The following is a 72,089-nucleotide window of genomic DNA, read 5'->3' on the forward strand; positions in this document are numbered from 1 at the left end:
CACAATCCAACAACTCCACAACGCTCTGGTGGACAAGTTGTGACCTGCACATTCACCACGCTATGAGATAATAACACAACGTTACCACACAGAGTTGTTTTAGAGGGAAATTCATGCAAAACCGCTGATGTACGTTGCCTTCAGGGACAGTTTTTCATCAACAGTCTCTGAATTTCCCTCTAAAACAACTCTGTCTGGTAACGTTGTGTTATTATCTCATAGCGTGGTGAATGTGCAGGTCACAATTTGTCCACCAGAGCATTGTGGAGTTGTTGGATTGTGTATTTGGTGAGTTTGATGAGGGAAACCAAGAAATCCCATGAGCCCCCGTAGCATATAGCTCTGAGCAGCTCACGGCTCTGCTCTCTAAAAACACCTTGCACCAACAAATAAAGGTAACAAACCTACTGCTATGATATAGGGATTACGGCAATGGGCCAATTTACCAAAATGTTGAACTATCCCTTTAACTCTTTGACACATAGAAACATTTTTATTTTGAAAAGTAGTTTGTTTGATTTGTTTTTTTTCTCTTGGAAAAAGTTAAAGTACCTTAAACTCCCCAAATCTTTATCCAGAGTCTGTCATTATTATTATTATGTAATAGATGCAAGTCCTCTCCTTGACCTCTCAGCCCGCTGACCGCCGCCTCATTAACGCGGTGTATTTTAACACGCTGATTAAATCCCCTGATGACATCACATGTGGCCGTTCGGCCGTCCAAACTTTGTTTTGTCTGATTGTCCTTGTAAATGCATCTGTCTCCGTCCCAGCTGGAGACGCTGCGTTTGCATAAACAGGTGCAAGAGTTCAGCATCCCTCCTCTTCCTCCCCGCAGCATCCCTCTGCTTTTTAATCCTCCCCTCTTCTTGAACTCATTCCTTCCTCCACATGTCCTCTCCCCTCTCTCCCTCCCTCCCTCCGTCCTCTCTCTCTCTCTCTCAATTCAATTCAAATTTGCTTTATTGGCATGACAGTTAAAAGAACTATGTTGCCAAAGCATTAGGAATCAATGACACAATACAACTCATGAAACCAAATACAACAATATACAAATAAATAAAAAATATACATACAATTATTTACCCTATGCGTGTGTGAGAGCATGCATGTGTGTGCTGATCAAGTTCTCTCTCTCTCTTATTGATCAAGTTCTCCCTCTCTCTTATACATAGTCTACATCACATGAAACAAAAAATAAATAATGTGTGTGTGTGGTAAGGTTTAGCATCATTAGACTGTTGCAAGTTGTTATATACATAAAACATACACATATTGTTCTTAACCTCTTCATGCAGAGGCCATTTTTGGCAATTTTCGCCTGTTTTTGTATCACTGCAATTAAAGCTTTATAACTACAGAAGTACTAATCCCACAACTATGGTTTATGGCTTAAATGAAAGACAACCTTTGTCCCTTTACATCTATATCTATAAAATATTGAATTGAGTCATTCCATAAAAAATTGAGCTTCTGAAAAACGAGTTTGAAATTTTTGGTGAAAAGGTGATATTTCAAAATCCTAATTATAAAACAAGTTGAATTTTACATATCTGGTTCACACACTCCCTGTCCACATATGTATCAAATTTTAGGTTGAAATGTAAAACTACTGAGGCACTTTAGAGTTTTTCCAAAGAGTGTTTGAGAGTAACAAATGATAATAAAAAATGACAACAATATTAAATGACATCAATAATGGTTCTGATCAGCATTCGTGTACTTTTCTAGTATCGTGGCAGAATGTTACATATTGTGCAGCTAATTTAGCAAATTGTGGATCTTCTCCCAGAAATACTTTTAACAGATCATCACCTGTTTTCCCCTGGTATGATGGATCTGCTGCAGTTATCTTTTGTATGAACACCTCTCTCTCACTTTGGTACAGAGGGCAGGAGAGGAGAAAATGGGCCTCAGTTTCTGTTTCTCCTGAAGAACAGTGTTTACATGTTCTTAGTTCTCTGGGCTTTCACTCTTTTTTCCACTCTCACTCTCTCTCTCTTTCTCCGTCACAGATGCAGTAGTTTGTCCGTCCTCTTCCTTCTTTCTGATTGATTCCCTTCCTTCGATTTTGGTCAGTCTCTCGTCTCTTTGTCCCAGTGGGACGCGGCAGAAAAGCTTCAGTCGGGTGGAGGAGTTCACCTCTCTTCCTCCTCCCTCCCTCCCTCTCTCCTTCCCTTCCTCCCCCGGTGGGACCACGGTGAGCAGGAGGCAGAAAAGTTCACATTTCTTTCCTTCTGTTATTTCTCTCTCTTTCCTCTTCCTTCTTCCTTCTTCCCTCCGTGTCATGTTTTGCTAATTTTTTCCCACTGGCTGATATTTTTCTCTTTCTCCTCCTCCTCCTCCTCTTCTGTTTGCTCCGTGTCGACCTTTGGAACAAACAGCTGGATTCTGTTATTTACATCACTCTCGTCTTTGTTTCTTTTGGAATAAACAATAAAGAATAAAAAAAAAGAAGCCGTCGTCCTCTTCCTGCAGTCACCTCGGGGTAAATCACAGACTCTGACATGAAGCTGGACTGAGACACGACACGACAGCTGCTGTTTAGTCCTCAAGTTTTTCACCTTCGGAGCAGGAAACAAGTTTTTTCCATTTGTGACCTCCTGGGTGGAAAACTGTAGCTACACACCTGTTCTCAGTTACAGTAACTAATGCAGCACACACACATTTTATCACAATCATGTTAACTCTCTGTTCTTCTTTGCTTTTGGCCTCTGTGATCAAAATATCTGCTGATCTGTGGGAATAAACTGGGAAACGAATCTGCTTAAATATGAAAACATGACCTTTTTTGGGGTATTTTCATACACAGAATTGTTAAGTAAGAAAATAATTGTTGAAAATGGGTAAAGAAAACTTATAGTACATAATATAAAATAATGAAATTTAAAGGATTAGTTCACCAAAAAATGAAATTCAGTCATTGTTGACTCATCCTCATGCTGATGAATACTCCAGAGTAGTTTTTTATTCCTCAAAGTGCATCTGGAGACCTGGGAGGCCTGTTCGTAGTCCAACAAAATCCTTATATGAGAGTCAATAGGGCCAGACACAAAAAATATCCATAAAACTACACAAAAACCATTTAATCTTCCTCCACACTGCTCGTCCACTGCAATCCGAGTGTCCTGAAGGGATATAGTCCAAATTTTACTGTAAACGACCTAATTTAGGACATTTTTACAGCCTAAACAGTCCTGTATTGAATTTTCCTCGGGCGCGCTCTCATGCTCATGTGATTCACGCTTGCATTACGGAAGCGGTGGCAGACAAAACTCACGAAAACTCGCGATTGGGACACATCAGTATTTACATCCTGCTGAGTGACTGAGCGACACACAAAAACAAGAGGGATCTGCGATTTGATGCTTTTAAAGAAATGAGAAAAATGTCAGAGGACTTCAATGTCGAGGAAGAGCACAAGTTCCATAGTGCAAGCCAGTGCACACGTGAATAACGTGAACATGAGAGCGTGCACCAGACAAATTCAATACAGGACTGTTTAGGCTGTAAAAATGTCCTAAATGACGTCCAGATGCACTTTGAGGAATAAAAAAATACTCCAGAGTATTCATCAGCATGAGGGTGAGACTTCAATAATGACTGAATTTCATTTTTTGGTGAACTATTCCTTTAAACAGTAGAAACAGCAACAGTCTGAAATCTGTAGCCTGGTCGTACAATATCTACCTCTTTCCCTCTGATCTGTTTCCTCTTTCCTTTCACTTCTTCTCCCTGTTGCTCTTCTTTCCATATCACCTCATTTTTCTGCAGCTCCTCCAGAAGTGCAGCAGCCTGACCTTTTCTCAGTGCAGCTCCCCGAGGAGAGACTCAATGAAATGATATTTGTGTTTGTTGGTGTGTGTGTTTGTACGTGTATGTGTGTGCTCAATATGACTGAGGTGAATTAGTAGCCAGGGTGTTTGTGGAGTCTGAATATGAATTGATTATTCACAGTTTGAATAATTTGTCCTTGTATCAGCTGCATACCACAGAATCAGCTTCTTATAAACCACAGAAACACTCAGAACAGTCTCACAAAACCAGGAAGTTGCAGAGAAGTCGAGCACAGAGCAGCTGATGATGATGATGATGATGATGATGGGATCAATATGTGCTCAGAATAAAAACAGTCCTGAGTTATAAAACGACCCCACGAGGAGCCGGAGGTCCAGGTTTAGAAACAGATATCGGACGGAATAGAAATTATTCCTTTGTTTCCAAGAAAAGTAAAGTTTTACAAGATGTGGAGGTCACTTCTGCTGAGTCATGTTTGGATGAGTGAAGCTCTGAACACAATTTCTGTCCAATATGTTTAGTTTAGTGAAGGAAAATTAAAGCTAAATGGTTTTAATTGAAGCTATAGTTTATAATTAGTCCTGAAATAATAAAACTCTGAGCTTCTACATAAGATAATGTTGGTAAAGGATGAGTAATATAAGAACACAAAGTTAACTCCCACACACAGCTCAATATCATTTTATAAAAAGAGCATTTATTTCAAAGTTTTTTTTTTTCGCTTCGGAGATTGAAGCACATAGTAAAGCAACAGTACAATGTTCAGAAAATATAAGTGTGATGCTGTAACATTTTTTTTAATCTTATCTTCTTAACATGTTTTTGTTGTAATACTGGAATATTCTGCATGTATACTAAAATAAGAACTTTTAAAATTGTACAAATCGGTACCATAAAACTTGACAGAGAATAAAAACGAGGCGTTCTCTCACTGCAACAGACACAGATTGCTAGTTTTTCCTCTTGAACAGGGAGAAAGAACGACAGAATGCCAAATAATGAAAAACAAAAAAAAGAAACCAAATCAAATGAAAGAGAGGTTGTGTTCACAAAAGCTGATGTTTAAGTCATTGCAGCTCTGCAAAAAGTCAAACATGAATTTGCTCCTGTGCAGCTGCAGCCGAAAGAAAAGAACAATTATTGTCATAATAATAATAATAATTATAATAATTATAATAAAAAAAACAACAATAATAACCATAATAATATAATAATAACATTAAAAAAAGATTGAACAAGAACGTACACGCTTAAAAAGGATGTTCTGGTTTCGGCCTCTTCGTATATGTGGCTCTGAAAAACACACTGCTATTTTCCACTGTGCACATTTTATGTCTAAAGAACCAGTGTGTAGGATTCAGAGGCGACATCTGATCATCGTGACCTCCCAAGCTTTATCCGGCGGATGTTAAACAAAAAAACTAAAAAAAAACAAACAAAAAGAACAAAAAAACCCTACACACTGGTCCGTCACATGGCGACACGTGTTGATACAACAGACGTCGCTGCCAACAGAGCTGGTGTTGGGTGGGAAAAAACGAAACACAGTGCACATTTTCTCGGACGACATTTACCGTGCTCGCAGAAACAAACAGTACATTCTGTTTTAAGAGTGCGCTCGAGGCGAGTGATCGATCTATCACAACGTCTGCACATTGCTCTGCTCTGTACTGTACATACCTAACATGGAGAAGAAGTTTTGCTTTCTGAATATACTTTTCAAGTTACAAAAAGAAAAACAAAAAAAAAAGATAGAGATAGAGAGAGAAGAGAGAGAAATAAAAACGAGAATGCACTGCGTTGCAAGAGTGTCCATTAAGTTTAAGGCGATTTTTAGAGCTCACAGGTTTTTTTTCTTTTTTCTTTTTACTCATCGTGATTGATCATCATTGGTGGACTCCAAATGAAGAAGTGATCATTCATTAGTGGACTTGGAATGGGAAGTGAGTATTGATTATGGGAACACAAGGGGTGGGTGGGGTGGGTGGGGGGGGTTAGGGTGTCATGTATTCTTTGCAATGAAGAATGAAAACAAAGAATCATCCACAGTTTTAAAATTGAATCCATTCGTTTTTAGTTTGTTTCGTTGTCGTGGGTTGGATACTCAACCAAACCAACCCTCCTCTGTTTGTGTGTGTGTTTGTGTTGTGTTTTGTTCTGTGTGTAGCTACGGTCTCTATACTCGACTCTCCACTTGAGTCGTCTTGAACTCTTTGTGTTTTGTGTTTTTTTTTTTTTACCCCTGGAGTTGTTGTTTATTTATTATAAGGCCACCATACTGTGAAGATGCTGCGAGCATCTTCACAGTATCAACAACCCAGAGTCTGTCACGCCGTCGTTACCTGCTGAGTTCTGCACACACACACGCACACACACACATAACAACAACACAGGTGAAGTAAAAGCGTTTAGTTTCCCACCCCTCTTGCTCTCGTCCTACTGTGTCTTCTACATAACGTCACAGAGAGCGACTACTGAGACCGCCCAGCGTCCTCCTCCTTTAGGAAAACGGCCGAGCAGGACGCAGGTGAATCCAGTCCACAAAAAGCAATAAAGAACCTCTAATAAACTAAACACTTTGCTCTAAAGCAAGTCATTTTGATCATACAGCAACATCTTCATCGTCGTCTTCCCAGCATTTTAACTTCCAGACAGACAAATGGTTGAACCTCCCGCCCGTCCCGGCTCTATACGATGCTCAAGTCTGTAGGAAGAGACAGAGGAGGGAGGGAGGGAGGGAGGGAAGGAGATATAGAACGAATCGCCTTGTTGTTTACAACTACTTCCGGGTAGAAAACCAGCATGAGAACAATAGCGACGGACCAGAGTTTCGCTATATCTCATTTTTCATGTCACTATATCACCGTTTAGACTATGTTTGTAAAGTCTATAAAACCAATGATTGGACAAACATTACTATTTCTGTGTGCACGTTTTTGTAATTAGTCATGGTTATCATAGATTAGCCGGGCTAACGGTTAGCTACCTGTTTAACTTTAATAACTCAGTGACTCAATAAACGCTCCATGAAAAAATATTTTCTCCAGCGGATATCTGAGTTACAACATGACTGAGCTAACTGGATTAGTTTCATGTCGTGTCCCACAACGGGAGGGTTTTAACAGCTGACGTCCTGATGTTAGCTTAGCTACCGCCGTTAGCTTAGGTACTAGGGCTGTCACTTTTTATTCGACATTCGGGGGGGGGGGGGGGGGGGGAATAATATTCGAATATATCTGAACGAATTACGGGTCATTCAATATTCGTTCGAACCTCATTTTTCTAAAAACTGACAGCCCTATTAGCTACCGCCGTTAGCTTAGCTACCGCCGTTAGCTGTCCCTGTCAGCTGAGCCACTGATGCTTTCTAGACACTGTGATTCCCCAAAACTGAATAAATACCACACATAGCAACACAAAACACACACACACAAATAGTAATGTTTCCTCAATCATTTCAGATTTGTCTAAACGGTGATAGGGCGTGAAAAATACGATATAGCTAAACTCTTGTTTGTTACTACTGTTCTCATTCAAATTACATGCTGGTTTTGTACCCGTTAGTAGTTGTAAACAACAAGGAGATTCTGTCTATAGGAGGGAGAGAAAAGGTTTGGAGTGGGTGGGTAGGGGTAGGGGGTTTGAGTCCAAGCGTTCATGGTGTGTCGGTTATCAAATTGTCTTGGAGGACCGGGGGAGGAAGAGCCGTTAACGTTCGTTGACAAATTGGCGTGGTATCGGTCAAGTTGGTAACGATCAATCAGGGAACCAATAAATGGAATCAATATATCAGAAATCTGGAAGGACGGGGGTTGGGGTGGTTGGGTTGGGGGCGTCCACTCAGTGAGACCACTGTTAAGAGTCATCACCGTCATCGCCGTCGTTAGCGGAGCAGTCTTTGGTCCCGTACAAATCCGCCAGCCTCTTGAAGCGCGGCCCCCAGCTCTGCAGATAGTCATAATCCAAGTCGGACTCGGTCGTCACCGACTCGAGGGAGCTCAGCGATCCGGCCAGCGACCCTCTGCCCTCGTAGCCGTAGATCTGGATGGAGTCGTAGGGCGGCGCGGTCGGGTCGCTGTCGGCCTCGGCGATGCGCGTCTTGATGAAGTCGTCCACGTCCACGCTGTTGGCCGCCGGGCGACCGCTGCCGGGCCGCAGGGGAAACTGCAGCTCCGGTTTGATGTCCTTCCTTGGCAGGAAACCGTTGGCACCGTCCGGGTTCTACAGAGAAACAGGAAGAGAGAGTCAGAACAGGGTTAATTAAAGAGTTATTTAAAGGGATAGTTCAACATTTTGGCATATTTGCCTATTGCCATAATCCCTATAGTCGTAGAGTAGGCCTAGTAGTAGTAGGTTCTTCTAACTGTTGGTGCAAGCTGTTTTTAGATTGGCGGGGCAGAGACGCTTTTCCCTCATCAAACTCATCATACACACAATCCAACATCTCCAAAACTCTCATGGACGAGTTGTGACCTGCACATTCACCACAATAATAACGTATAATTATGTAACATTACGACACATGAAGCAAATACTCAGAACAACTTTTGTTCAGTTCAGTTCAGTTCAGAAAACTTTATTATCCCCCGAGGAGGCAATTTGTTTTGCGACAAGCAGAACAACACAAAAACACAAACAAGTCTTTGAAATCACTCCGCCCAACAGTCGTGTCTGAAATGTAGTTCCGGCTGCATTTGCCTCTAAAACAACTCTGTCTGGTAACATTGTGTTATTATCTCATAGTGTGGTGAATGTGCAGGTCACAACTTGTCCACCAGAGCGTTTTGGAGTTGTTGGATTGTGTATTTGATGAGTTTGATGAGGGAAAAGCAAAAATACCGTGCGACTCTGTTGCATAAGCTGAGCAGAATTTGCCAAAACATTGAACTATCCCTTTAATATTCAAATGACCACGAGAAAGAGAAAGAAAACTTTCAGGGTTCCCTCTGAAACATTTCCTACCTGCAGTGTTGCGATGTCGAAAGCCTCCGTGTCCTCCTCGCCGCCTCCCTCGTCGTCGTAGGTGATGATGTTCTCCCTGATGTCTTCCTCCTCGAACACGATCAGCGGCTCCTTCTTCTGACGCCTCAGAGCGACAAACAACACCACGATGGCTGCCAAAGATAAAAACGATTACATAACGACCCACAGACAGGCTTTATGGGGGGAAAAAAAGTAGAAAAGTGAGCGCTTGATAATTTGTACGCACTGGGTACTTAGTTTAATTAAAGTTTGGACAGTTTGTATCATTCGTTATTTCCATTTTCAATTGGTGTGTGGTCAAGTGGTGCCACGATCTGTTCGGACCACGATCCATCAATGGACACAGACAATTATATTTTGTTTAGAAGAACCAAACTTGTGTCTCTGAGGGAGGAAAACATGATATTCCAAGTATAGTATATTTTTATCGATCCAACGTATCGTATCTTTGCTAACGCTCGTTACCAAACTTCTAGGTCACGTAAACCAAAGGACCCATTAAATATTAAAGTCCGATCAAAACCAAAAATTGACTTTTTGAAATTATTGTCATATGTCATATTATATGTCAATCTAGTGTTTAGGTTCTGCTACAAGTCATTTCAGCAGCAAAGTCACGAATGCAGCCACAACTGAGCATTTTAGATTTGAAAATGCGGTTTCAAAGTCAGAGTCTGAAAAAGTTGGATTCACTTTTTCAGCACACAGTCGGGATTAATACGTCATAATCCCGTCATATACATACTCATGAATATTCGTAGAATCTGGATTTTTCAATGAGGGGGAAATAGTAAATGTGTTTTTAGTTTTAACTTTTTTATGGGAAAGCAAATTTAATCAAAAAATAGTCATAGCAGAGCATTTTTACAATTTTTAAAATGCCTCTTTAGGGGGACTTTAAAGTAAAATTCAGTCCTGTGGCCGTTTTTAAAAAATTGAAATATGAAAAACCAGGCTTTTATTCGTTTTTTCTGTTGGATTAAAAAACAACCAGTCACTTTTTCATTGTTTTGATTTTTGATTTCCGATTGCAAATGGAAAGAATGAATGAAACTTGTATTGTGGACATTTACCGAGCAGGATGACGATGCAGGCCAGGATGGCGATGAGCGCCCCGGTGCTGAGGCCGGCCGGCAGCACGTACGGCTCCACGTTGCAGGACAGGATGGTGTCTCTGCTGTCGCACGAACACACGCGGATGGTCAGCGTGTTGGTGCTGCTCATGGCCGGGAAGCCGTTGTCGTTGATCTCCACGGGCAGGAAGTAGACGTCCTGGGTGAGGCGGCTGAAGCCTTTACGCAGCACGTAGATGCTGGCGGTGCTGTCTGTGGACACACACAGGGAGCAGAGGCCGATGAAAACAAACAAAACAAAAAAAACACACACGTAACACACTGTTTTCTTTGTTGGATCTCACATTTTCATGCATTAATGTCCACACACACACACTATATATTACACAGCAGAGTAAATGAGGTGTGACTCTGGTGATATTAAATTCAATAGAATAAAATGAAGAGTGGGCGCATTCATCAGTTTAGAGGGAAGTTAATCAAAGGCCATTGTTACCGGCGCTAACGTGACGTAGTATAGTAGGCTAACAGTTATTTAGCTCTGCTGCTTCTGTCTGTTCAACATTCACACAGCAGCAGAGAATCAAACATGCGATCACTACGGTGCGGATCCAAACACCTCACTTATCACAGCGTTAGAAAAAGTAAAGATAGAGAGAGATTCTAATAATAAAGCTTTACAGGAAACAAGGGATGAAACAAGGCAGAAAATAAAGCAAAAAAGTTGTAATGTAATGCATGTAACAGGAAACTACTGCCTATTTTCAAAATAAGAGCGAAGGCGATGATCTATCTTTTTATTGGCATGAACAGAAATGTGCTTTTGCCAAAGCATTTTACATACAGTATGATTTAGATAAGATATACATAAGATATTTCAATAACAAATATACAATATTAGACATTTCAATATTAGAAATATACAATATTACATCTATCTATCTATCTATCTATCTATCTATCTATCTATCTATCTATCTATCTATCTATCTATCTATCTATCTATCTATCTATCTATCTATCTATCTATCTATCTATCTATCTATCTATCTATCTATCTATATATTTCTTTTAGTCTCTCTCTCTCAGTTTTCACTAAACTTAATTCAATCAGTTTCCTCCCTGAGATGTATGTACAGACGGACAGGGACCCCACTGCAATTAATACAGCCCGCAGGACATGTGTGTGCACTCGTGTGTGTGTCTGTGTGTGCGTACGTATGTGTGTGTGTGTGTGTGTGTGTGTGTGTGTGTGTGTGTGTGTGTGTTATAGAGAGCACCTGCTGCTTTCTACAAGGTACTGTAAGCCTCCATCTGGTTATGCTTTGATCTAATCTGAGTGGATGGGAGGTGGAGAGAGAGAGAGACAGAGACCACAGATGAAGAAGCACAGAGAGAGATTGGCTGCTACAGTAGGAACGACTGGAAACAGACAGACAGAGAGGAGGAGAGAAAAGAGGTGAAGAAGAGGTCTGACTCTACTGTACCTCGGTTGTCTTTCAGGGAGAAGTTGTGGTTGTGGGCGACTTCTGGAGCGAGACTGAAGGTGAAGTGTTGTCTGTGAGCCATCTCATCTTTGTCTACAGCACTCACTGTTTCAATGACCTGCACACACACACACACACGGAGAGAGAGACAGACAGAGAGAAAGAGAGGAATACATGTCAGTGCATATCAGACAGTAAGACATCGAGTCAAAGCGATTTAAAACACTGACTGTGAGTCAGTTTGAGCTTTGGGTAACACTTCACTTGAATACGTGTTCATAAGACTGACATAACACTGTCATAACCGGCATGACACCTGTCATAAATATAAATGAATACTTATGAGGCAAGGCAAGGCAATTTTATTTGTATAGCCCGTTTTTACCAACAGTTTGTCTCAAAGGGCTTTACAGTACATGGCATCGTAACAACATCCTCTGCCCTTAGACCAGAGGTGTCAAACATGCGGCCCGTGGGCCAGAACCGGCCCTGCAGAGGGTCCAATCTGGCCCTCACAATGAATTTGTCAAGTGTGAAAATTTGAAATTGCACATATTTTTATCAAGAAATTTCAGGTGGTTCATAATATGTTTTGTAAAGGGATAGTTCAGTAACTGTAAACATCTTATTAATGTACTAAAACAGAGGAAAATCTAAATTTTTAAAATATATTGAAAGGTTATTATGCTATTATTTTACAGGTCCGGCCCACTTGAGATTAAATTGTGCTGTTTGTGGCCCCTGAACTGAATTGAGTTTGACATCCCTGCCTTAGACCCTCACATCCACTGAGGAAAAACTCCATAGAAAACCCTTTAAACAGGGAAAAATTGGAGAAATGACAGCTGTTGTCAAGTGTCACTCGGTAAGTTATGTCACTTTTGATGCAAAGTTGACATTGTTTGAGATGTGAGTCCTTGTTATGACAACGTGACAAAAAGACATACATACATAACCTGTAATTGCCAAATGATGTCAAGTTACAGTATCATAACAAGGACATATCAAACAATGTCATGAACACGTATTCAAGTTACTGTAAGTGTTACCGAGCTTTGTTTACAATAATCCTCCAAAACACGGACATGTTTACACACACACACACACACACACACACACACACACACACACACACACACACACACACACACACACACACACACACAGACGTACCTTTCCTGGTGCCACTGTCTCACACATGAGGACTTCGTTGTTGGTAGCAAACTCTGGCGGGTTGTCGTTCACGTCTTTCACTTTGATGTTAACACGCACTTTGGTGTCCTGGTGGTGGCCTCCTGCACACACACACACACAAACACACACACAGACAGAGGGAGGATAAGGAAAAACCATCAGTGTCCTGCTGCAGACAGGAAGTCAGTGTGTCTCTGGTGTGTGTGAGTGTTTTGACGTTTTGTTACTGAAACACAAAGCAAAGTGAATATTTTGCAGCAAGTTTACCTATCAATCATTCCAGTCAAAGTGTGTGTGTGTGTGTGTGTGTGTGTGTGGTAACTCTCTCGTCCGGCCGTTTGTTATTTTTGATTTCAGACATCAGTCAGACGATCTCTGCCACTCAATTAACCAAAAAAAACCTCCATGTCGATATGCAACAGTGATAAATGCCAAGTTTTGCCCTCGAATGAAGAAGAACTGGTTTGAATGATGATGTTTGAAGAAGCAGCAGAGACACACGGAGCTGATGTGAGCTCAGAATATTAACTAAGAAAGACGGAGAGGGAGAGCAGAGAGTCGACTCGTCCTCCATCTCTACATTGATCTACAGAAATAAAAATAAATAAATCTGCGCTGTGCTTCCTCACATATTTGTAATTCTAGTCAGTGGGTTTTTTTTCCCACTACCCTGTCATTACCAGGCATTTATTTAGCTTCCCAGGGCCTGTTAGCGGTTAGCGTTAGCGTAGCCCGCCTCGGTCCCGGGGCTTTGTGGGCGGCGAGCCCGTTTCCATCTGGCCGTCTGGCGTCGAGCGCGCCGCAGGGAAACCACGCGGCGCTTTCTGCGAGTTGGAGCCCACGACCACAGACAGAATACCAGGGTGGGGCCACACGGCTGCTGGGGCCGGTGGGGGCCGAGGCCGCGGAGGAGAAAGCTCCAGAGGCCCCGGTGGGTCAACTGGCATTCCCCTCTTTCATCCCCCTTCACTCTCTCTTCACATCTCTTTCTTTAGTTTAGATAACCGCTGTTTCAACCCACTTTTAGTTTAGTCGCTTGAACATTTTGAAATTCAGGGACTTGATTTGAGTTGATTACATTACAATAGAAACCATGTACAAAGCAAAAAATAAACTATCCTGAATCTGTTTAACCATCCTGTTGTCCTCCTGGGTCAAGGAAGGAAGGAAGGACGAAGGGAAAGAAGTAAGGAAGGAAGGAAGGAAGGACAAAGGGAAAGATGGGAGGAAAGAAGGAAGGAAAGATAGAAAGAGGGAGGGAACAGATGGGGTCAAAAAGGCAGGAAGAAGTAAGGACGAAGGAAAGGAAGGGAGGAAGAGAGGGAGGGAGGGAAAAAGGACTGTGGAAATAAGGAAAGGAAAAAAGGAAGGAAAGAAAGATGGAGGGAGGGTACAGATTCGTTCAAGGAGGGAAGAAGGAAGGAAGGAAAAAGGGAAAGAAGGGAGGAAAGAAGGAAGGGAAAAGGGAAGGAAAGAAAGATGGAGGTATAGGGAACAGATTGCGTCATTTGGATGAAAAGAGGAAGGAAGAAAAAGTAAGGACGAAGGAAAGGAAGGAAGGAAGGGAAAAAGGATTGTGGAAAGAAGGAAGGATGGAGGAAGGAAACAGATTGGGTCAATTTGACCCAGAAGGACAACAGGAGGGTTAAAGCGTTGATATATACCGAAATAAATAAATAAATTCATTCTTTTCTTACAGAGCGACCAAACGTTCAAGTTAAAATCCTCTCAGCAGCCGTTTGTACTTAAAACTTCAGTTTATTTCTCATCTGTTTGATATTTTTCTTGGTTTCTTCTCTGGTTCAACCTTCACTTTAATGAAACTAATCACTATTTAACTATCTAGAGTCTATAAATAGCAAAAAAAAGAAAAAAAGAATTCAAACTAAACAAAGACATACGAGGCCACGTGCATTGACCTTAGCCACCAGACGCTGAGCGCTAGCAGCTGGATCCACTCAGCAAACATAAAACCAGCAGGCTTCGACTGTACAGCCGCCTGCAGCAGCCAAGCCCTGCTGGCTGCACATCAATGTATAATTAGTTTACCAGGATTCAGGCAGATCTGCACCGACGGGGCCGTAGCGTAGCGCACCGACGATGGTGCTAACTTTAGCCCGGGAACGGGGGGAAAAAAATTAAAGAGAGCAGCTTGAAGTCTGAACATGCAGAGTCTGCAGCAGCACCACAGAATGACAGGTTGGATGTACACGGCAGCCTGGTTGGTGGCTGGGAAAGTCTGGGAAAGTGTCCATCCTGTCTGTCTGCAGCTCAGATCAGATACCGACACACAAACTGTTGCTCTTTAACTAAAAAAAAAACACAAAAAAACTGCTTTGCCTCCATGGATTAGCAGCGACTCACAGGCTCAGAGCTGCTGTGTCACTTCATATTCAAGTGAACGGAGACTGAGGCAGCAGATATGATAATAAGATAAATACACTGCAAAAACTCAAAATCTTACCAAGAATATTTGTTTTATTTCTAATCAAAATGTCTTATTTCTAGTCAAAACAAATCTCATTATACAGTACTTAAAACATTTTTAGACACTTTTTACTTCTTTCAAGCATATGTTCACTTGAAATAAGTAGAAAAATCTAATAGTGGGGCAAGTTTTTCTTTCTTATTTCAAGTAAAAATTAGTTTGAAACAAGTAAAAATGATCTCAAAACAAGTTAATTTTTAGGTGGTGGAAAGAAATTAGTTTTGACAAATATTCTTGGAAAGATTTGGAGTTTTTGCAGTGTAAGAGGAGTGTGAGTGGGGCGGTGTTTAGCTCAGTTGGTAGAGCACCCGCCCCATGTGTAGAGGCTATACAGTAGTCCTCGCTGCAGGCGGCTCCGGTTTGAGTCCTGCGTCGGACGGCCCTATCCTGCGTGTCATTCCCCCCCTCTCTGCCTCCCATTTCCTGTCACACCCTGAACTGTCCTATCTAATAAAGGCATGAAAAGCCAAAAAATATACAAAAAAAAGGAGTGTTAGTGTGAGCGTTGGTTCGTACCGATCTCCGTGGCCGACACTGAGATGTTGTGCCAGTTCTGAGCCTCTCGGTCCAGAGGCCGGGTGGTGGTGATCATCCCGTCCTCCGCGTTGACGCTGAAGAACTGCTCCACGTCGGTGTAGCGAGGGATCATGTACCTGCACACCGAGGTCGAATCATAAAAAACTTTATTTACACTGAACACTTGAATCATCACTATACAATAAAAAGCCACAGTGTCAGAGCGTCAGAGAGAGTTTATTACTGTAGAGATGTGAGAATAAAAACAAAAGTGAGGCGTGTGTTTTATGTTTTACATGTGATGAACTCTGCTTCATGTGTTACCTGACGGGGTTGTTGGCCACGTCCGTGTCCTTGGCGTGGACTCGTCCCACCATGGTGCCTTCAGGTGCGTTCTCCTCCACCTCGAAGGTGTAACTGGGAGCTACGAACACCGGAGGCTCGTCGGCGTCCTCCACTGAAATCTACACACACACAAACACGCACACATGTTTTATTGTTTTATTAGACTGGATTTGTAAATCGTTATCGTTTATTGTATTTAAATTCTGTTTCTGCTCTGATTTCTTTATCACATTTCACCTCGTACTCATGCACACAGTTACAAACATATTCCATATACAGTATATTTGTATAGATAAATGTGTAAACTGCACCTTTATCGTGGCTTCGTCCTTGTAGGGCCCCCAGGCGATGAACTGGGGGTCGATGTGAGGGTTGGATCCTTCCACCTTCAGAGTGTAGGACCTCTTAGTTTCAAAGTCCACATGCTGAGACAGAGAGAGAAGGAGGGCGTCAATCAGTGTAGATCAAGTTAAATACCAACAGTAAACACACACACACACACACTCTCATCTCTTTCACTGCAGAGGTTGTGTTGACTTTGTGAAGTGACCGCTGCAGTACCTGTGTCCTCTGGCAGGGGGCGCTGTGGCTACATGAATGAGCACCACTAGGATGTAATCCACCACCACAGTACATGACCAACCCTTTATATATATATATTTAAATAAAAAAAACCATAGGGAACCCAAATCCAGCCTTTAATTTGCAGATAGTTGATGTTATGTGAAGTTGATGTGGATGTTTCAGGTCAAAATGCAGCGGCTGCTTTAATCATGAGATATAAAAACAATACGTGTCTGTTTATAATGAGGCTGAATGAGGTTTGGGAGTCTGGGACAAAGAGTCTGATAAAAGGGACCAGAGAGAGCCGAGGAGGAGGTGGTGGCATTTAAATCTCTCCTTTTCCTTTTCTTTCCCTCTTACAGAGTTTTAATTCATCACCACCAACCCCTGAACATGGATGTTTTAATATCTACAACAGGAAACAAGAGACATTTTCTTTCTTTCTGTCTTCCTCCATGCTGCGACTTACTGGAGTGTTTGTTTGAAATGTGGCGTTCAATGACAAAACCGAGAAGCGTCACTACACACGCCTCATTTTACATTTTCATTTAAGGAGGCACTTGATGCGATGACCCTCAGTTAGAGTCTTTATTCATAGCTACTAAACACTTCTACCACCACACCTGTATAAAAACACACAGGAGGAGATGGTTTTAATCAGAGTAAATAAAGCTCAGCTGGGCGTCGGGGCTGAGGTATTAACCCAGATAATAACCACTTTAAAACACCACCATTTCTCTTCTCTTCATCGGTTTAAAAGGAGGTTGGATGGACTTGTTAAAAAAATGAAAGAAGAGGAAGAAGAGGAAGAGGAAGAATCCCAGGAGCTGAGTTAATCTTCTCATCTCCAGGCTCCATCACTTAATGAAAGCCCCGAGGGAGGAGGGACGGTGTCGGAGCAGCAGCAGGAAGCCGCCGCAGATTTATGAGGTTGACACATGATTAAGACCAGCACACTGAGGAGGAGGAGGAGGAGGAGGAGGAGGTTTAACAGGACATCAAAGAGCAACTTATTCTTCTCATAACTTTATTTATACAGCACCTTTAAAGGGGAACTATAGCTAGTCTGGTGTCTCTAACCCTCCTTTCCTCCATGTGCATTTGTTTTCAACGAAGCCGGTGAGAAATCAATCCACGGAGCGATGGATAACGCTATTTCTCATCTACCATGTTACCATGTGTATATCTGTGTTACAACCCATTGGTTTAACCTCCGTGGAGCAGAAAACTGGTATGCCTTAAGGTCCAGTGATATTTACTGCTTGAATATTCCACAAGTGCAGACTGAATTGGGGGAAAAAAGCGCTCAGTTTTGCCGCCCCATCAACATGGAACAATCTCTTCAGGCTGAACTGAAAATGTCTGAACTTGTTTTAACTTATATTGAATTGTGGCCCTATTTATTGTAATGTATTCTGTAATGTTATGGATGTTTGTTGACGACGTGTGCTGCTGCCTTCTTGGCCAGGTCGCCCATGAAAATGAGATCTCGATCTCAACAGGTCTATTTACCTGGTTAAATAAAGGATAAAAAAATAAAAATGGAGCTGCTTGTTAAGAGTTAAGGTAAAAATCCTGCAGAGTTCCTATTTAACAATACAAGGTTATGAAACAGGAGCCAAAGAAGAAGTTGAAGCAATACAGGTAACAACCTGAGACCAGGAGGAAGCAGAATAAATAAAATGAGAAGATTCAGATGAACGATAACAAAAAAGAGTTATTTGAGATAAAGAGAGTGGGAACAAGAGAAGCTGGAACAACAAATAAGAGAAGCTGAATAAGATGAATAAGACAAAAAGTGAATGGGAATAAGATAAATAAAACCGGGAAATACAAGATATCAAAGATAAATACGAAAGTGAAAAAGTCTTATAAAGGAATAACTGAACCCTACAACTGATCCATAATAAACTCTGGACCTCATTGGACCAGGAAGTGACATCATCATCATAGGGTTTCACTGGTACTGAGTGATGTCATCATCATCATGAGGTCTGTTCTCTCTGTGATGTGATGCGATGCAGCGTCGGTGGTGCAGGTGTGTAACGTGTTGATGACAGGTACGACGCTGATAGGACGGAGGTGACCCAGTTCTTTCATTCACCCCCCCCCCCCCCTCCCCCCCGTTGTTGTTGCCCCCCCCCCCCCCCCACACACACACACACACCACCATTACATTTACTGTCTCTCTCTGTTCATTCTCCCTCTCTTTGTGTAATCAGTGTGAGATAATAATATTCACAATAATGCCTTCCTCTCTCTCATTCACACAAACACACACACACAAACACATGCACACATGCTCGCACACACTTAAACACACACACACTAACACACTCTCTCTCACACACACACTAACACACACTCTAACACACAGAGTCAGCTCCTTAATATTCTGTGGACTGCTTTCGTCAGGACACAGTTGAAAGAGAATAGCTGATTAAAGCTCATCCCTGTGTGTGTGTGTGTGTCTGTGTGTGTGTGTGTTGTGAGACGGAGAGTGAGAGAATAGAGATTAGTGAAGGCTTCTCTCTCTACGTTGATTTGAAAGTGTGTTTAGGTGTGTAAGTGTGTGTGTGTGTGTGTGTGTGTATAGTCGTGGCGCTGAAAGGTGCTGATTTCCCGAGAGGCGCGTTAAGTCACAATAATCACACACACACATATACACACACACACGCAAACACACACAGCTGTTGAGATGCCATAATCAGATCGAGTGCAGCCAAAGTGGGGTTACACACTTTCTCCAACATGCACACAAAAATCAACTTGAGACGATTGAGCGATTACACACAGGAAGCAGCGTGTGAAGGAGACACACTTGTACACACACACACACTGACTTGAACTCATGTATGTACAGTAGTTCAACATTTTGGCAAATTGGCCCATTGCCATAATCCCTATAGTCATAGCAGTAGGTTCGTTACCTTTAATTGTCAGTGCAAGCTGTTTTTAGAACGGCGGAGCAGAGTTGTGAGCTGCTCAGAGCTACACTACGGAGGCTCATTATGGGATTTCTTGGTTTCCCTCATCAAACACATCAAATACACAATCCAACAACTCCACAACGCTCTGGTGGACAAGTTGTGACCTGCACATTCACCACGCTATGAGATAATAACACAACGTTACCACACAGAGTTGTTTTAGAGGCAGAACCGCTGATGCGCGTTGCCTTCAGGGACAGTTTTTCATCAAGCAGTCTCTGAATTTCCCTCTAAAACAACTCTGTCTGGTAACGTTGTGTTATTATCTCATAGTGTGGTGAATGTGCAGGTCACAACTTGTCCACCAGAGCGTTGTGGAGTTGTTGGATTGTGTATTTGATGAGTTTGATGAGGGAAACCAAGAAATGCCGGTTGTGCATGCATGAGACCCGGCATCGATCGCTTCGACACTTTCTCACCACGTCGGTTAAAAAAGAAGCTGCTCTTCTTTTCTCTTTTCAGCAACGTCATCATCATCGCTGTCTGAAAAAAACTCAACTTTGCCGCGTATGTCATCACACTTTTAAATAGCTTAAAGCTCATAATGACACGTATGAGCGCCAGAGTGTCAGAACCAGTTTGGAAAATTCAGAGTAAAAAAAAAAAAACCAGAGAGAGAGGTCGATGGTTTGGACGGACGACAAACCCACAGCAGCTTCACACAACCGCCTTTTTTTCTTTTCATACATGTATGTAGCAGAAGAAAAAGAGAAGCATCAGAAAGACGATAAAAAAATATATATAAATAAAAAGTTTTCATTCTGGTTCCCGTTCGCACATCGTCCACAGGTCGGACTGTGAACGCTGCTATTTTCTAACTGAGGCTCTCAGAGGTCGCACGCCCAGGGAGAGAGAAGCAGCTCAGTGAAGACTCAGCTCATAATCCTGACCTGCAGCCACACACACACACACACACACACACACAACACTGTGTATGTGTGTGTGCATTAAAAAGAGAGAGAGAGAGAGAGAGAAGGAGAAAAAGTAATTGTGTGTGTTGAGCTGGATCACTGAAAGCTTTAGTTACCGTGTGTTTGTGTGTCTGCGTGTGTGTGACGATGAGCTCTCTGGCCTATGGAAGCATGAAAGTTAATGCACTGAAGCTGCTGCTGCTCCACCATTTCTATTCTATTCTACTTTATCTATTTGTTTCTATTCTGTTCTATCTTTCCCTCTTGACCACATTTCTTCTGCGCCGTCACAGCGGTCTGTGACGCACACACACATAGTTTCCATCCGAGCTGCTGCTGAGACAGAAACTATGAGCTGACGAAGCTTCACCACAACCTGACGTGACTACGGTATACACTGTTAAAAATGTGCGTTACTGTAAGATGATCTCACTTCATAATCTAAGTTTGCTAAACTCAAAATTTTTGCATTTTTTTTTTTAAATGATGAGTGATCCAAACGAAACATAATTCTTTATAAGTTAAAGGGTTAGTTCAACATTTTGGCAAACTGGCCCATTGCCATAATCCCTATAGTCATAGCAGGAGGTTTGTTACCTTTAATTGTCGGTGCAAGCTATTTTTAGAGCGGCGGAGCAGAGCCGCGAGCTGCTCAGAGCTACGCTACAGAGGCTAATGGGATTTCTTGGTTTCCCTCATCAAACTCATCAAATACACAATCCAACAACTCCACAACGCTCTGGTGGACAAGTTGTGACCTGCACATTCACCACGCTATGAGATAATAACACAACGTTATGGAATGGAGTTGTTTTTAAGGTAAATACAGAGACTGCTTGCTGAAAAACTGTCCCTGAAGGCAACACGCATCAGCGGTTTTGCATGAATTAACTAAAAACTCTATTGAAGACGGATTTGGTTTTCATTGTTGTTGATTTTTTACAGTGTTATTGAATGTTCTGTATTCTCCATTTTTATCTCTAACAAACAAAAAAGTGAGAGTATGAAATTGATCACTCGTATTGAGAGTTATCACCTGATTCTGCAGCTAAAAACATGACAAAAAACATCATCGAAGCTCTAAAATCCCACCGTGCAGCGGGTTCCTGAACGCCCCCCTCCTTCCTTACCTTCTTCAGCTTGATGACGGCCTCTCTGGTCTCGGAGTCGGTGCTCAGCTCGAACATGCCCAGCCCGTCGCCGTCCACCAGGCGGTAGTTGACCATGCCGTTGTCCCCCATGTCGGGGTCTTTGGCCTTCAGGCGTCCCACCTCCTCCCCCGGGACCTTGTCCTCCGACACCGACATCGGGTAAACACCTGGAGAGAGAGAGAGGAAGGGTGAATTACAATTCTTCCTTTGCTCGACCCCTTTGTTTTACTTCTCAGGTACTAGGGCTATGTGCAAGGCAAAACGGCGCACTTTATATTCTTAAAAATGGGTAACGTAATATGTATTGAGTATTGTGCATTTAAAATAGCACTTTATATGTACTATGCAATCGGGCAACTTGCAATATAATTACGCACCTAACACTTTAACACTATAGCACTCTGCACTTTAATCAGCCTTTTGATATATAATTTTAGCATTTTAAATACTAGCGAAATACATATGGTCCCCTGACCCTTGGCCTGTATATTTCTTGATCCACTGTACGGTTTCATTGTTTTTTGTTCTTTTTCTGTCCTATTATGTTTTCAAGGACACATTTTTTGTTTTGTTTTTTTCTCTCTCTCTGTAATTACCCATTAAGACTAATTGTTTCACTTGTTGTCATCAATTGTTCTACTGTTGTCACTGTTAATCTTATGTTAACATCAACCTGCCGAAGGGACTAAAGACTGAAGAAATTAGCCGTTGGCTATGATCTTGCATATTTACATGTACAGTATATGTCCATTAATATGTATTGTCCCTATTTTAAATAAATAAACTCAAACTTGAAACTTTTGCGCGTTCACGTGAAGTGGTGGGGGTGTCCCGATTCTGGTTCAGACGAGGGTTAGGGGGAAGTGGTAGGGCTGTCTGGCCCTTCAAACGACAGAGTTTTTTCTGAGGCACACTTCAAACCGAGGGGTATGACAAGTTTCCCAGAATGCATCTCGCGGCAACCTGCAGCTGTTTTATTTCTCGCTGTAGCGCTGTTATTACGTCACTTTGTTAAGTTTTAATATTTTTTCATGCGATAAAGTAGCTGTTTAGATCCTCAATGTGCGGTTGATTTATCCAAATGACTGTTGCTGTTTAGACGTTTGCTCCGATGTTTTTCGGAGAAGAGGAGCTCGTCAGCCGGCCAACCTCTGTCGTCATCCCGGGAGAAAAGACGATCGCTAATTAACTTACCCGCAGGTTTTTAAAGGTTTACCGCCGGGTAGTTACATTCTTTTTGGGAGATAAATGCTAGTCTTATTGATGAAATGTAACAATTGTGGCAGTCGCATTAGTTTGTTTGAATGAAAAGTGAAGCTTCATGTGTGTATTGACTCAGTCTGCATTACATTTTATCTTATTTTATTAAGTTAACATGGTTTTGAATACAGGATTTTGGTTGACTTTCAGCCCCTACCTCTTGTAGCTCTGTTTCAAGGGGGGAAGGGGTTAAGGGTTAGGGATGAAAATTAGAATTGGAATTGGGCCCAAGTGATCGGTTTGGTGATGTTTCAGTATCGGTTCGCTCTGTTGGCCGCCTGCCACCGTGTTTTTACGATCTGATCTGGGGTCAGCGGCGAGGGATTAACGTGAACTCCTCCATCTGTTTCCCGTGGCCCCGAGGACATGAACATCCCCGATAGGTGTGTGTGTGTGTGTGTCTGAGGGAGGAGACACCTGGTCGGCACAATGAGAGCCGTAGGACCATATGTCCACTCTCCCCTCTCTTTTCTTTTCTTTTCTCCTTCCCTCTCCCCCTCTCTCTCTTCCTTCTCTACCTGTTTCCTTTCATCTGTCTCTCCCTGCTCTGTCCACCTTCCTCCTTCCTCTTCTTCATCGTCTTCTGGCTTTCTCGCACACATTAGCATGATTATCCTGCTCGACCAGGTGTATCATGAAATTCATGAGGTCATTCTCAGGCCTCCATCCAACCATCCATCCATCCTGCATCCTTCCTTCCTTCCCAAATCCTCCCTCCCTCCCTCCGTTTTTCCACCACCTCTCCATCCATCCTCACCAAATCCCTCCTCTCTGTCGCTCCTCTTCATCTCTGTCTGGGCTCTTTAAACTCTCCATAATGTTGGCCAACATATTTCCCTCCCTTCCTTCCTCCTCCTTCTTCATCTCACATTTGCTTCTCTCTCTCTCCCCCCTCCATCCTTGCAAATCTCTCCATTCATCCTCACCTCTCCTCCTCCCCTCCTTCTCCGCCCCCCCTCTCTCTGGCTAAAAGCTCATTTCATCCCTGCCCTCCCTTTGCACTTTTTTTCCTTTTCCTCTCTTCTCCTGTCGTTCTATTCTTGCTTTTCCTAAGTAGCTTAACTTAAATGGCTCCTGGCAGCTGAGTTAAACGTTGTATGACAGAACACACACACACACACACACACACACACACACACACACACACCTGGCTGCAGGCTGCAGCACATCACACACAGGAAATGGACATTTACACTGGAGGACCGAGTCGACATAAATGAGTCAAACACATGTTTTAGTTTGTGCTGTTTGTGTCCAAGTGGATGTAAACACACAAATGTCACAGATAGGCAATCAATCAATCAATCAATCAATCAATCAATCAATCAATCAATCAATCAATCAATCAATCAATCAATCAATCAATCAATCAATCAATCAATCAATCAATCAATCAATCAATCAATCAATCAATCAATCAACATTTATCAATCAAAGGTGACCAAAGTGCTTAACAGTGAAACAAAATATCCGATAAAATCATTAGCCTACATGTTCACAGCGCTGCGAGGTATTGAAAGCTGTTGAAAAATGTTTGGAGTTTGGATTTTAAAAGTGCTGAGTCATCAATAGTGAGGATGTCAGCATCAGCAAAAGCTCATGCAGTCACCCCACAGATTAATGGTGAGTTCAAGTTGTAGCCTACTTGGAAGCTCCCAGTTGGTATTTTTAAGCTTGAACGCTCGGACAAATCCCACCAGCCCCTGATTTAAGAATCCAAGATGGCCGCCACTCACGTAAACAGTAGCTAGCCTAGAGAACACTGTGTTTATTTTAATGTTTAGCCTACTTTTTCTCTCCTTATTGTTTCACATTTAAGTCAGATATGGACATAGCACTGTTCAATTCTTATCCCTGGACATTTTCATGTTGTTATCAAAGTTGTAGGCTAATCAAAATAGTAGCCTATTGCTAACAGCAGCTAGCAGTGGCTAACAGCAAACAGTCTTTGTTTTGGTGCCTGTTACATGTTTTTGTTGTGAGTGTGTGCAGCTTTTTAAAAACGTTATAAACCGTTTGCTTTGAAATCTAGTAGGAAATCTTTGTATTTTATATAAATCGTTAATTTTTCGGACTTTTCCGTGTTTGGAAAAGCTTCCCGTCTGTTTAGGTCGAGTTTCACTTCAGCTAAAACTGGCACAGGTTTTAATACACTGATCATTTCAAGTTAAACTGAAGAGTTGTTTCTTCACGGAAACAGTGTGTCACCTCTTCACTTTGATCACAGAGTGTTTTCATATTTACATCAAAACACCGGAGCGTCTGCGTCTCTACATTAGTTTTTATGCACAAACAGGAGACGTTCAACCCATCTACACCTGATCATTGTTGTTCATTGATGTTCTCTCACATCTGCTGACCCAGAAACAGCTGCATGAATTGATCATTACAGATCACAAAATCCCCTCCTCCTCCTGTAGTTATCACTGAGTTGTTGAGTTGTCTCACTTTTAACAATAACAATTTTCTGCATTTGTATTTTTTTTTTTTGCTGAAAGAACTTCAAATGAAAAGTTGGAGGAGGATCCGACGTCCCTGCGGCGAAATAGAGATGCTCTTTGAATAATAATAATAATCCTTTTGATCCACGTCAGGATTTTGTTTTTCCAGTTGAGATGAACTGGTTGTGTTAAATGTTTTCATAGAAACTGTCATATCGACCAGAAGATCTTCTTCACTGCAAAAACTCAAATATCTTACCAAGAATATTTGTCTTATTTCTTGTCAAAAATGTCATTTCTAGTCAAAACAAATCTCATTATACTTAAAATAAGACTCATCACATGAAAAAGTAGCTTGTTTTTTGACATTTTTTACTTATTTCAAGCATATTTTCACTTGAAATAAGTAGAAAAATTTACAAACACAAAAAACCTGCTTTCACTGGCAGATTTTTCTACTTATTTCAAGTGAAAATTCATTTGAAACAAATGAAAATGAACAAAAAACAAGTTAATTTTTAGGTGATGAGTCTTATTTTAAGTGGAAAGAAATTAGTTTTGACTAGAAATGAGACATTTTGACAAGAAATAAGACAAATATTCTTGGAAAGATTTTGAGTTTTTGCAGTACAGACCAGTCCACTCTGATGGAGGTTTGATAATGAGGAGAGAAACAACAACAACAACAACACAACGACAGCTTGAATGGAAAGTGAGGATCAGCCGGAGCCGTGTGCGGTGAACAGTGGGGTTCATTCAGAGGAGTGGTCTCATCTTTCCTCTTCTGCTTCTTCTCTGTTTTTATTTCTACACTTTGCTTATCTCATTTCCCATTCTTCCTCTCCTTTCTCTCTTTCTCTCTTTCTCTCTCTCTACCCATCATCTACTACTAAATAAGTAATCACTGTCCTCATTCACACCATCTGGGAGACTTTTTTCTTGCAGGCGTTTGTGCTGCTTTTTTTTTAACAGGGTACCCTTCTCTACCACAACACAACACAACACATTGCTGCTGTGTGTGTGTGTGTGTGTGTGTGTGTGTGTGTGTGTGTGTGTGTGTGTGTGTGTGTGTGTGTGTGTGTGTGTGTGTGTCGTATTACAGATTTAAACTGCCGCCGATGCACACGCTGTAGATGTAGAAATAATGCAGGATCTGTGCTGTTAACATTTAACGTCTGATCGTGTTTGGTTAGAAAAAGCTGAGTTCTTGTTTTCACTGAGTTTTATATTTTTACTTGACGTGGTCTGTGGTCGGAGAACTCTTCCACACTGCAAGATAAGATATATATAATATATATACAGTATATAAATATATAAACAGAGGAGTGTCTGTGATTTGACTTTTATTTTGAAACTTTCCCACCTTATAAAATGACTGCACTCACCTGAACATCTTGTCTTTTGAATGAACCTCCACAGTTTTAGACTCAGTTATCCTGATTTTGACTTTTTAGTCGTACTATGATCATTATATCAAAGACATTTAACATATTCAAATGAGTTCCTATCATTAGCACCAGTCGCCCTGAGCTTTATGATCTGTGTTACAGTGCAGACTTTTGGACAGAGCTGCTGTGTTCGATTTTTAAACTAAAGCTTTTGCATCATTTTCTTTCAGCTCTCTGTGTTAGGAATATAAAATATGGATTTCCCAGTGTTGGATAAAATCACAGTTTTCCCCTCTGGAGCGCTGTGACAAAGTGCCGTGTGTTTGTCGTGGCTACAGAACCAGACTTTAGCTTCACACTGCAAGACGCTGGCACACGGTCGGCTTGTTGGAGAGAGACAGGAGCTGGAGATGATGAGGAGTCTCTCTCTCTCTCTGTCTTTTATATTCTCTCCCTCACTGTTCTGCTCTTGTCCTTCTCTTTTCTCGCCTATTCAGCTTCCCCACCGGCTCAGTCCTGAGCCCTTGTCTCCTCTTCTCTGCATCCATTCTCGCAGCTACTCTGCTGAATCTCTGCCAGGAGTCCCTCTGCTCTCAGAGCCACGGGAGGAGAGAGGAGGAGAGGAGAGGGAGGGAAGACGGAGGAAGAAGGAAAAAGGAAAGAGAGGAGCAGAAAGAAGCGAAGCAAGAACGACAGAATGACACAGACTGAGAGAAAAGAAAAGGTGTCGGTCAAAGGTGGACTGGAGGTCGAGTGGCAAAGCTGCAAAAACTGAGAATCATTCCAAGAATATTTGTCTTATTTCTTGTCAAAATGTCTCATTTCTACTCAAAACTAAACTCTTTCCACTTAAAATAAGACTCATTACCTTAAAAATTATCTTATTTTTAGACAATTTTCATTTGTTTCAAACAAATTTTCACTTGAAATAAGTAGAAAAATCTGCCAGTGAAAGCAAGTTTTTTTTGTGCTTGTAATAAGAAAGAAAAACTTGATCCACTATCAGATTTTTCTACTTATTTCAAGTGAAAATATGCTTGAAAGAAGTAAAAAGTGTCTAAAAACAAGCTACTTTTTAAATGTGATTTGTCTTATTTTAAGTGAAATGAGATTTGTTTCGACTAGAAATAAGACAAATGTTCTTGGTGAGAGTTTGAGTTTTTGCAGTGCACGGTGTTCAGGTAAAACCAGGCCGCTCTGACCTCTGGTTACCATGGAGATAAAGAGGCTGCATGAAGCATCACGAGCATCAACAAACAAACAAACAAACAAACAAACAAACACTTGTGTGTGTGTGTGTGTGTGTGTGTACTCACTCTGTGGGAACTTGGGCGGGTTGTCGTTGACGTCGGTGAGTGTGATCTTGACCTCGGTGGTTCCTGACAGTCCGCCCATGTGGCCGCCCATGTCTTTGGCCTGGATGACCACGTCGTACTCCTGCCGCGCCTCGCGGTCCATGTTGGGCAGCGCCGTGCGGATGATACCTGCATGTACAGATACGTTAAAGGGATAGTTCAACATTTTGTGTGTGTGTTTTGTGTGTTTGTGTTGATGAACGAAACACTGACCAACCATTTCATGATATTGAATCAGTCAACAATCAATCGATTTCATTGAAGGGATAGTTCAACATTTTGGCAAATTGGCCCATTGCCATAATCCCTATAGTCATACCAGTAGGTTTGTTACCTTTAATTGTCGGTGCAAGCTGTTTTTAGAACGGCGGAGCAGAGCCGTGAGCTGCTCAGAGCTACGCTACAGAGGCTCATGGGATTTCTTGGTTTCCCTCATCAAACTCATCAAATACACAATCCAACAACTCCACAGCGCGCTGGTGGACAAGTTGTGACCTGCACATTCACCACGCTATGAGATAATAACACAACGTTACCAGACAGAGTTGTTTTAGAGGGAAATACAGAGACTGTTGATGAAAAACTGTCTCTGAAGGCAACGCACATCAGCTGTTTTGCATGAATTTCCCTCTAAAACAACTCTGTCTGGTAACGTTGTGTTATTATCTCATAGCGTGGTGAATGTGCAGGTCACAACTTGTCCACCAGAGCGTTGTGGAGTTGTTGGATTGTGTATTTGATGAGTTTGATGAGGGAAACCAAAAAATCCCATAAGCTGTTGAACTATCCCTTTAACACCGTGTGTCTCTCTCCTTCCTCCTCCTCCTGCTGCAGCTTCAGTGTGTGCATGAATCTGTATTTGTGAGATATACAGTACAGTCTACTCTCTATAGAGCGTTAACATCATGTGCATCGACGTTAATGAGTTCATATTTTCCAAAAGCTACGAGAAGAAGGTGTCGTTTATTTCACCACGTTTCATTTCTGAAGAAAACACATCATCACTCTTGATTTGTGTGAATGAGAACTTTAGTCAAACATGTGTGAAGTCTTATTTTTCTCCATTTCAAGCCCCAGTAATCTTTTCTTTCTGTTTAATTCATCACCCGCTGCCGCCGCTCTCCTCTCCTCTCCTCTCTCCTCTCCTCTCCATCTCTCTTTCTTTCTTTCCCCAGATGTCGAGCTGCTGCAGTGTCAGGGAGTCGAGGCTCTCTGCTGTCATATTATGCCAAAATGTGTGTGTGTGTGTGTGACAGCATGAAAAGCTGGTAATCTCCAAACCAATTAGAAATATGAGCTGTGGATTTGAGCCAGTCAAATACCCAACACTGGTTTGATTAGCTAGATTTACTCTGCACAAATCTCTTTCTCTCCCTCTCTCTGTTTTCACCAACTCAACCAGTTTATCTCTTCTGCTGACCTCTCTCCCTCTTTCTCTTCTTCTTTTCTCCGTCTGACCCGAGGTGGCTCTGTATCGGCCCTCACCCCTCAGCTCTCTCTCTCTGGTATCTAATTTCCTCTTTTTAATGCAAACCCAAATATTAGGCCTGAGCTCTGCAGAGACCAGGTTGAGTTTCCTCTGGGGAACTTCTCTCTCTCTCCCTCTCTCTTCTCTCTCTTCCTCACCAATTTCACAGGAGAAGACCTGGTGTTACATGATCCCTGCAGCACTCAGCTCTTTATATGAAGAGCAGCGGAAGATTTTTGAAAAAAAAGTGTTGCAGAGAGATTTTTTTTACACTTTCTGCAGGATGCATGGTTCAAGTGGCGGCTGAGCTCTTATTTTGAAGGTCTCGTATCCATGCTAACAGGCTATCTCAAGGAAATTTAAATCCAATGCAACTGGACTTGGTTATTTGTCTAGGAAGACGTTTCACCTCTCATCCAAGAGGCTTCATCAGTTCATGTTCGTATCTGACCATATATTTATGCATCGCTGCATGGCATTGTTACCTGTTTTCTTATTTTCCCATTTTTTTATTGATACAAATGCTGCTACTCCTCTTTTATATTTATGCAAGTTGCTATCTGTTCTCTTGTTGTTGTAGGGGAGACCGGGGGCAATTGTAACAGGGGGCAATTGTAACATTTTAAATTGCACCAATTAGAAATGAGATACAACCATGAAATTCATTATGCACTTGTTTTTTGATGTTCCCTCTCTGCCTACCAAAGGAAAAACTTATATCTCATGCATTTCTGATTGTATCTGACAAGACTCATTTTTGAGGTATGAAAGTAAAAAAATTCATCATCAGTATTTTTCTCATTCCTTCTTAACCTTTAATGTCTAATAATTGAAACACATCCAGTTTTGTTGACAATTTTGTTGGCTATCATTTGCTATATTTGTCATATGTTAACTTTGTTGTTTGTTGCCAGCAGGCAGCTTTTTATCATGGGTGGTGAATCGGGAGCAATTGTAACATATCAAAATGATGTCCAGTTCAGTAACACCCTCAAATTAGATGATTTCCCCCCCTTTATAATGTAGAAAAGTGCGATATTAACTGCTGCTGTTACTATGTCTTCTCTTACACTTATGCAGGTAGCTTCCTATTGTTATCCCTTTGTACGGTTTGTCTGTCTGTCTCTAAATGTGAGGACTACGGATGGAAATGAGCTCCTAGCTAAAACCAATGTGCACACCACTAATTGTTCATTAATGTGCATTGTCCTCATCAAATAAACAATAAATTAAATGAAAGACTTACATTTCCTTGAGATAACTATGACCTGGACAAATGAGGCTTATGCTAACAGGCTAACTGAGCATGCACTGCACACAGGTGTTGTGTTGTTGTGTTGTTGTGTTGTCTGACCTGTCTGAGGCTCCACAGAGAAGTAGGGCTGTCCCTGCAGGATGCTGTACACCAGCCGGGCGCTGTTCCCGTAGGTCGGGTCGTCGGCGTCTGTAGCCGTCACCTGCATCACTGACGTTCCTGTGGAGAGTTTGACAATTCAGCTCGTCACAAACGGAGAAAGACGGAGGAATAAACAACCTCTCTGTCTCTCTGTCTGCAGCTCTCAGGTCTCCACTGTTTTATTTCTGCACATTTCATCATAGCCGGGTGCAAACATCAACATCCGCCCCACAACGTTTTTAATAAACACATGATTTCCCCCCCACAGCCACTGCACTGCAAAAACTCAAAATCTTTCCAAGAATATTTGTCTCATTTCTTGTCAAAATGTCTCGTTTCTAGTCAAAACTGATCTCTTTTCATTTAAAATGAGACTCGTCACCTAAAAAATGAACTTGTTTTTAGATCATTTTCACTTATTTCAAACTAATTTTTACTTAAAATAAGTAGAAAAATCTGCCAGTGAAAGCAAGTTTTTTTGTGCTTGTAATAAGAAAGAAAAACTTGACCCACTATCAGTTTTTTGTACTTATTTCAAGTGAAAATATGCTTGAAAGAAGTAAAAAAGTGTCTAAAAACAAGCTACTTTTTATGTGATGAGTCTTATTTGAAGTATAATAAGATTGTTTTGACTAGAAATAAGACAAATATTCTTGGTAAGACTTTGAGTTTTTGCAGTGTGGATCTGTGACACTGAGACGTTCACGGTTCGTCAAAGCTCAGAGTCTCAGGCCGTTCGTCTTCATCGGCAGAAATTGACATTTTGAAGATGTGATGCTTTTTTTTCTCCTTTTTTTTTGTAGCTATCCTTCCCGCCGACAACAGTAATTTACTGGCAGTAAATCTCTCTTAACTGAACTCGACACAGAGCAAATAGGCCGAATGAATTTAATCTGTGTCGAGTGTGAAATACAACGTTTCTATTAACTTGTTGTAATTGTTCAGATTCAGTCGGTGACACAACAACTCACTCCACACGGGAACTTCTCCACCTCCATCTATCCATCTCTATCCATCACATACAGTGAGTCGAGGCTACAGTATCTGTGTCATGCATGTGTGTGTGTGTGTGTGTGTGTGTGTGTGACAGCATGAAAAACTGGTAATCTCCAAACCAATTAGAAATGTGAGCTGTGGATTTGAGCCAGTCAAAAATCCAGCACTGCTTCTATTAGCCTGGTTTGATTACTCCGCCCAAATCTCTCTCCCTCTCTCTCTAATGCTAATGCCATGTTACAGCTGCAGTTTCATTCTGGTTAAAGCAGCTTTACATGTTTTATTATTACAAGTTATAACATTATAGATTTTGTGTTTGTTGCTCAAATCTAATGTAGTTCCAGGTTGTGACGATAAAACTTTAAATATCAACTTGTCCAGAGCTGTAGTTCAAAGTTTCTAACCTTCGTGTTGCCAGTTTGCAGCTAAATGTGACGAAGATGTTTATGAGTTTGTGGCACGTTTGCATCTTTGCTCGTGTTTTTTCCATTTTCTCAAGCAGCAGTGTGGTTGAGCCATTAGGGCCACCGTACTTTTGGCTTTTTCTTTCTTCTTTGCCTTTTTTTCTGCACCTCTGGTAAGAACAACATGTCCTTGTTCTCATCCTGCTGGTTCTGACTTCTTCAGCTGTGTTTCACCTAGAGTTTGGTTTAAAAAATCGATTTTCCGATTCATATCCATCTTTCATTTGAAAGATCCGATATCAAATCATAAAATACTTAGATGGATCTTTTAACGTATGCAATTTCCTGTTTCCTCTGTTAGATCTGTGTGATAGCGATTATCACCCACAACTACGCTGAAGAATTACACTGTTTACTTCTGTAGTGGGTCATATTAAATAAATGTGCATGAATTGGGTCAATCTTTAATGTAAGCATTCATATTTTTCATAATGCACCAGGTTAGAAAGTCCCATCTTTGTAGTTCTTTGAAAATCTCTTTCATAACCAAGTAAAATTGGTATTAAACCTAAAATACTCTGAACGAATCAATATGAAATCGAATCGGGACCTTATAAATCGGAATAGCGATACATATAGTTTCAATAATCAATAATAAGGTTTCGTCTTCCTGGTTCAACTTGTTGTTGCTCGTGTGACGACTGGACAGTTTCCAGTCTGACGAACGTCTTGAGTCGAATCCACCGAGGATAAAACTGTAATCAAGTTTCCTTCCTGCAGCCCTGGTCTCACTGTGGCAGCGGAGGAAAACACCAAGAACGTTAATTTGAAGACGACTCCTCTCCTCCTTTTCTAATTCTGACGTCCGTGAGGGAACCTGGACCTAGTTTTTAAGTCAAATTACAGCTTTTTTTCTGCTCCACTTGGCCTTGTCGTTGAGGCCGGTGGCGCCTCGGTGTCAGACTCCTGTTGTTCAGGTTTCAGCTCCAGAAACGGATGTGTGAGAAAAAAAAACAGAACTCATTCAGAGGAACTCTTTCTTTCTTTCGGATGTTCTTTTTCTTTCTTTCTTTCTTTCTTTCTTTGGAAGTCCAGTCCATTGAAAAGCAGGGATTTCTCTGGCTGTCAGCTCCACTGCCAGTCGGCGCGGTTCAGTCCAGGTCAGCCTCGGGGGGCTTGAACTCGCTCCAACACCGCATAATATTTGGAAAAGAAAATCCATGAAGATCAGAAGCTCTAAGTGAGGAGACCGGGAGCTCAACCTGCTGCTAAATATTTCCTCGCTTCTGCTTTTTTTGGTTGAGAACACACCCCCCCCCCCCTCTATGTTTTTTTTTTCTGTCCTTATAATAAAAAAAGATTGGCAGCGTGTGGCAGTGTGATTATCAGATTTCACTGACAATCAATAATGTATGGAAACAGCTGTTTAGCAGACAAACAGCTTCATTAAGAGACGTCAGTCAAGATGCAGAGGAGATCTTTGTGTTGGGGTTTCATTACACTGCAAAAACTCAATATCTTACCAAGAATATTTGTCTTATTTCTAGTCAAAACAAATCTCATTATACTAAAAATAAGACTCATCACGTAAAAAGTGGCTTGTTTTTAAGAACTTGTTACTTCTTTCAAGTCTATTTTCACTTGAAATAAGAAGAAAAATCTGATAGTGGAGCAAGTTTTTCTTTCTTATAACAAGCACAAAAAAAACTTGCTTTCACTGGCAGATTTTTCTACTTATTTCAAGTGAAAATGTGTTTGAAACAAATGAAAATTATCTAAAAACAAGTTCATTTTTAAGGTGATGATTCTTATTTTAAGTGAAAAGAATTTAGTTTTGACTAGAAATGAGACTTTTCGACAAGAAATAAGACAAATATTCTTAGAAAGATTTTGAGTTTTTGCAGTGTACCTCCTCTGTCCTCTCTCTGTTACACTGCAAAAACTCAAAATCTCTCCAAGGATATTTGTCTTATTTCTTGTCAAAATGTCTAATTTCTAGTCAAAACTAAACTCTTCAAGAATCATCACCTAAAAATGAACTTGTTTTTAGATAATTTTCATTAGTTTGAAACAAATTTTCTCTTGAAATAAGTTTTTTTGTGCTTGTAATAAGGAAGAAAAACTTGCTCCACTGTCAGATTTTTCTACTTATTTCAATTGAAAATATGTTTGAAAGAAGTAAAAAGTGTCTAAAAACAAGCTACTTTTTAAATGTGTTGAGTCTTATTTTAAGTACAATGAGATTTGCTTTGACTAGAAATTACATTTTGACTAGAAATAAGACAAATATTCTTAGTAAGAGTTTGAGTTTTTGCAGTGTAGAATCTAATCACACGTTGACTCGTCTCTACTCACCGACGTTGGACATCTCGGGCACGCGGGCGTAGTACGGCCCATGCAGGAACTCCGGGGGGTTGTCGTTGATGTCCTGCACCTTGACGATGAACTCGGACGGCGGCTCCAGGGGCTTCATGGTCTCCCTGGCGACGGCCTGGGCCGTCAGCGTGTACTGCGCCTGCTCCTCGCGGTCCAGCGTCTTGGTGGCGTGGATGTTCCCCGTCTTGTCGTCGATCACGAAGATCGTCCCCGCGCCCTCGCCGGACAGGATGTACTTGATGTTGCCGTTGCCCGAGTCCACGTCCGAGTGGAGCTGAAGAAGGAGAGGAAGAAGCAGAAGAAAGAAAGAAAGGAAAGGAGAGGAGAGAGTGAGACCAGATGGAGAGGAGAGACAGATGTTGGACGTGTTCTCTGCTGCCAACATCTGGATTTCAGATGTGGAAGAGACAGGTAGCCCGGTTGGTTCCTTTAACCCTTCTGTTTCCTTCCTTCCTCCATCCTTCCTTCCTCCCCTCCTTCTTTCCTCAATCCTTTTCCCCTTCCTTCCTTCCTTCCTTCCTTCCTTCCTTCCTTCCTTCCTTCCTTCCTTCCTTCCTTCCTTCCTTCCTTCCTTCCTTCCTTCCTTCCTTCCTTCCTTCTTCTTCCTTCCTCTTTTGATCCAATTGACCTGATCTGTTCCCTATCCCTCCATCTTTTTTCCCTTTCCCTTCCTTCTTCATCCTTCTTCTTCCTTCCTTGAACAAATCTGTTTCCCCCCTCCATCTTTCTTTCCTTTCCTTCCCTTTTCCATTCCTTCTTTCCACAATCCTTTCTCCCTTCCTTCCCTCCTTCCTTCCTTACTTGAACGAATCTGTTCCCTCCCTCCATCTTTATTTCTTTCCCTTTTCCCTTCCTTCTTTCCACAATCCTTTTTCCCTCCCTTCCTTCCTTCTTTACTTTCTTCCTTCTTTTTTGGCCCAATTTGTTCCCTCCCTCCTTTTATCTTTCCTTCCTTTTTCCCCTTCCTTTTTTCCTCCCATCTTTCCCTTTGTCCTTCCTTCCTTCCTTCTTTCTTTCCCTTCCTTCCTTCCTTCCTTCCTTGACCCAGGGGAACAACAGGAGGGGTTTTAATCTGAGCCGAACCTCTAAAGATAAAGAGACAAACACTGAAAACATTGTCATAAAAAACAAAACCGGAGGAATGTTCAACATTCAATTAAACTGTCGCTCGTCCTCTTGCAGCCGTGGAGCGACAGTGAAATACGATCGAGTGTAAACATGATGGGATGCTCTGACTGATGTGGTTGTTGTTGTTGTTGTTGTTGTGGAGAACCACCAATCATCTTCACCGCTGCGTGAACAACACGACCTCGTCTGTTTCCCTCTGATCTACGACTCCAGTTCATTTAAATCCAGTCGACACACACACTCTTAATTCTGTACGACTCAACAGAGGAAGAGGAAGGAGAGTAGAGTTGCAAAGGGGCGGAAAATTTCCAGTATTATAGGAATTATTGGGAATTTATGGGAATTAACTGGAAATTGGGGGTAATTTCATATCCAAACATGAATGCAAATATTTCGTTTTGTCATAAGCAGACATCTGTGCAAAATATTAAATCTGGTTGTTTAGATTATGCTACAATATATTTTCCCAACTATATTTAAGTTCCCTGTTAAGAGCCAACCTTCAATTTAGTAAATTTCAGATTCATTCCCGTTTATTCCAATGGAAAGTTTCCAACTTTGAAAATTCCCGGAATTTTGCAACCCTAAAGAAGAAGAGGAGGAAGAATGTGTGATGTTTCCAGACTGTTGTCCTTCTGGGTCAAATTGACCCAATCTGTTCCCTTCCTCCATCCTTCCTTCTTTCCTTCCTTTCTCCCTTCCTTCTTTCCTCAATCCTTTTCCCCTTCCTTCTTTCCTTCCATTCTTCCTTCCCTTCATCCTTACTTCTTCTTCCTTCCTCTTTTGATCCAGTTGACCTGATCTGTTCCCTCCCTCCATCTTTCTTTCTTTCTTCCTTCCTCTTTTGATCCAATTAACCTGATCTGTTCCCTATCCCTCCAAGTTTCCAACTTTGAAAATTCCCGGACTTTTTGCAACTCTAAAGAAGAGGAAGAGGGGGAAGAGTGTGTTGTGTTTCCAGACTCACCCTGCCCACCAACACCGGGTCGGGTCCGGTGTACTCCTCGATGACGAAGAACTGGTTCCAGACCCATCCTCGTTTGGACCGGTGCAGCACCTGGCCTTCCTTCCCCGCCCGCGCTTTGTGTCTGTGCAAAGACAAGTGACCTGCAAACACACACACACACACACACACACACACACACACACACACACACACACACACACACACACACACACACACACACACACACACACACACACACACACACACACACACATGTTGAGTCTGATTTACACACACACACACTCTCTCTCATTCATCTATTGAAACAGTTTGAGGCAAAAATAAAAGGCTCATTTAGGTCGCAGCTTGTTGAGTGAGTGAATGAATGAATTATCGCCACAGCCGAGGTTCATTTTCTCTCAGAAGTGAAGTGGGAGGCAGGAACCTCCTGAACGCAAGAGGCCCACACTCTTGAATTATGGATCGCTGGTTCAAATCCCAGCGGAGAGAACATGTGGGTGGGAACCACACAGGAGCTCTCCAAGGTGTGGAGGCACTTAACCTCCGACTGACTGCTGCTGGCTGGCTCAACAGCAGCAGCAGCCTGTGGAGGCAGCTGAGGTAAAAACGAACTTATATTAATAATAATAATTCAACTTGATTTGTACAGCTCCTTTAGAAACATGAGTTTACAAAACAGGAACCGTAAAAGTCAAAGAAACACGAGTTGAGACCAAAAGGAACCAAAATAAGAGTTAAATGAGATTAAGTAATAATAGAAAGAAGGTGTATGAGTTAAAAACAGATAGGAAGAGTTGGAAGAAGTCATGGCATAAAATAAGATTGAGATGAATAAGACAAAAATTGAAGGGGAAATAAAACATTTATAAGATACATAAGGAGGTGAAAAGTCTTAATAAAGAAGAAAATGATGCAAAAAGATTGAAAAAATGGGGAAGTTGACATATTAAGAAAGTAAGACGGGAATAAAAGATGTTAGAAATCAACGGGACGACAAAAAAAAATCTGGGTTTAAAACAGTTGAGAAAGAAAAAAAGGCAATGTTTCTATTTTGTTAAAATTAAATATTGATGAATGATCTAGTTTAACTGTTTTCCTCCTGTGATGTCATAAAGATGAGACATGTGGTTCATCTTAAGACTTGGTCTCAGAGGTTTATCTCTGGTTCTGACTTTCTTTGTTGTATTTTATAATAAAACATGAAGGTTTGAGTTTGTGGAGGCGATGCCTTCAGGTAAATAAAGTTTGTCTGTGACCAACAACAAGAGTCAGAACTTCAGCTAAAAGTGGTGTTAGTTGTGTCTTGTCCCTTTAAGTCCTAACAGTCTGATCTGACCATGATGCTGATATTAAAGTTACAGTTCAATTCATTTAGGCAAATTGGCCTATTGCCATGAATCCCTATAGTCATAGCAGTAATAATAATAATAAATAATAAATTTATTTATAGAGCACTTTCCATCAAAGTGCTTTACAGAGGTTAAAAACGACAAAAAGCACAAGCAAATACATAAAAGATAAACAATTTCAATGTAAAAGATAAAATACAATTAAAAAAAGATAGATAAATAAAAACAATGCAAACAAACAATTTTAAGAATTATAGACAATAGAGAAAAGATGTGTTTTCAATTTAGATTTAAAAATGTCAAGTGAGTGTGCCTGTCTAATATCCTGAGGAAGATTGTTCCATAGCTTTGGTGCACGGAAGGAGAAAGCCCGCTCCCCAAGGCTTTTCTTCTTCACCTTTGGGACACTAAGAAGCCCAGTCCCCTGTGAGCGTAAGGAGCATGCTGGCTCGTAGAGGTCAACCTGATCCATCAAATAAGCTGGTGCGAGACCATTCACTATTTTGTAGGTGAGCAACAGCACCTTAAAATCAGCTCTGGCCTGCACTGGAAGCCAGTGAAGGGAGGCCAGCACAGGACTGATATGCTCATATCTAGATGCGCCGGTCAAAATGCGTGCTGCTGTATTTTGTACCATCTGCAGGGTTCGAAAACACTTCTTTGGCAACCCTGACAGAAGAACATTACAGTAGTCTAGCCTGGATGTTACAAAGGCATGTAAGAGGACCTCAGCATCTTTAAATGACAGGATAGAGCGAATCTTTGCAATCCTTCTCAAATGAAAAAAGGCAACACGTGCTACTTCCTTAACATGCAATTCAAATGAGAGAGAATGATCAAAAAGGACACCAAGGTTTTTTACCCTGTCCTTACTACAAATAACACAATCATCAAGAGACAGGGAGAGCTGATCAAGCTGATGATTAGATGTAGATGGTCCAATAAGAATCAATTCAGTTTTTGAGGAGTTTAGTGATAAGAAATTAGCTGACAACCAACCCCTTACGGCAGCCAAGCAGGTGTTTAGCTTGTTTACATCAGCTCCATTTACAGTTGTCACAGGCAGGAAAATTTGTAGATCATCAGCATAAAAATGAAATGATACTCCAAAAGAACGTAAAATCTGACCCAATGGTGTCAAATACAGAGAAAATAATAGTGGGCCTAACACAGAACCCTGAGGGATTCCATGTGTAACAGGAAAAGACTTTGAGAATTTATTGTTATAGGCAACACATTGAGATCTACCTGTCAGGTAGGAGCCCAACCACTTGAGCACCTGACCCGAAATACCAAAATGGGTTTTAAGCCTATCCAGAAGTATGCTATGATCCACTGTGTCAAATGCCGAGCTCAGGTCCAATAACACCAGAACAGAAGTTAAATTTGAGTCAGCGGCCAATAATAAGTCGTTTGTCACCTTAGTAAGTGCTGTTTCAGTGGAGTGATTAACCCGAAAAGCAGACTGCAAAGGCTCAAATAAATCATTAAGTGACAGGTATTTCATGAGTTGAGCTGAGACAACTTTCTCAAGAATTTTAGATAAAAAAGACAGGTTAGACACAGGTCTATAGTTTGCCACAGAGTTTGGGTCAAGATTTGGTTTCTTGAGCAGAGGTTTAACCACAGCAGCTTTAAAACAAACTGGAAAAATTCCAGTGGAAAGAGATACATTCATTATAGTTAAAACATAAGAACCTAAAGTTGACCATAACTCTTTAACTACCCATGCTGGTAGGGGATCCAATGAGCACGTTGTACATGTTGCGGCCATGACTACCTTGGTCAAGTCGGCCAAGGAGGTGAGCTCAAAAATAGAAAAAGCCTGTCCTTCAGAAATGGGAGAGGTGGTAGCAACACAAGAGTCATTTACAGAAGACTGAGGTATCTTATTTCTAATGTTGTCTACTTTCTCTATAAAGTGCTCGATAAAATCACTTGCTGAGAGATCAGTGCTGCTAATTGACTGTTGATACTGTGTGAGCCTAGCAACCGTGTTAAATAGAACTCTTGGATTTTGCTTATTATTTGTGATCAGATCTGAATAATATGTTGCCTTTGCAGCAGACATACTAGCTTGGAAAGAAGTGAGACTTTCATGCCACATTAGATAATGTACCTCGAGCTTGGAATGACGCCACTGCCGTTCCAATTTTCTGGTGTTCTTCCTAAGGGATATTAAGCTGTCATTTAGCCAGGGCCTACACATTTTCTGTGGACACTTTTTTGTCCTTGCCGGGGCCACCAAATCCAGCAAATCTTTTAGAGTATCGTTGAAAGATTCAGTAAGAGAGTCCACTGTAAATGTCTGATTGAAAACATCAGTAGGTTCGTTACCTTTAATTATCAGTGCATGTTATGTTTAGATCAGATTTCCCTCATCAAACTCATCAAATACACAATCCAACAACTCCAAAACGCTCTGGTGGACAAGTTGTGACCTGCACATAATATAATATGACACATGAAGCAAATACTCTGAACTACTTGCGCTTTTCGCCCAGCAGCCATGTCTGGAAAGTAGTTCCGGCTGCATTTCCCTCTAAAACAACTCTGTCTGGTAACGTTGTGTTATTATCTCATAGCGTGGTGAATGTGCAGGTCACAACTTGTCCACCAGAGCGTTGTGGAGTTGTTGGATTGTGTATTTGATAAGTTAATAAAAGGCGAAAGTACTGTGCACTGCCGGTGCGTTCACTGAGCAGCTCACGGCTCTGCTCCGCCGTTCTAAAAACATCTTGCACCGACAATTAAAGGTAACGAACCTACTGCTATGACTATAGGGATTATTATGGTGAGAGGAGTAGAATCTGACTAAATGTTGAACTGTCCCTTTAAACCAGTTGGTGATGCTGCTGCTCTCACCTGTGTTTCTGTGTCTCCTCTGATCCAAGGAAGCGTTTCCTCTCCTGGTTCCCAAGGCGACGCTGCACAGCGCCGACACCCCCACCAGCACCAGGAAGGTCCTGATCAGACTCAGGTTCTGCCGCTTCGCCATCGTCATGGATACCGTCGAAGCCGCCGCCGCCGCCATCTTTACACAGCCTGTGTTGGCTCCGCCCCCTGCTGTCTGGTTCCTCTCAGTGGAGCGCCGCTCCCACTGAGGCGATGTCCCGGTTTTACTAACGAAATGTTGTTGACGACTTTCTAGTTCATCGGCTGAGCTGCGTCCGGTTGCTGCGGTAACTCATCACCAGCTTTCACCTCGGTGCCGCTCGTGTTCACTGAGCCTGAAACAGAGAGAGGAGGAGAAGGATCAATAATCAATATATATCTATATATCATTAGATCAGGTTTATGTTCAGTTTCACTTTATATACAAAAGTGACACATTAAAGGGATAGTTCAACATTTTGGCAGATTGGCCCATTGCCATAATCCCTATAGTCATAGCAGTAGGTTCGTTACCTTTAATTGTCGGTGCAAGCTGTTTTTAGAACGGCGGAGCAGAGCCGCGAGCTGCTCAGAGCTACACTATGGAGGCTCATGGGATTTCTTTGGTTTCCCTCATCAAACTCATCAAATACACAATCCAACAACTCCACAACGCTCTGGTGGACAAGTTGTGACCTGCACATTCACCACGCTATGAGATAATAACACAACGTTACCAGACAGAGTTGTTTTAGAGGGAAATGCAGAGACTGTTGATGAAAAACTGTCCCTGAAGGCAACGTGCATCAGCGGTTTTGCATGAATTTCCCTCTAAAACAACTCTGTCTGGTAACGTTGTGTTATTATCTCATAGCGTGGTGAATGTGCAGGTCACAACTTGTCCACCGGAGCGTTGTGGAGTTGTTGGATTGTGTATTTGATGAGTTTGATGAGGGAAACCGAGAAATCACATTAGCCTCCGTAGCGTAGCTCTGAGCAGCTCACGGCTCTGCTCCGCCGTTCTAAAAACAGCTTGCACCGACAATTAAAGGTAACGAACCTACTGCTATGACTATAGGGATTATGGCAATGGGCCAATTTGCCAAACATGTTGAACTATCCCTTTAAAACTGACAACATCAACAGCTTAGTCAGTGCAGTTGGAGATCATCTGACTCCTTTAATGGTTGTTGTCTTGATTAGGACGTTGTGCTAATTATCAGACAATGCCGTCGGTCTGTAAACTCATTAGCTTTAATTCAATTAGACACAGACGGATTCAGAGTGGGAGGTGCAGCTGCGTGTTGGACACCGGGTCACAGCGGCGTTGGCGCTCTGTTTACAGCTGCTTTTAAAAAAAATGTAGTGAAGGAAACGACATATACAGCGATGTTGGATGTGGAGCTTCACTACGCTGCATTTAACCCAAGCTCACACTCATCATTGCACACACACAAACACACACACAAACACACACACACACATACACACACGAGTTCTCGGATGAATCAGCAAGAAGAAGAAAATGCAGAATTTGATCTGTTGCAAAGTCAAAACGTTTTCATCAACAGTCCCGAACCGAGCTCCACCATGCAGATCAATATCAGTGAAACGCCGCAAGAGCAACTTTAATGAAAAGTCTGGGAGTAAAATGAAGCTGATGAGAGCGATGAAGCCAAGAACCAGAGATGATGATGATGATGATGATGATGAGGCCTCCAGTGGCAGGATGGGAGGTTGTACAGTATCAACTCCTTCTAAAAAACAATCAGTCTATCCCAAACAAGGCCGTAATTATCATATACATTGGGGGGGACATATCCCTCACAATATTCAAATATGCTCATAATGTCCCCCCCAATATATAGCTAGCTGATTAAAAAATAAAAAAGTATCCCATGTGTCCAGACTATAGAGCGCACCTGAATGTAAGCCGCACCAGCTAAATTTTTAGAAGAAAATACAAATATACACTGCAAAAAATCAAATATCTTACCAAGAATATTTGTCTTATTTTTAGTCAAAATGTCATTTCTAGGCAAAACAAATCTCATTCTACTTAAAATAAGACTCATCACATTAAAAAGCAGCTTGTTTTTAGACACTTTTTACTTCTTTCAAGGATATTTTCGCTTAAAATAATCTGATAGTGTAGCAAGTTTTTCTTTCTTATTACAAGCACAAAAAATTTGCTTTCACTGGCAGATTTTTCTACTTATTACAAGTGAAAATTAGTTTGAAACAAGTGAAAATTATCTAAAAACAAGTTCATTTTTAGGTGATGAGTCTTATTTTAAGTGGAAAGAGATTAGTTTAGACTTGAATATAAGCTGCAGGTTTTCGTGTTGTAACATGAGATATTTACACAGAAAGACAGTAGGGAACTGTGCAAGTCCACTCGCTTTTCTACTGTTTTGGTCACGCTCTTCTCCTCCATGTGCATTTGTTTACAACGAAGCCGGTGAAAAATCAATAAATGGAGCGGTGGATAACGTTACATAACACATACGATGTTACGGCGTGTGTGTTTGTGTAGTCTTAACCATCATAAACAAAAGATTTCGGGTTACGGAGCGCAAATTTTGTGTCACGGTGTGCAGAGACAAGAGCTGAGACACCGGGGCGGGGAAAAAAGTAGCGGCTTATAGTCCGAAAAGTACGGTGTATATACAGTATATATAGAAAGAGAGAGATTTGGTCCCTCCCAGTGTTGACTCCATGGTTACGGCCTTGGTTTCAAACACCAAACAACGACTCCCTGGTTGTTTGTCTGCTGCTGTCAGGACCAACCAAGCACGTCCAGGTCACATGATGATGATGCAACATGGGAAACAAATGCACCGGTGATTGTGCTTCATGCAAAACAACACAGTCGATGTATCGACCCAAATTTAACTAACACTTCCTCCGCTGCACCGGTCAGACTTCTGCTTCCATAACTCACTGGTTTGGTATTGATATATTGATGCAGCACGTGTTCACAACTGAATCTGAATCTCCACTGATCGTTCACTGTGACACCTGAACGCAGCAACTGCACAGCACACCTGGCTGTCGCACAATAGATAAACCAAAATTCAATTCCTAAATCATTACTAAACACGTCGTGTGCACAGATGTGTTTTGCAGCTGCATCACTGTGAACAGACTCTCATGGTGCAACAAGGACCGAACCATATGAATAGATGTTGTGCAAATGAGCAGCAGAGTAGAAGACAGAAAGAAAGAAAGAAAGAAAGAAAGAAAGAAAGAAAGAAAGAAAGAAAGAAAGAAAGAAAACAAACTCCCTCTGGGCTCATTGGCTGCTGTTGACCACATGACCAGCCAAGCAGGAAGTGTTGACAGTTAATCCCACGGAGCCTCATCATCTGGCTAATTACTCCTGAGTCCTCTGATGGATGTGTGTGTCTGTGTGTGTGTGTGTGTGTGTGTGTGTCCATCATGTGATTGAATGAGCCTCAAAGCTGTTTTTTTTTTTATACAATCACCGCGGCTACGGCAAGATGGCTGCTCGACGAGTGAAGAATCCTGATGTATTCGTCCATTTAATGCAAAACTTTGACTAAAAAAAGTTTTTGCGAGGGAGTAGAATGTCCTGAGAAATCTATCATATCAGTATTTGTCTATTTTATTTATTTACATTTTTCTCCTCCTTTTTGCTTTATTTTCATCTTATTTTTATAGTTTTAATATTTTACTTATTTAGCGAGGGGAAGAGGGGAAGGGAGGGAGAAAAAGTTTGCTCTGTTTCTTGCACGTAAGAATGTCTTGTTTGATTTGCTGTAACTTGCAAACAAAAACTAATAAACACATGCAAGTTTCTGCAAAACAGAAAATATGAGTTTTTTGCAGGTTTTTTGTAGCTGCAGCTGTAAACTTTTTGTAAAAATTTGAACAGACTGTTTGTTATGTATTATGAACCGTGGTGCGTTCATGGACCTGACATCTGCTCCGTGCTCCGACTTATTACAGTAACAGACTCTCCAGCTGTCGCTTACCTGTCAGATTAAATGTCAGGTTTGTTTAACGAGTCGACATAATAATAATAATAAAAAAATAGATAGATAGATAGATAGATATAAATATAGATAGATAGATATACGTAGATATAGATAGATAGATGGATAGATAGATAGATAGATAGATAGATAGATAGATAGATAGATAGATAGATATAAATATAGATAGATAGATAGATAGATAGATAGATAGATAGATAGATAGATAGATAGATAGATAGATAGATAGATAGATAGATAGATAGACGTAGACGTAGAGATAGATAGATAGATAGATAGATAGATAGATAGATAGATAGATAGATAGATAGATAGATAGATAGATAGATAGATAGATAGATAGATAGATAGATAGATAGATACTTTATTTATGTATTATTAATACTTTATTTTACTTTATTACTCAATCTTATCTATCTAATAATGATAGTGCTGTAGAGAGTGACACAGAAACATGACTCAAACTCAAACTGAAACAACAGATAGAAAATTATTTCAGCTCAGAGACTCTGCTCTGATTTAATTTAATTTAATTTAATTTAATTCCATCTCCAAACCCATTCACATTTAATTTATATCTGAAAAGCACCGTCGGCATCATGTATAGATCTAATCTACGCATGGCAATGTTCTCACGTTTCAGAGGAGTACAGTGTGTGTGTGTATGTCAGAGACAGAGAGAAGCTACACACACACAGTAACAGACAGTGGTAACGACTCCCCAGGGCGAGCTGCCTCTGGCCGGACACTTCCTCCGTCTGATACATGACTCACAACGTCACATTAGACTAGTGAACAGCATATGAACAACATGTGTGTGTGTGTGTGTGTGTGTGTGTGTGTCGTTCCCCAGGGCTCCTGTAGCGTTTTGCTGTGAATCCATGAGTCAAGTGACGGACTAGACTGCAGTGATTCATTAGCTAACACACACACACACACACACACACACACACACACACACACACACACACACACACACACACACACACACACACACACACACACACACACACACACACACACACACACACACACACACGCACACTGTCCGTGTGTGTGTGTGTGTGTGTGTCAGACAAAGGTCAGAGCAGCAGGTTCACACGCAGCTCTGATGTGTCGTCTCTTAACCGACCAATCACACGCTGAGTATTCGGTTTAATTCAGAAATGATGTCGTTGTGAGAGAAATAAAGTTCCTGTTAGTTTGTGGTTTAATCTGTTAGTTCCCTTTCTTTCTTTCTTTCTTTCTTTCTTTCTTTCTTTCTTTCTTTCTTTCTTTCTTTCTTTCTTTCTTTCTTTCTTTCTTTCTTTCTCCCTTTTCTCTCCCCTCTCTCTCTTTACCAGCTCTTTCTTTCTTTCCCCCCTCCTTTCTATCTATCTTTCTTTCTCTCCCTTTTTCTCTCTCCTCTCTCTCTCTATCAGCTCTTTCTTTCGTTCTTTTCCCCCTCCTTTCTTTCTTTCTCCCCTCTCTCTCTTTATCAGCTCTTTCTTTCTTCTGAAAAAAATATTTCTTTCTCCATTTTTCTCTCCCCTCTCTCTTTATCAACTCTCTCTGTCTCGTTCTCTCTCCATCTCTCTCTCTCTCTTTATCAGCTCTTTCTGCCTCCCTCTTTCTCTCTCTTTTCATCAGCTCTATCTCTCTTCCCCTACCTCTCCGTCTGTCTCTCTCTCTGTATCAGCTCTTTCTATCTTTCTTTCTCCCTCCATCTCTCTTATTCATCTCTCTCTCTTTCTCTCTCTCTTTATCAACTCTTTCTCTCTTCCTCGCTCCCTCTTTCTCTCCGTCCGTCTGTGACTTCATTTCTTTCTCTCTGAGCCAAACCTCTGGCAGCAGCAGCAGCCGTTAAAATATCACTGGAAAACGAGTGGAAACTCTATAGATGGAAAAAAAACAAAAAAAAAACAGACCTGACCCCAGTTTTCTTTTCCTCCCTCCCTCCCTCCCTCTCTCTCTCTCTCTGGGGGTCAGTGGTAATAAAGGTGATTCATTCATGTATGAATATGATATATACCTCCGTCTGCCTCAGAGCACAGTGTGTGATTGTGCATTTACCCCTCCTCTCCTCCCCCTCTCCCTTCTCCATCCTCCATATTCCCAGGAATGTGCAGCCAAACAATGACCTCACTGTGAACAAACGCTTTAATCCATACATGACGAGGTAACGGACAAAAAAAGAAAACTAGGGGAGGATTCACGATTGCTGCTGCTGTGACACATGCAAACGCACACACAAAAGTTACAGTAAAGGTGTAATGTGTAGGAATTCCCCCCATCTAGCGGTGCGGTTGCATATCTGAACGTATTCTTGATGTTGCATTCACGTGAAATCGGGCAGATGTCAGACAGACAACAGATGCTGCATGTAACAGGATAAACAAGCGTCTATGTAAACAAGTGGTCCGCCAGCATGAGGCAAAACAATACAGGTGTGACAATATGTTGTCATGGTGATGTCGTATTGTTTACCTGACCCCAGGGGCGGGGTGGCCATCGGGAGGACCGGGAGATTTCCCGGTCGGCCGGCGGCCAATAAACCCAAGTGAGCCGGCCCGCAAGCTGCTCTGCGTGGCCGTGTGGTGATCATGAGTTAAAAGTAACTATAATCACGAGTCCCCACGATAATCTCCAAGCTCTACCTATATACCACATTAAAAGTCCACCCATTATTTGTACCCCTTCATGTCTCTCTACCTCTCACTCATGGTTGCGATAGTGAATCAGACTCTCATCAATCCAGCCTACTAAATGATTTTTGTTTAGCCTCCTATCTTTATATAATTATTTTACTTCAATGTTACAAAACCTCCATGACCACAAAATATAAAATAACCAGCAATTTAATTAGTTTGTTTGTTCTTAAAGTAATGTAGAATGGTGCAAAGCCTCATGGGAAATGCGTCAGCCTGTCACTGTGAAAGTTATCATTAAACTAGCAGCTGCGGCTAAAAACAGAACGACTCACGGAAGCTACCCAGCAAACCGTGTCAGTCCTGCCCGTGTGTTACGTTATCTATAAGTTATATTAATTTAACAAGACAACAAAGTCTTTACTGTAAGAGGGCCAGGGGGCGGCGGTACGCGGACCGCGGTACCGTTACGAGCCGGAACCTCTCACATCACAGCAGCAGCCCACTCTGTCTTCTCCACGGGCACCGAAGCATGTTGGTGAGTAGGACAAGACCCGAAACGAAACCGTGGCGTTTGCAGCGCGCTGTCAGTAAAATCCATTTGTAGAGTAGTTGAGAAGGGGGAAATAAAGGAGTAAACATGACTGGATGTAATTTTATGGTAAGCGTGTTAAGTAGGCTAAATCTGCTTGGGAGGCACTAATTGCAGCTCTTTCACATTCTGTATTTCTGTAATTTCTTTCTTTTTTTTTTAGCTAGATAAAAGTAACAATGTGTTAAAATCATGGATGTATTGGTTAAAATGCACCAGAATATGGGAAATGGTGTAGCCTTTACAAAAAAAATTCTGGGGGAGGACCCCCAGACCCCCAATTAAGTTGTTTCACCCACATTTTTTTTTTTTGCTTCTGGCACTCATATATTTTGCCATATGGAATGACACATAGCTCTGTTTGAGCGGTGAGCGGTACAGAAATATGTAAATGGTGTGTGTGTGTGTGTGTGTGTGTGTGTGGGGGGGGGGGGGCGGGTTGGGCCGATGGTGGGCCGGTGCGGTCAGAATTTTCCCGGTAGATTTTGGTGCCCCACTCCGCCCCTGCCTGACCCACATTTCACCGTCTTTCTCTCGTCGAGTAAAAATGACATCCGGTTGGTTCACTGCAAAAACTCAAAATCTCTCTAAGAATATTTGTCTTATTTCTTGTCAAAATGCCCAATTTCTAGTCAAAACTGAACTCTTTCCACTTAAAATAAGACTCATCACCTAAAAATTAACTTGTTTTTAGATCATTTTCACTTGTTTCGAACAAATTTTCACTTGAAATAAGTAGAAAAATCTGCCAGTGAAACAAAGTTTTTTGTGCTTGTAATAAGAAAGAAAAACTTGATCCACTATCAGATTTTTCTACTTATTTCAATTGAAAATAGGCTTGAAATAAGTAAAAAAAGAAGCTAAAAAAGAAGCTACTTTTTATGTGATGAGTCTTATTTTAAGTATAATGAGATTTGTTTTGACTAGAAATAAGATATTTGAGTTTTTGCAGTGTTTGCCGACGGCCGTCTGCCTGACTGCACCTAAATGCAACACCAGTGCCTCCGTCCTTCCTCACACTACACAGTGGTGACAGTTTTAACAGGCCGAGCCGACAGCTCCGCTGAGTTTCCGTGGTTACCTACGGTCACGCTGCAACTCAACGTAAAAAAAAAATGGCGATGCAACATGGCCGCCTCGGTTCGGTGCGTCGCCCACTTATGTATTTGTAATGACTTGTAACAACTCATTCTAAGGTACCAGAAAGCTTTCATTTGTATGCGGCTGTGATTCCACTTCAGTGAAATACGGATTTATGAAAGACAAATTTGATTTTTGCTAATAAAAAAAAGCCAAACAAGTTACTGTACTGTACATATTGGGGCTTTAAAGTTTCCTCGGCGTCTGAATCAGTGAGGATGATGTAGAAAATGAAAATGTGTTGTTTGTTCTCCCGGCGTTCCCTGAAGGCGACATTTGTCCCGTCTTGTGTTCTCGCAGCCACCGTGTCATCGTTTGTTCCTGACACAAACTGACTGAGTGTCATTTGGCACCGAGGAGGAGGAGGAGGAGGAGGAGGAGGAGGAGAGTCCGTGCAGCAGGGGATTGTGGGTAACTTGTGAAATCTGTGTTTTTCTAAACTCGGCACAGATGATAAACTAAACTAAAAGTATCACATTTGCATTTTTCTCTGACGTTCCTGCACAAAGTGGGAGTCATAACTTCACATGAATGTACGAGTGTGTGTTTGAGGACACCACAAACACACACACACACACACACACACTGATTGTGTATTGGCAGGACTCGACCTGTAACCGTTCCCTCGCACGACAGCGAAGCCTCCAACCAACAAACCAACCGACCGACCGACCAACCAACCAGCGGACACCGGCTCCATAACCTCCAAACACACACGATTTGAACCAGATGTGATATTCTCTGTGTGCTGGATGAGAGAAGCAGGTCATGTGAGGTTTAAAGTGAGATTTTCTGTTACTGTATAAATCCACTCCTACTCTCCAAAACAAATCCCCCCCGAGCTGTTCTGCTGGATATGCAAAGCTCAGTCAGGACTCAACTTTTTTTCCACCTTTGCGTGTGTTTTCTTGTAATGACGTGTTCTGTTCTGCAAGGGAGAGAGATTTGATGATGATGATGATGATGATTGATGGATGGATGGAAGGAAGGAACCAATTAGAGAGTGAGAAAGTCAAACCCACACAAGTCTGAGATAAAACACAGATCTATCTAAAAGATTATGAGTAGAAATTGTCATTTCAACTGTCCAGAGTCAGACCACATGATTAAACCTTGCAGCTAACTGAGTCCAGACCGGCCAGCAAACAGGAAGTAATGAGGAAGTGGAAAGATGCTGCAGGCCTGTTATTCCAGAGCTTAAAAAAAAGAAAAATCAAAGTACAACAATAAATTTCTCCAAGTTTACTCATCACAAAGGACTTAACGGACTCATTTCCTGTGTTTTCTCTTCACTTTCTGTCATTGATTTGTGTCACATCTGCTTCAACATGCTAAACAGATCTGAAAACACCTGACCATCTATTTTTTTGCCTCCAAAACATTGATTTAATTTAATAATGTTGATGAAATATGCAGAAAGTTGCTCTGAGCACAGTCAGATGAAGTTTTACCCACTTTTCACTTCACCTTTTGCAGCAGTTATAGCAGCACATCTGGCATACTGTCACTGTATTTGAAAGGTTTTCATTTGCATGTACAATAGATCCGTCCAGTGTATTTTACTATAAAACTCGCCCCAAATTTGCTGGATGGGGTCGATCTCCAGACTTTTCCTGTGAAGGAACATGATTGTGTGACACTGGCAGTGAAAAAGGCCTGGTTTGTTTTTTGATTGATTGTTTTTTCTATAGTTTATGGAGCATGATGATGAATAATGACCAATTCAACAAACCTCTTCAATGAACCTGTCACATCTATGACTGTAGTGTTCGGTGATGATGCTACACAATTGATCACATGGACATTGTTATATATAGACACTGTTTTGATGTTATATTCACCACCTGTCTATGTTTTTAATGGAGAAAGTGTGTGTTGTTGTGCTGTAAAATATAAAAACGTGACAAAAAAGTCACAAAAAAAAGGTAGTAGTCATCATGTTGAGGTGTCGTTACTGTAAAAAGAGACACTGTAGAAGACAAAAGAGTGATGAACAGAGAAGTCAGAGAGGGACACACACACACACACACACACACACAGAGAGACAGGCAGCAGAGTGTGTGTGTTAACTGAGAGTGAGTGTCTCGTTTCGGCTGCTGCCTCTTTGTGGTCTGTTAAAAGCTTAAAAACAGAGCGGAGCTGAAAACAGACACCCGGCGTTTAGCTCACACCACGAAACCTGAGGCTTAATTGCCTTTCAATTAGAGGAACTAATAGGTCTGTGTGTGTGTGTGTGAGAGTGTGTGTGAGAGTGTGTGGTGAAGCGATTACAAAGAAAGAAGCTCCAACGCTATCTCAGCATTTGAGAAAATAGGTATTAATGAGAAGATCGCAGCGCACACACACACACACACACACACACACACACACACACACACACACACACACACACACACACACACACACACACACACACACACACACACACACACACACACACACACACACACACACACACACACACACACACACACACACACACACACAGACCTGCAGTTACTGTAAAAGTTAGCCTTGGCAGTACATGTGTGTGTGTTTGGTGTGCTACATGTGTTACTGTACGTGTAGATTTTGCTGATTCCTGTTAAGCCATTAGTGAAATTCAAGTGCTAATTACCACCCACAAGACCCCACGACCCCACGTCTGCTGTTTACACTCATGCACACACACACACACGAACATGCACACTCATGCACACACACTTTGTTCACGTTCTGTTCACTCTAATCAACTTCACTCCAACAACATTAGCATCGTTTTAAATGAAGGACAATGAGGTTTTAAACGTCCAGAACATGGACGTCTAACTCAGTATATAACATGCTGCTGTGTCTCAATTTGAATACTTCCATACTTAAAGGAGAATTCTGTCCATTTTTGACCCCTAAATCGTTGTCCTGGTGGTCACCCGGTGTTGGGGGGGAGCAAAAACACGTGACATAATATCTCTGACCGTTTATTTTAGTAAAGAAATCATCACAAGAAGGAAAAAGTGTTAGTTTCTGTGGCGGGGAGAGCAGGCGCTCTGTGATGGGATAGTAATGTCTTTCCAGGATGTTTCAGAGTTGGGCTATCTGAGGTGAGTGGCTACATGCAAAAACACAAAGTTTATACTGTTTATACTGTACACTATATGAGTTCACTGGTGTCTCTAAGGATTCCAGTCATGTACCAGAGATATTTGATTGTTTTTTGAGTGTTTGTTGTGGTTGAAAGAATTGCCCCCATGGATTAGCGTTGTCGTCGCTATCCCTAGCGCCGGGTAGCCATGGTGTAACTCCGGTTTGCCTGCATCAATTTTAGTCACGTTTTTGCCCCCCCAACACTGGGTGACCATCAGGACAACGATTTAGGGGTAAAAAATGGACGAAATTCTCCTTTAAACTAAGTATTTTGAGTAAGTGCGTCTCAATTCACAAGTATGTCAAAATGCAGTGTAGCCTACTACAGGAATTTGGAAGTTGCACTTAAAACTGTCTGAAAGTTGAGTGTGGAGCGATGGACACATTGTGGCTATGTAGGGGAGTTAGTATAACATGTAAATCAACATAAACAGGTGAAGTGGGAACATGCTGCAGACAGGAAGTGATCATCATTAACCAGAGTGGAGTAAAAAGTCATTTCTCTGTTTTTAGCACAACAAAACACAAGGTTGTTGCCCAATAAACCAAACCGTTAATGGAGAATCAGCCGACGTGTCGACAGCAACATGCAAACTTCCATTTGTTGCATTCAGCAGCTAATTAACGCCACCATTGTTTTGTTTTCACACAGACACTGACTTATTCTGTGTATTTTCTACAAAATAAAGTGTTTGTGTGTGTGTGTTTGCTCGTTTCAATTAGCGTCCTCAATTAGTGAAAATCACACTCATTTATATGGAAATAATCAGCTGTAAATTATGAGCAATCGTTCTGCTAATGAGACAAAAAAACAACAACTAGCCTATCATTTAGGAAACATGTTTTGTGACTCAGAGACCAGAGAAGCTCGACCTCTGAGCACCACAGCTGCACATCTGTATCACTATCACATCTGTCCTGGTGCATTCACCACAGCTGCCTATACAGAAAATACTGAACTTTATAGTAAAATCTGTGTTTTAGGAAACTTTATATAAAAAACTATAGGTAGAAAAGACAACAGAGACCCGATGGAGATTCGTCACAGGCTGAACCAGACATCACTAATCAATAACAGATCAACACCGTTACCAAATTTGTATTTTAGCTCACAGGATAAAAAGGGAAAAGTTAAAATTAAAGTTAAAAAAATAATAATCTTTTAATCTGTTTTAACCTTTTTGAGTTACCTGAAAGGCCAGATCAATGGATCACAGATAGATAGATAGATAGATAGATTGATCTGCAAACCAAAACAATGAATTACAACATTTTTGATGTCTTTTAACCCTTTTTTGGGCGACAAATCACATTTAGAAACTTATTTTTTGACAAATAAACTGCATTATTTAAGTTTAGAACAAGTATTTAAGTATTTTTTTTTATGTATTATTAAATATTAATTTATCTTTATCTGTGTGTTTTTAAATATTTTCTTATATATATTTGGATGAATTATGACCAGAACCAGAAATGGTCACTTCATTGACTCTTCTAATGAGTCCAGGGTTGAAATGAGTGTAGCCTACCCTATGAAAGGATTAACTTTAAGCACTTTTTAAGTGTCTTTTAGCATTTCAACTTGTATTTTTCTGCTCCTTAAATTTTTCTCTTATTATCATTAAACTACTACTAAAACTTTCTCTGTGGCCAAAGTCCTGCTCGTCTAAAAAAAGCTCAGTTAATGAACTTTGAGGGCGAAAAATGATATTTCCAATGTGCATCACTGCGCCATTTTCTAATTTGGCCTTAAAGCTGCGTGATGTTAAAGCTGTGGGCTGAAAACAAACTGATGACCAAACACATCCTCTCTCTCTTTCTCTCTCTCTGTCAGTAACAGACAGTAAAACAATGGGAGCTGCTGCTACACTCTGTCGCTCCAATTAGCCCGTTTGTTGTTATAGTGTTTACTGTTTTGTTTTTTTCACAATGAGAAGGAGGAAACTCCGACATTCATTCATTCATTCATTCAGGATGTCTGTGGTTCATTATGACGAACCGCTGGAGTCAAGAGTGTGGAGATTATATAAAGGAGGAGGCGAGGTCGCGTCTTCACACAGAAACCTTATGAACGAAGGGGCATCTTTAATTAACGACCACTTCAATTAAATTCCTCTCTGTCCTCCTCTTTCTCTTTCTCTTGCTTCTCTTCTTCATATTTCCTTTCCACTCCTCCTCCTCCCTCCTCCCTCCTTCTCTCCCCCTCCCTCCTTTTCTCTCTCTCTCGTCCTGTCACAGTCCAGCAGGATCCACCACAGCAATTACAGCTTTGCATTACAGCTCTGGAGTGACGCTGTAATTACTGCAGACGACTCAGAATATACTCAGCAAAGGAAAATGAATATGGATAATGACATGGTGCAGCAGAAAATGACACATTTCTTTTTTTCGCTTTGCCTTTTTTTCCCCCTCCTCCTCCTCCTTCTCCTTCTCCTTCTTCTCTCCATCGCTTTTTATTTTAGACACTAAAATAAAAAAGATTTTCTCGCTGCTTTGCTTTAACCCTTCTGTTGTCCTTCTGGGTCAAAATGACCCAATCTGTTCCCTTTCCTCCATCCTTCCTTCTTTGAATGAATCTGCTCTCTCCCTCCCTCCATCTTTCTTTCCTCCCCCCTTCCTTCTTTTCTTCCCTTTACCCTTCCTTCTTTCCACAATCCTTTTTGCCTCCCTCCCTTCGTCCCTTCTTTTTTGACCCAATCTCTTCCCTCCCTCCATCTATCTTACCTTCCTTTTTCCCTTCCTTCTTTCCTCCCATCATTCCCTTTGTCCTTCCTTCCTTCCTTCTTTCCCTTTGTCCTTCCTTCCTTCCTAGCTTTCTTCCTTCCTTCCTTCCTTCCTTGACCCAATCTGTTCACTCCCTCCATCCTTCCTTCTTTCCTTCCTTTCTCCCTTCCTTCTTTCCACAATCCTTTTTCCCTTCCTTCCTTCCTTCCTTCCTTCCTTCCTTCCTTCCTTCCTTCCTTCCTTCCTTCCTTCCTTCCTTCCTTCCTTCCTTCCTTCCTTCCTTCCTTCCTTCCTTCCTTCCTTCCTTCCCCTTTTGATCCAGTTGACCTGGTCTGTTCCCTCCCTCCATCTTTCTTTCCTTCCCTTTTCCCTTCCTTCTTTCCTCCCATCGTTCCCTTTGTCCTTCCTTCCTTCCTTCCTTCTTTCCCTTTGTCCGTCCTTCCTTCCATTCATCTATCCCTTCATCCTTCCTTCATTCATTCCTTCCTTCTTTCCCTTTGTCCTTCCTTCCTTCCTTCCTTCCTTCTTTCCCTTTGTCCTTCCTTCCTTCCTTCCTTCCTTCCTTCCTTCCTTCCTTCCTTCCTTCCTTCCTTCCTTCCTTCCTTCCTTCCGTTCATCTATCCCTTCATCCTTCCTTCTTCCTTCCTTGACCCAGGAAAAACATCCAAAGTAAAAAAAAATAAAAATTGACCATCCAGTCGCCGTCTTCATACGTGTAAACGAAAAAGAACTGAGGACATGTGGAAGGTCACACAAGTCAGACAATCACAGGAGATTCATGACACTGTCACTGCACCTTTAACTGTAATCTGAGAGATAAAAAGACGGATGAGTGTGACAGGAGATCTGCCAAGACAAACACCGAGGGAGGGAAAAGGAGAAAGAAGAAAAAGAAAAAGAAAGGGGGAGAAGGAAGAAGTCGTTTGGGAAAAAAACAGGTTGCTCAATCATAAAAATAGACGCACAAAAAGAAAAACACACAATTCCTGGAATAGAAGAAAAAAAAGAAAAGTGGAAAAGTGGAATTTATTCTATGGAAAAGCAAAAACCTGAGACTCTCTGTCTTACTCACTCCATCTGTGTGTGTGTGTGTGTGTGTGTGTGTGTGTGTGTGTGTGTGTGTGTGTGGTTTTGGTCTATAGCCCCTAAGGGAGGTAGAAAGAGAGAGAGAAAGGTGGGGGTGGGGGGTCGGAGGGGGGGTGGGGGGGGGCAGGAAACGGTGGCGTCTGGAATTGATTTGAGGCAAAAGGAAAAATAAAATAGTTGAGATTCTTAAAGGCTCAGGGAGCAGGACGGGCGACCACAGGGATATGAAGGAGAGAGAGAGGCCACATAACCACAGGAAGAGGAGGAGGAGAAGAAAGAAAGAGGCTGTAAAACAAACATAAAGAAGGATTTATACGTCTGCATTAAAAACTCAAATATCGTACCAAGAATATTTGTCTCATTTCTAGTCAAAACAAATCTCATTATACTTAAAATAAGACACATCATATTAAACGTAGCTTGTTTTTAGACACTTTTTACTTCTTTCAAGCATATTTCACTTGAAATAAGTAGAAAAATCTGAAAGTGGAGCAAGTTTTTCTTCCCTTTTCTACTTATTTCAAGTGAAAATTTGTTTGAAACAAGTGAAAATGATCTAAAAACAATAATAAATATTCTCAGTCATTATAACTCTCTGGACCGGTTTGTGGTTAAACACCAGTGACAGTGAACGCATCTTTTCATAGCTTCATATTCAGGAGTAACAGTAACAGTAACAGCTGCAGCGACATGCAAGGATATTAATCAGCCGCTGTGTTGTAGTGTAGTGTATAGTGTAGTGTGATATATAAGTAAAACTCAGGAATGGAGAGAAGAAGGATGGAGGGAGGAGGAGGAGGAGGAGGAGGGAATGGAAAGTGTAGCTGCTGCAGCTGGAGTGAAGGGAAGCCGAGGGAGACGGGAGACGAGGTGCGGAGAGAGAAACCTGAGACGCTGCTGCTGCTGCTTCACTTTAAAACCTGTTTCACACAGTCCAGCTGTGGAGATGCGTTCACTGTCCATCCCATTTCAAACAGCATCATCATCATCCTCCTCATCATCCTCCTCATCCTCATGCAGCTGTGCAGCTCCTCACTCAGGAGGAAACAGCACAGTAACATCTGGTCTGTGGCCAAAATAAAAGTAAAAGCTTCAGTTCAGCTCAGGTGGCGTTCGAGGACCAGCTGTGTGATCGGGAAAAGTGTGCACTGCAAAAACTCAAAATATTTCCAAGAATATTTGTCTTATTTCTTGTCAAAACTAATCTCTTTCCACTTAAAATAAGACTCATTAACTAAAAATCAACTTGTTTTCAGATCATTTTCACTTGTTTCAAACTAATTTTCAATTGAAATAAGTAGAAAAGTCTGCCAGTGAAAGCAAGTTTTTTGTGTTTGTAATAAGAAAGAAAAACTTGCTCCACTGACAGAGTTTTCTACTCATTTAAAGTGGAAAATTAGCTTGAAAAAATTAAAAAGTGTCTATAAACGAGCTACTTTTGAAATGTGATGAGTCTTATTTTAAGTATAATTAGATTTATTTTGACTAGAAATGACATTTTGACTAGAAATAAGACAAATATTCTTGGTAAGATTTTGAATTTTTGCAGTGTTCAGTCAGTGCATGAGATTAACCAGCTAATAATGAAAGTACTGTAATAAAAATCTTCTACATCTGCATCACATCAGGGAAACTCCAAATAACGACCACCGTGGAGAGCCAGTGAACGCACCATTAACTGGTCAGCGTGAAGCTCGTTTATCTTATTAGCAAAAGCTCGTTAAAGCTCGACCACAACAACCACGAGGAGGAGGAGGAAGAGGAGGAGGAGGAAGAGCGCTGCTGTTGCACGCAGTTACACAGCTGCTAGAGGAGGAAGAGGGGGAGGAGGAGGAGAGGAAGGGAGGAGGTGAAGAATTATTAGAAGACAGAAAACAGAGGATGATTTCAACAGAGAAGAGAAAGAGAAAGAGGTTTCTCACATTTAGCAAAAAATTGTTCTTCTGTGAAAAAAATGTTTAAAAGATCATTTAACGGCTGTTTTGTAATGTATTGTCTATGCTGTTCATTGATAACTATACATTTTAATACTGATTATTATTCTCTAATCTCTATTATTGCTCAGGAGTTACTAATGGACACTTATATTTTCTGTTTTTTTTTTCTATATTATTGTTGTTAGTCACTATTATTCTTATGAATTTTTTCATGTTATCTTGTGCTTTTGTACATGAAATTGTAATATTAATATTATTATAAGGAGTTTTTGTCTCCCCCTGCATTGCTTCATTATTACCTATCATGTTTTATGATGTTGTATTCTTTTAAATTGTGCAAAAATAAAAGAACTAAGAACTACTGTAAAAAGAGAGGGATTTATTCGTGTCCAGCCTGGTGAGAGATAGATGTGTGTTCAACATGATGAAGAGATGATAAAAGAATATGAGACAGAGAGAGAGAAAGAGAGGGGAGGGAGGGGTATCAAAGGGAGGCTGAGAGGATGGAGGTGGAAATCCTCTTTTTCTCTCCATTCTTCCCCATAAAGAAATAAAGAGAGAGTTAATCTCAGGGGCTTACAGTTGTTTCTCTCTCTCCGTCTCTCTGTCATGTCTCAGCCTTTTGACATCCTCTCCCCGTCCTGTCTTCACCTCCCTCCCTCCCTCTCTCTGTCCGTTCCCTATCATCCAGATTTTGCATCTCTTCTTCTTTTTATCTTACTTTATCCTGAATCCTCCTCTTCTCTTCTCTCTCTCTCCATCCCTCCTCTCTGTTTCTTTGCAGGCTTTATGGGTTTATGATGCATGGTAATCTCTCCTCAAACACATTTATCTGCTCATTCTTTCTCTTTCCCTTCCCCAATCCACCCTCCCTTTTCTCTTCATCAGCTTTTTTCCCTCCTCTCTCTGTCTCTCTGATGATGCTTTTTGGATATTTACATCTGATTGGTGCAGCAGACGTATGGACAGAAAGGAAAGAAAGAGGAGAGAGAGATTGGGATGCAGAACACAGAGCTGCAGATAAAGGCCGACGCAGAGCAGAATTAAAATGAAATCCATCCAAGGCCAACGGGGGGAAAGAAAGTCTCATCTGACCTTTGCAAAAATGAGAAGACAAGAAAAAATCCATCCGCCCATGTGTGTGTGTATATGTGTGTGTGTGTATCTATGAATCAAAAAGCAATAACGAGCACATGTAGGTCAGAGACTGTTGTTGTTGTTTCGCTGCTGGTTCAGATCCAGTGCAGGTGGGCGACTCGACTCTGCCGTCTCATTCTGACGCTTTCAGATTAAACTTTTTTGTTTTTTTTTACCGGATTTCTGATGATTACATCCTGGATTTATAAGCAGAAACATCTTTGACACACTTTTACAGGAATAAAAACTGCAGCTCCAGCAGAGAGGAGCCACTCATCATCATCGTCGCTGCTACAGAAGGTTTAGAGGAGGTTTTATTATTCTGCTCAGGACTCAGGTTTCCTGCTTTCTCTCCCACAGGAAGTGAGGAATGGAGCATGTGCGTCGCAGAGAAACTTTTAGATGCTTTTAATTAAAGGGACAGTTTAGGTTTTTTTTTTGAAGTGGGGTTGTATGAGGTACAAATGGCCAGTAAGTATAATATATGCAGTAAAGAACTACTGGAAAAACTGAGATGCAGGCGGTACACTGTTGTGAATGAGGCACAATTAGCCTATACGAGAAGTCCTGTCTCAAAATAATACACCAGTTCAAGAGTACGATCTAAAGTAAAAGTTTATAATGCATCAGCTGGTCGGAAAAATTTTAGTTTATCTGGAACTAACCAACTAGGTAGGCTTCGTGACACGCTGGATCAATTCACCACCAAACAGCTGATTGAGGCGAATTGATCCAATTCAATGCTCTAGGGAAACTCAGACCTCGTCCACATGAAAACTGAGCTCCTCCCAAAACTTGTGTTTTGAAAAAGTTTCTCACAACATCTTTTCAAGAAATATCTGCACATCTACACACGGATCCACTCAATACAACTCTAAATGCTGTAGTACATCCACCAGGCCTGTGTGTGACGCTCTAACGCTGCCACACATACTGTATACACCAAGAACAGAGAAGAAGCAGACAGAAAACTCCCCGTTCTGTTCAAACTCCAAACATTATAAGTTGACTTGTGGAATGGGAGTCGAGTCAGAGTGAATACATTGATCGGTGGGATGTGGAAAACAACACTCTCGAGTTACTGAAAATGGCTTTAATTAATCTGACATTGTCACAATGACATGTTTAAAATGACTATGACACATTTCAGCACCAGCTGCTGTCAGAGTCCAGACAACATCTGGAGAGACGAGCTTCTTCTGCTTCGGTTACATGTTGACATCTTCATCCATCTCTCATCATCATCATCATCTCTGACTGAACCCGTCTCCAGTTTCAGATCAAGGATTCATTTTCTGTCTTTAAGACTTTAACTCCTCGTTACCAGAGAAACGCTTTTATTATAGCATCTCAAACTCTGCAGCTGTTTCTGTGTGTGTGTGTGTGTGTGTGTGTCTCTTTAAAACTCTCTCCAGGTTTCCCTCAGTATTTTATTGACGAGTGCTTCTTCTGTATCTAGCTCTCAATCAGTCCGACTGCTGGCTGATCGATACCGGTGGAGGGCATGAAGACTCACTCACTGTGTGTTTGTGTGAATCTTCTCCTCCTCTCTAATTCCTGCTCCTTATCTGTCCTCGCAGACGCCCGTCACTGTCACGTGTTTAAAGATATATGAGCCCGATAGTTAAAACTTGTCTACACTTTTAAAGTTTGACTCTTATCGGCTCCGTGTGACTGAGTTTATGTGGAGGAACAGCTGCACTTTGCATTTTAGCTGCTTGGTGGTTGTTGTTTTTGCAAATGTTGGACATTTTTCTGTAGCTGTGAACAACATCAGTCTTGATTTCCTTTTCTGTTAGTGTCATCCAACTGTTTTTATACAGATGATGTCATTATTGCAACAGGCCAAACGTCAACGTTAAGTAAACCAAGTTTTCTGATCCGATCCATCGTCTATAGATACCAGACTCTCAGACTTTATCATTTATTGATTGATTGAAATTAACATTTATTTGTTGTAGACTTAAAGGGACAACGAGGAGTTTTGGAAAAACAAAGCGTTTTCACTCTACATTTATGAGCCTCCGCACCGTGAAATTCTTTGACCGGCGCAAGACGGACTCATGTTTTCATTCATCAAGAATTAAAGTCAGAGGTTGGAAGACGATCACATACCGTCGTAGTTCCCACCATAAACGGCGATTCGACGGCGTTATTTTCATGACTCGCCACGAAACCGAAAGTAAAGAAACGCTGGTCGGCTCACCCAGCATTTCCGCCACCACTAATAATAACAAAATAACGATAGAGACAAAACCATATATTTATCTAAAATGGGCCCATTAACAAGTGTGGGTAGCAGAGATTCATCCACATTAACGTGAGACTTTTTCATAACCGAATAGAAACTCCTCGTTGTCCCATTACGTAACAGTTTTTTAATGTGATTCAGGCGTGATTTAATTCACTGTAAATCAATTTACATATTTCGTCAGTAAAGTTATCCACTGTGCTGCTGTATTTTTTTTACAGGAATTCTCTGGTAGCCACAGCTGCCAGCGTTTTCCTGTTAAAACAACAGGTTGTTTTTTTTACAGTGTATCTCCTCGTCATTTCCCACCGTTTGAGGTTTGGACACCATCATGCTGTGTTTAATTGCACAAACTGTTTATTTCTAATATTCGATGAGCATCTATTGAGATTAGCATCATGGATTTAGTTGCAAAGCCAATAAATATCTCTTTTTCTTCTTCATAAAGTGTATGTGTGCTATGTTCAGGCTTAAAGTGGCATAAAAAGATCAGAAAAAGACGATTAAACCGTTAATCGCAATTATTTGCATGGTGATTAATTGTTGACTAAAATATCATGATGGTGACAGGCCTAGATGATGTCGAGTCCCGCTGCAGCTTCACTTCTCACCTCAGTATCTCAGTTTTGAATCGTTACGCTGCTGCTGCTGCTTCACTTAATCTGCAAATAACGCTGCAGTAAGCGTTCACCCCACAGGCCCCCTGGTTCAGAAATGCAAAATCAGCACAGAGAGAGAGAGAGTCCAGTAAACGCACCATCTACTACATGACGTGCATGTAAACACAGACAGAGCTGCATGCTGCACGGCAGGGAGGGGAGCTACAAGTGTGTGTGTGTGTGTGTGTGAGAGAGAGACAGTGTTAAAGGGATAGTTCACCCAAAATTGAAATTTCACTCATTATCTACTCCCCCTCATGTGGACTAAGGGCTGGGAGAAGTTTCAGAGTCCTCCGTGGCTTCTCTGAGTTACAGGGGGTCTCTGCGTAGCAGTGCATGTCCATATAACGGTTGCAAATGGATACCAACTGTCTTCATAACAAAAAGACACACCAAAAAACATCCAAATACCTCCATGCTGCTCGTATGTAATGTCCGTCTTGTATTGAAGCCCCGAAATGCGAAATTGTCCCGAAAAAAATTAAATAAGTCTATATTTCAAGCTTGTTTTGTAGCAGAAGCTCCTCTTCCCGGTTCGTCAAATTTTGACGAACAAGACGGACATTACATACGAGCAGCATGGAGGTATTTGGATGTTTTTTGGTGTGTCTTTTTGTTACGAAGACAGTTGGTATCCATTTGCAACCGTTATATGGACATGCACTGCTACGCCGAGACCCCCTGTAACTCAGAGAAGACACGGAGGACTCTGAAACTTCTCCCAGCCCTTAGTCCACATGAGAGTGAGTGAAATTTCAATTTTGGGTGCACTATCCCTTTATGTTGTGTTAAGAGTTTGCAGAGCTGCTGCCAGATGAGATCTACATAGCCGACCAAGCTTCAAGACTCTGACACACACACACGCACACAGACACACACACACACACACACACAGGACAGTAAATCAGAAGACGCCTCGTTACCATTCACACTTTTGTTCTTCAAAGCTGAAACACACACACACACACACACACACTGAAAGTCTTTGTCACTTTGTGGTCGCGGCAACAGAGGAGGACGAGGACGAGGAGGTCATGTGGATGAATGCCAGCCAGCTATAGCCAGCCAGCCGGCCGGCCAGGCAGCTATTATGGGATGTTTGGAGGTCAGGAGGTTAAACATCCAATCAGCTCAAGCCGTCTGAAAGCATGAATCATGATAAGTCACCAAGAAGAATCAATAGATGTCAATCAAGACACACACACACAAAAAAAAAAAAAACCCATAATCCGGACGAGAAGCCGAGAGTCTGATAAGAGTTTCTTCTTTCAAGGACGACGACGACGTTTAAGCCTCCAATTACCGCGTCTGTATAATCCATATCTGAAAATATAATAAACACCTACAGACGCCGGGTTAATGAGTGAGACACGTGGGTGGACGGACTCGCCGTTAAATCCACTTAAAGTGTCATCATCATCGTCCACTCGTCTCCTTTCAGACACTCTCACGTCCTCGTGGTATCAACTCAGCCGCCGGTTAACAGCCGTGATATTACTGCAGATTAAAAACATTACAGTCGGTCGGACCTGAACGCCTTCAACGAGCTTCATCATCATCATCATTATCATCATGAGTGAAAACTAGGGATGTCAGTGACGATTATAGATTTCCTTGTCAGAACTGTATGCATTTTTAATGTGTCATGACTTGGTATGATTTTAGATGTATTGTACATTTTATAGTGTTGTTATGTAATTTTGATGTCTTTCTTCTTACCTTCTTTTTTTCTACTAAAAGCCGAACTAGGGACGGGAGTTGGAAACTAGCATTAGCTATAATCTCTGTGTGCAGAACATCAGTCACATTGACTTGTTTGTAACGAGTGGAAGTGTCACTATGTTAACCTGCATTGTCCCTATCAAATAAACTGAATTAAATTAAATTATTACGATTATCACGATTATTATGCATTTATCAATTTCACTATTACACTGTTAATGTGAAAAATCAAATATATTCAAAATATAATGACATTGCTCAATATTTACAAAAATATGTTAAGTATCTATTACTGTAAAATATGACCAATTATTAATCCGCTATAGGGGAAGTGTTTAAAATATTCAAGTCATTAATTTTCATCTACACCAAATGTTTAACCCTCATGTTGTCCTCCTGGGTCAGGGAAGGAAGGACAAGGGGAAATATGGAAGGAAGGAAGGAAGGAAGGAAGGAAGGAAGGAAGGAAGGAAGGAAGGAAGGAAGGAAGGAAGGAAGGAAGGAAGGAAGGAAGGAAGGAAGGAAGGAAGGAAGGAAGGAAGGAAGGGAAAAATGATTGTGGAAAGAAGGAAGGGAAAAGGAAGGAAAGGTAGATGGAGGGAGGGAACAGATTGGGTCAATTGGATCAAAAAAGAAGGAAGAATTAAGGATGAAGGAAATCAAGGAATGAAGGAAGGAAGGGGAAAAGGAAGGAAAGAAAGATGGAGGGAGGGAACAGATTAGGCCAAGGAAGGAAGCAGAAGGACGGGCGAAGGGAAAGAAGGGAAGAAAAAAGGATTGTGGAAAGAAGGAAGGGAGAAAGGAAGGATGGAGGAAGGGAACAGAGTTAATTAACATTAATTGAGTTAATTTTAATCTTCTTTTTTTTCAATTACAAATGACACTCTCACATCTAAATTCCTACTAATTCAATGTTACGTAAATGGACGAGTATCTATGCATTCACCTTTACTTTGGTGCACATCTGTCAATCTGGCTCTGACATAATCATTTTTGGAAAGCTTACGATTAATTTATTGTGGCATTTAATACCGCGATTAATTGTGAAAACAAGTGATTGTGACATCCCTATAGTGAAAACAAAAACACCAGAGCCGCTGTCTCTACGTCTTTCCACCTATTTGTCTCCTTCCTCCTCCTCCTCCTCCTCCTCCCGCGGCCCCGCTGCTGCTGCAGTTGAAGGATTAGACCGCGCCACTCTGAAATCGGCTCGTCAGCCTGCCAGCCGCTGATAAGCACACTCAGGATCGATTAGATCTGCCTTTTAATCTATTCAACTTTTTTCCACGCTGGCGGAAAAAAAAAGAGGAGGGAGAAGGAAGAAAAAAATGCTTAGTATGGGAGATGTGAGGTTTGTGATACGGTGACTTTGGGAACACGTGCCTGGAGGGCAAGATGCATTGTGGGCCATGACATCATATTTAATATTTTAACAAGCTGCTGTGGGCAAATACAAGATGAAACTATTCAGATGAGTTTCTGTGAAGCACGAAGGGACGGAAATCATCAGAGAGGCAGAAACAAGAGGAGAAAAAAAAAGACAAGGAAGAGGAGATGAAGCTTTTTCACTCTCAAAAGACAAAAACAAGTCGACGTCGTGTCAATGTCGATTCATTCTCACACTTTTTGATTCCACACGTACCGGGAAATAAAAAATAAATGTAAAATAAGAGTCAGGACTCACCTTTAGCTCATCACTGGTGTCGGATACGATGAGGGTTTGACACAGATCTGCCTGAAACACAGAGAGAGAGGGGAGAGTTTACATTAATCACATGTCAAACACACTGGGCTTTATGTGATTATGATGTAATTCGACACATGATGGTTAAACCTTCAGTGTTTGCATGTGAGAGGAAACAAAACCAGTGTAAACCTGGAAGTATGGATGTGTAGATATAGAAATATAAAGACTTAAAAATAGTCTAAACATGAGCATCTTCACCAGCAGACAAACAAGCAGCAGCAGCAGCAGCCAGCCTTTCCTGTCACACACACCCTCTGATCCTCCTCCTTCAGCTCTGATTGTCTCTTTTATAAGTTTCAGAAACATTAAATAACGGCGACAACAAAAGGCAGCGAAGTGACGGAGAGTCCACTGTAGTTTAAACAGCTACAGACTGCATGGGGACGAGTAAAAAAAATATAAATAAAAGATCTTTAATTCATGTGCTGATGTGTTTTGAATCCAGCTGCTGCTGCTGCTGCTGCAGAGCTCGTTTGAGACGTTTAAAGTCTATTCAGCGTTTTATTCTGGAGCTGATTGGAAGAATGAGAGCTTGATGTTTAGATGTTTGACGACTGAGGATTATCTTTATGTTTCCATCGCGCTCCCAGTTCACATCAGTGTCATCACGCAAGATGTCCGGGGTCGTTTGAGGCTTCACAGTCGACTGAACCACCACGTCACCACCACTTGTGCCAATTTCCAATATTTCCCACAATCCTTAAGTGCTGTTATACTTCATCTCATCAGCACAATGCACAGTGCAATTTGAGCTTTGCAAATGGGATTTCTTGGTTTCCCTCATCAAACTCATCAAATACACAATCCAACAACTCCACAGCGCTCTGGTGGACAAGTTGTGACCTGCACATTCACCACGCTATGAGATAATAACACAACGTTACCACACAGAGTTGTTTTAGAGGGAAATTCATGCAAAACCACTGATGCACGTTGCCTTCAGGGACAGTTTTTCATCAACAGTCTCTGTATTTCCCTCTAAAACAACTCTTGTCTGGTAACGTTGTGTTATTATCTCATAGCGTGGTGAATGTGCAGCTCACAACTTGTCCACCAGAGCGTTGTGGAGTTGTTGGGTTGTGTATTTGATGAGTTTGATGAGGGAAACCAAGAAATCCCATGAGCCTCCGTAGCGTAGCTCTGAGCAGCTCGCGACTCTGCTCCACCGTTCTAAAAATAGCTTGCACCGACAATTAAAGGTAACAAACCTACTGCTATGACTATAGGGATTATGGCAATGGGCCAATTTACCAAAAATGTTGAACTATCCCCTTTAACCTCTTCAAACCCACTGGTGTTTAATGGTTTTCTAACAGTTATATGAGTGAGGAGATGAATCTTTACAGCGTTTATATATAACGGCTGAATATCAAAAGGCCGAATAACCGACTCTATCTTTGGCGCCACTTTTCTTGTATCCACATCTTCCTAAACGCAGAGTGAGCGATCACACAGCTCAGTAACGAACCTCTCTGATTCATTCAGTCTGCTGCGTCTTAAATAAAACCGATGTGTCGTATCTGATCGTATCTCAGACGTTTTAGACCAAAATCTACATTTCCTTTCTCATAATTCTCTCAGTTTGAATCTTATCTGTTGTGTTTAACGACGTTAAACCTTTAATTAAACCTTGTCCCAACAACACAGCAGCAGAGCACGATGACAATTCATCATCATTATGATTCACATGCAGAGAAACACAAACTCTCCACTGTGTTATAAAGGAGAATGAGAGGATCTGCAGCAACACTTGTCCGTCCTGTCAAACATGACGTGACCCACAATGTTGTGTCTTCATTGTGCGATTGTTCTTATCATTGCTGCAGCTACAGTACAGTAAACCTGCCTCTGCTCTGTATGCACGACTGGCAGGCCGAGCTCATCCCAAGCAGAAAATGACAGCTTGTTATGTGAGAGAAAATGGATTTTAGCAGCAGCACGTCGTCATAGTGTGTTTGTGTCTGTGTGTGTGTGTTGCAGCAAGGGGACCCTGAGACAACACCGTCAATAATACTATAAAGCAGCGTCTGAATTGCTTCTCATATTAAAAAAGAAATGTGCGTGAATGCATGAATAAAGAAGTATTGATTGATGCGGTCCAGCGACGGCTCTGTTGCTGACATGTTTCGCTGCACGTTGGAGGAGTAAAGTGTGTATTGATTTATTCTAGATGGAGGATTTGCATTCATACGTGGTGGAAGAGAGCGATTTTCCTCCTGGTGGTGAACATCAACAACACGGAGAACTGATGAACATGCAGCTCCTTTAAAGGGATAGTTCAACATTTTGGTAAATTGGCCCATTGCCATAATCCCTATAGTCATAGCAGTAGGTTCGTTACCTTTAATTGTCGGTGCAAGCTGTTTTTAGAACGGTGGAGCAGAGCCGTGAGCTGTTCAGAGCTACACTATATGGAGGCTCATGGGATTTCTTGGTTTCCTCCATCAAACTCATCAAATACACAATTCAACAACTCCACAACGCTCTGGTGGACAAGTTGTGAGCTGCACATTCACCACGCTATGAGATAATAACACAACGTTACCAAACAGAGTTGTTTTAGAGGGAAATTCATGCAAAACCGCCGATGCACGTTGCCTTCAGGGGCAGTTTTTCATCAAGCAGTCTCTGAATTTACCTCTAAAACAACTCTGTCTGGTAACGTTGTGTTATTATCTCATAGTGTGGTGAATGTGCAGGTCACAACTTGTCCACCAGAGCGTTGTGGAGTTGTTGGATTGTGTATTTGATGAGTTTGATGAGGGGAAACCAAGAAATCCTCTGAGCAGCTGGCGGCTCTGCTCCGCCGTTCTAAAAACAGCTTGCACTGACAATTAAAGGTAACGAACCAACTGCTATATGACTGTAGGGATTATGGCAATGGGAACTATTTGCCAAAATGTTGAACTATCCCTTTAAAGGAACCTGAAAACACTGCAGCACTTAGTGTCCAGCTTTCATTTCATGATGTACATGATGAAACTGAATATTCCTGTTGTTCTGTCGTATGAGCGCTGAGAGAGCAGCTATACGATCACGAAGACGATGACGAGGAAACAAGGTCACGTCAGGACAACGACGACTCTGCAGAGATTCATCAAAAAAATCTCACTTCATTTCCGACCACCGTGCTCCCTACATGCAAATCAGGCAGCTTGAAACCGGGCCACACATGGGTTTAGTTGCGTGAGTGTGTGTGTGTGTGTGTGTGTGTGTATCTGTCATTAGCTAAAAGGCCTGAAGCTGCTGGAGTGAGACCAGGATAATTATTCTGATTACAGTCCCTCGGATTAAAATCTGGCGTTTCATCTCGTTTCTAAAAAATCAACACAGCAGGAAGCATCCCATGATAGCAGCCAATAGGAACGTCAACACCAGCACCACACGTCCTTCACTCTGACACTGATCCGGATACAACACACGACCTCATCCAGGAAATAACTAATAAAACTACACCTGAAGACCACACACACACACACACACACACTGATACATACACACACTCCTACTGCGATCAGCTGCAGCTTCCCCTCAAACACCACGTGGCACAAACATCACATTTATGAATCATATGTTCGATCGCAGGCAGATGGAAGGCAGCGTGCTCGTAAACCTTGTGTGTGTGCATGTGTGTGTGCATGTGCGTGTGTGTGTGTGTGAAGTGAGAGAGTGATTACGTGCACGGAACGTGACGCGCGGTGAGAATGAGCTGGTAACTGTAACGAGCACGTGTCGACTCGGTGGTGAAACGATGCAGAGGAGAGAAGAATCTGACTGAGAGCAGCACAGCTGGGAGATATACACACACACGCACACATACACACAGACACACACACTGATACACACAGACACACACACACTGATACACACACAGACACACACACTGATAATGCTGTCTCATAAGGACACGTTAACACAACGCATTCCCCTGAATAATCACAACATGTCCTCACTCTGTGCTCCATTCACCTGCACACACACACACACACACACTAGGGCAGGGGCGTTTCTAGACACTCCCGAGGCCCCAGACAAGAGGCACCTTGGAGGCCCCCCCCCAACATTAACTATTAAAGGGATACTTCACCCAGTTTTCTGCTCACCGTCATGCCAAGGAAGGGTTTGGAGAACTTTCTGAGTTATCAAAACGCTTTAGGAGTTGGCTGGCAATGGTGAGTAGAAAATTGATGAATTAGCAATTTTGGGTGAAATATCCCTTTAATTAATCCAAAACTATTGATGATTCTTTTTTTTTTTGCATAATGTTCTGTGTACACAGCCACTGGCAACATCACATTGTCATTGATATGGACCAATGTCAGCCTCTGCACTAGGGATGGGCGTATCGATGCTGTGGAATCAATATATCGATACTCACACGTTACTCATTTGGCAGCGATTTCCTTAAACAAATATCGATACTAACAAAATAAGAATTGGGGGTGCATGCATACCTTTCAGCTGTTTTAGATAGCTTAGATTGTTTGAGCATCAACCGTGCAATTCAGCCGACAGTTACATACTTAATTCTCGCTAAATCTGGCGACTTTCCAAACCCTCTTATTAGCGACTTTTTTGTCAAAAGCGACTAGCGACAAATCTAGCGACTTTTTCCCGGTGTTGTTACAAAGGTTTTCGCCGGTAAACAAATGCACACATGGCCAGACGGACTGTTACAGCAGAAAAGTGACTTAATAGTTTAATAATTAACCACTGTCTTACCTTGAAGATACTTTTTTCCCGTGGCTATGCTACATTTTTACCTTAATTAAAAAGCTCCGGAGTTATTGTGATAGTTAAGTTAAAGTTTCATGGCTGAAAACCAACCAACATGAAAAGAATCGGCAATAAGAAATGATCAGTATCGGTATCGGTATCGATGAAAATGCAAGAAAAGGTATCGGTATCGTATTGAATCCCAAAAGTGTGGTATCGCCCATCCCTAACAAACACACACACACACGATTTTCACACCCACTCTCACAGTCAAAAACACAAAATGGACGCTTCAGGACGCTACCTGTCTAAAACTGTGTATCTCCTCTTTACCTTCTCTCTTTCAACTTGTATTTTTGGTGCATAATTCCCTTCATATATTTTATCTTCAGGGCGAACGTCCTCCTCTTCCTCCTCCTCCTCCTCCTCTCTGACTCATTGCTGAGTTGAAAATAAAACGCTACACACACACACACACACACAGAGGAGATGCAGGTGCAGGTTGGTGTAACTACAGGCCTTGAGCTCAGACGTTCCTCTTCACTCCTACAACATCGGCTCTAGACAGCCGAGTGTTTTTCTTTTCCACTTCCTCATCTGAACAGATCATAAGTCTGACGCTCTGAAATAGACACAGCGTGGTTAGATAATCCTCAAACGTAGAAGGAAGTCCGTTTTTCTATTTATTATTGTTTTACTGAGAAATAAAAGCTGCTGCAGGACAAACAGCTGCTTCCTGCTGCTTCAGGCCTGACACCAGTTTCACTTCCAGCTCCTCCACCAAACTGGTGCTGACAGGTTTGAGGGGAGACTCTACACTTCAGACAAATATTTTACAGGTTTTGTCAGATTTTAAGTTTAAATATGTTAAAGAGGCAATATCTAATGAAATATGGGCTAATTTGCATACATTTCCAGAACCAAAATCTGAACAATGGATAAAGCTACTTTCAAAATTCTAGTTTTATTTTGTTGACATATTAGAGTCAGAAGTTTTTACAGAGAGGGTTTTGGATTTTATCTCTTTTTATCACTCTGTAAATGAGAAAATACTGTCACCAGCCCTAAAAAATCTAATTTCGCCCTGTTTTTAGGAATAAAATGTTGTATAAATGAGGCTGTGAATGATATATCAACTATCCCTTCTGTAAAAACCTTCGGAATATTGACAGGGATCAAACTGGAAGGTTTGGTGTCTGTAAGTGCTGCTGAAGTGGAGATTTCAGGCTCAGAGTCTGAGGAAAAACTGCGGCGGATGGACTGGACTTCAGAGGAGGTGAAACTTGGTGTTTGACGGTTTAACTCGAAGAATCAAAACTGTTTTTGATGCTTTGTCGACTGATTAACCAACAACAACAAACATGTTTGAATGTGCATACGTCCATCTATAAACCTCGACATGTGTTTACCAGAGCGGAGTCATAAGTTACAGCTCATAAAACCGTCCAATAAGGACGATCAATTATTTATACAACTCTTATTTATCTTCCAAATTAAACCAATCACGCTTCATGCTCGCTATAATAAAGACTGAAAAGCAACAACAAGAGCAGGAAGAGTTTGATCTAAACACTCACTTCAATAATAAGATGGACGATCGATGGTGATTTCTACTGTAATCACACCTCCACTCTGGATTTAAAAGCTAAAAACACACTGTGGCCGACTATCAGCTCTGTTACCAGGTGACTGTATATTATAAATAGC

At 41.5% G+C, this 72,089-nt stretch overlaps 1 protein-coding gene across 1 annotated transcript; it reads right to left on the minus strand.

Moving 5' to 3' along the window:
• Nucleotides 1-7,599: 7,599 nt before the first annotated feature.
• On the minus strand, nt 7,600-41,026 carry cdh11 (cadherin 11, type 2, OB-cadherin (osteoblast); the record flags this gene model as incomplete). The annotated part of the gene is made up of 14 exons (XM_083988661.1): nt 7,600-8,019; nt 8,761-8,912; nt 9,855-10,106; nt 11,342-11,459; nt 12,515-12,636; nt 15,540-15,676; nt 15,864-16,003; nt 16,196-16,309; nt 21,480-21,667; nt 27,906-28,073; nt 30,767-30,886; nt 34,564-34,858; nt 36,680-36,819; nt 40,894-41,026. 14 exons carry the CDS (start codon nt 41,024-41,026, stop codon nt 7,654-7,656), a joined length of 2,445 nt encoding a protein of 814 aa, XP_083844787.1. The 3' UTR covers nt 7,600-7,653.
• Nucleotides 41,027-72,089: the final 31,063 nt, after the last annotated feature.

The sequence above is a fragment of the Trachurus trachurus genome, assembly GCF_905171665.1.
Source record: "Trachurus trachurus genome assembly, chromosome: 15".
Taxonomy (NCBI): Eukaryota; Metazoa; Chordata; class Actinopteri; order Carangiformes; family Carangidae; genus Trachurus; species Trachurus trachurus.